This window comes from Helianthus annuus, chromosome 10 (assembly GCF_002127325.2).
Source record: "Helianthus annuus cultivar XRQ/B chromosome 10, HanXRQr2.0-SUNRISE, whole genome shotgun sequence".
Classification (NCBI taxonomy): Eukaryota; Viridiplantae; Streptophyta; class Magnoliopsida; order Asterales; family Asteraceae; genus Helianthus; species Helianthus annuus.
In genome coordinates this window covers 133,465,556-133,537,644 of record NC_035442.2, presented here as the reverse complement: position 1 = coordinate 133,537,644, position 72,089 = coordinate 133,465,556, and the positions used below count along the sequence as shown (strand labels likewise).

At 39.4% G+C, this 72,089-nt stretch overlaps 1 protein-coding gene and 2 long non-coding RNA genes across 4 annotated transcripts; all 3 read left to right on the top strand.

The window, feature by feature from the left end:
* The first annotated feature begins 36,218 nt into the window (after nt 1-36,218).
* Nucleotides 36,219-36,905, top strand: LOC110882442. Its single transcript, XM_022130460.1, has one exon. It carries the CDS (start codon nt 36,219-36,221, stop codon nt 36,903-36,905), a length of 687 nt encoding a protein of 228 aa, XP_021986152.1.
* Nucleotides 36,906-38,736: 1,831 nt separating this feature from the next.
* Nucleotides 38,737-46,152, top strand: LOC110885614. Its single transcript, XR_002562328.2, has 4 exons — nt 38,737-39,699; nt 39,853-43,313; nt 44,641-45,736; nt 45,890-46,152. It is a non-coding gene; the product is annotated as an uncharacterized LOC110885614 (long non-coding RNA).
* A 2,924-nt stretch (nt 46,153-49,076) lies between these two features.
* LOC110885613 lies at nt 49,077-52,258 on the top strand. 2 transcript variants are annotated; one of them, XR_004870140.1, is made up of 4 exons: nt 49,077-49,419; nt 50,740-50,831; nt 51,687-51,842; nt 51,996-52,258. It is a non-coding gene; the product is annotated as an uncharacterized LOC110885613 (long non-coding RNA). The 2 variants fall into 2 exon arrangements; XR_002562326.2 differs by having other exon boundaries at nt 49,090-49,419; nt 50,747-50,831.
* Nucleotides 52,259-72,089: the final 19,831 nt, after the last annotated feature.

Sequence of the window (72,089 nt, the reverse complement as noted above, 5' to 3'; positions counted from 1 at the left end):
TGGTGTTGTTGTTGCTATCCAAGTTGGTTCTCCCCGTCCTTTCCATAAACTCCTTTGCTCTTCGAATTGCACTAGCAAGAGCCCATTTGATATCCATCATTTCAAACTCTTCTCTATCCACTTGCTGATAATCTTCATTGGTTAGATTGATATTCCCAATCTGACCTGCGATCAATCCACAATAAGCACTAACCAAGGTGTTCAACATCTCCATATACTCCTTGGCTATTTCGACACTGACTTTGGAAAAGTTGGAAGTGTCTAATCTGACTGTGTTCGGATTGGAAGTGGCTTGAAAGTTTGAAGAGCTTCCATAAAACCCTTGCTGTTGCGGTTGTTGCTGCTGAGCTCTGCTTGGGTCTAAGAAAGGCGGTGGTGTGAATTGCTGAGCTGTTGGTTGCACATACTGTTGTTGAGAAGAAGAATCTGGTCTTGAATACATCATCGTGTATGCTGAAGGATCAAACTGATTTGTTGTGGAAAGTCCGGTGTTTGAGATGAAAGCTGTTTGAAGCTTCGCGTGTTGAGAGGCTGGTTTTTCTCCACTGATACCTCCTGCAATCCCATAGTACATCTCTGGATTTTGAGGAGTTAGTGTTCTTTTTGCCTTAAGCTTTTCTTCTACATCCTTGTTCTCCAATTTTTGAATTAACTCATAGACGGTGATTGTGTCTAGAACACCATTTTGTTTGAGAATTTCAAGAAAACTGCTCCACTTTGCTGGTAAGCTATCAGCGAATCTCTGCACCATTTCTTGTGGAGTGGCAGTGACTCTAAAAGCACACATCTCGCTCAACAAGTGATGAAACCTTGTAGATAACTCTGCCAAAGTCTCATTCTCCATACACGTGAATCCTTCAAACTCTTTCTTCAGTAATTCTTGCTTGATCTTTCTAGATTGAGCATTTCCTTCACATCGTAACGTGAGCATATCCCACAAGCTTTTAGTAGTCGTGCAGTAAACAAACTGGTGGTAAATGTCTCTGTGAAGAGCTTGTGTGAGAATCATGAATGCTCTCTTTTCTAACTCAAATTTCTTCTTATCATCATCCGACATAGTGCTGTAAGTTGTTGGATTAGATCCTGCAACTTCCAAATCATTGTCAAATGCGGTGAAGAAACACATCCATAGATCTTGACCTTGCCCCTGAACATAAGTTCTCAGCCTTTCTTTCCACCATCCCCAATCATTGATGTGATTTAGCTTTGGCGGTTTTGTGCTTGTACCAGTTTCACTGTCGTTCTGCATCATTGCTTGAATGCTGCTGCTTTGATTTGTGACCAATGCCCATTGATTTGCAGTTATCATTGCAGTTTGAGGTGGGGCAATAGCCCGCATCCATGCAGTTTTGTGGAAATCTGACGCAGATTGCGTAGCTGATGATTGTGGAGTCAAAGTTGTTTGAGTCCACGCGGTTGGATCCCACTGACCGTTTGTTCCCATTTTATAAAAATTAATATATTAAGTGAAAATTGATTTAAAATTTGAAAAACAAGTTTTCTCCTTTTAAAAATTTAATTTTCACAAACTATGTTAATATCTCGAATGAAAACAACCAGCCGAAAGATCCCTGATCGAAAGACCTGAAAAACACAAACTTGTTAAACTTAAACAGACTAGGATCGAATGATCAATACTTGTTCGAAGGATCAACAGTGTTCGAAAGATCACTGTTGAATTTCGAACAATGATTTCGAAAGATTCTCCAATCGAAAGATCCTTATCTTTCGAATAAGAACTGTAGATCGAAAGATATATCCTTCGAAAAGATTCCTTGGATCGAAGGATAAGTCACAGACTTCGAAGGATGTTCGAAGGATTATTATCTATCGAACTTCCTTTGATCGAAAGATGATCTTTCGACTTCGAAGGATATCCTTCGATCTGTACTGACACAGTTGACAAAAAGTGACAGGTTGGTGAAAAGGTGATTGGTTGGTAGAAAGCTTTCGGCAGAAGGTATGTTCAGACTATACTTTTTACCAAACCAGATTTGACTCAATAAAATATTACTTAAAAAGGAAGGTTCTTATCCGGAAAACCGGTCACCGGAGTAAGCCGGAATTTGGCCGGAAATTACCAAACTTCTTAAAAACAAGTTTTTAAGTTACCCAACCCGTCCTTTAACACACCCGGTTAGTTTAGAACACGTTTTTACGTCTAGAAATGCGAGAAAAACACTAAAAACGGGTGCTAAACCATGTGAGTTTTTGTTCAAACACTCCAAAGTCTTGTATAAACTCGGTTTTTAACAAGGAAAAGAGCCACGACTCTGATACCACTTGTAGGTCCCCCGAAGGTTGAGGTTAAACCTTATCCTTGTTATGTTTAACACACTAGCAAGTGCGGAATCCAAGCTAGAATGCAAACCGGTAGTTTATATGAGAACACAAGCTACAAAGAGAAAGGTAGACACACGAGATATCAAAGTTTTCTCTTGTATTTCAGTGGACACGGTTACAGCCCTTGACCAAACTGAAAATACGCTCTCTACAAGACTAAGTTCACTCACACTCTCTCACCTTTCTCACTCTTCAATGAAGTGAACACATTACATGAGTATATATACCCATCACAGCTCGTCTGGTCGAAGGATCAGATAGACTGATCGAAGGATCATCTATCGATCTGAAACCTATCGAAGGATCCACATATACCTCGTAGGATGATATCCTTCGAGGTCCATCAATCATCCATCGAAGGTTTATCTTTCGAGCTCATCGAAGGATCTAAACAATCCTTCGATTACTCATCCTTCGACACAAACATGTTACAACCATGTTCTAACTGTTTGGCCAAGTCAAACCAGGAGGATGGTTGACTTGGTCAAACTTAAATCAAACACACATATTAACAAACCTAAGACGTAACCCAGACTCACAAAAGACATCGTTTTGTATCATGACAAAATACAGACAAAGTACAGACATAAGTGCACCAACATGATCAACACGCACAACTCGCACTGCACCTCTATCTCAAAGCATTAACAAATCGCACACTATACCACTCACTATGCTACTCGCTACTCGCTATTCGCACTCGCAACTCTCGATCGCTTACGCAGCTATGAAGGATAGGTGAATACATGCAATATGTGTAGGTGAAAACGTGCAAAATATAGTTGAAGATGTGCTTCTGTGCTTACGTGGACTACGTGTTTATGTGCTTACGTGCTTCTGTGGAATGTGTGCCTACGTGATTAAGTGTCTATGTGATGGGATGTGTTCCCGAGCTTTATATAGGGCAGCATGAGAGGATACTATAGACTATGCTAGAATTTTTTATCGACTTGTCTCTGAGTCCTATGGCGATGTCTGTTGCAGACAACGTTATCGTTTGGATCGCATACTTCCCGAGCTGCACGACGAAACCATGAGGACAAACGCATCGCTGCTCTAGTCGCAAAGCAGATGGCTAAAGTCATTCCGCAAATTGTTAGCGAGCTGAATGAAAACTCTAGCAAGTCCTCAGAAGAATCTAGGACTGACTCTCCAAAGGGTACTTTTAGCTTCAAGCAGTTTAAAGCCCGCGGCCCCAAAGAATTCACCGGAGAAGACGGGCCTACTGCCATGTTTCAATGGTTCGATTCAATTGAAGTCACCCTGTGCCAAAGCGGCTATCCTGAAAACCTACGCACTGTTAATGCCACTGGCGTTTTCCAGTCCAGGGCTCTGGACTAGTGGACTGCCGAAAGAAACAAGCGTGGGAATGACACAGCCTATGGGCTTACGTGGGATGAGTTGAAGAACATCATGATGAAGGAGTTCTGCTCTCCCCACGAGCTTCAGAAGCTGGAGGACGAGTTCTGGCACATCAAGCAAGAGGGTGGCGACAACGCTGGTCTAACTGCCCGCTTTAAGCAGCTGAGTATCATTTGTCCTGGCCAAGTTACTACCCCTGATATCACCATCAAGAAATACATCCGTGCTTTACCGGATTGTGTTGCTGACTTCGTGCAAGCCGCGAAGACAACAACCATTGAGGAAACCTTCCTGCTCGCTGCCGAGATTAATGACAAGCGAGTTCGGGCTGGTTACTTCGATAAAGCCGCCAAGAGTCTTCACCAAGTTACCGCTGCTCCCACCGCTGAAATCGCCGCACCGCAAGCTTCCAAGTCTTCCCGCCACAAGCGCAAGCAGAACAACAGCAACAACAGTAGCAAGAACTGTGCAGTAACCGCCGCTCCACTCCAAGCTGTACCCGCTCAACCGCAACCCCAGAACCGCCAAGTAGCGGCTCCAGTGACCAATGCACCTCCAGCGAAGCGTGCATATACTGGTCCACACCCGCTCTGCCCTACCTGTACTTATCATCATCCCGTTGGGATCGCATGCCGGTTTTGTGTTCACTGCAACCTGTACGGCCACTTTACTGCCAAATGCCGTACTGGTCCCCGCCAAGCTCAAGTTCAAGGTCAAGCTCCTGCACCGCCAGCTCTCCTTCCTACTCCACAGGGCCAACAAGCAGCTCCTGCTCACGCAAGAGCCTGCTTTGCATGTGGTGATCCCAACCACTTTGCAAACATCTGCCCAAACAGAGTGGCGAAGCAAGAGCCACAACAATAGCCGCAACAACATCAACAGCAGCAGCCTCAGCAGCAACAGCCAGCAGCCCGCGGACGTGCCTTCAACATCAACGCCCGCCAGGCTCAAGCAGACAACAACGTGGTTAATGGTACGTTTCTTGTAAATGGCATATATGCTTCGTGTTTGTTTAATACTGGAGCAGATAACTGTTTTGTATCGTTTCAATTCAAGAAGCTTCTAAAGCGTAAACGCGCCCATCTCCCTACAACGTTCGACGTTGAAGTTGCCACTGGAAGAACCGTCACTGTTAATTCCATTCTACGTGATTGTACTCTTGAGCTCAACAATCACGTCTTCCCTATCGATCTTATTCCAATGTAGCTTGGTAGTTTTGACATCATAGTAGGCATGGATTTTCTTCGTGAAAATCGTGCTGAAGTTGTTTGCTTCGATAAAATGATTCGTTTTTGTCTCGCAAACAGTGATCAACTTTGTGTGTATGGCGAAACTCCTTCGAAAGGTCTCAAACTCGTGTCATGTATCCAAGCGAGCAAGTACCTCCGCAAGGAATACAAAGCTTTCTTGGCTAACATCGTAGTAACGGAGATGGAAAAGAAAGAGAAGGCGATAGATAAGGTGCCTTTGGTTCGTGATTTTCCTCGAGTCTTTCCTGATAATTTACCTGGTTTACTGCCCTCTCGTGATATCGATTTCCGTATTGATCTCATTCCTTGAGCAAATCTTGTTGCTAAAGCCCCTTATCGACTCGCTCCGTCAGAAATGCGTGAACTCTCGAGTCAACTCCAGGAATTGCTTGACAAAGGCTTCATTCGCCCTAGCACCTCTCCTTGGGGCGCACCTGTCCTTTTCGTCAAAAAGAAGGACGGATCGTTCCGAATGTGCATCGATTATAGGGAATTGAATAAGCTGACAATCAAGAATCGCTATCCCTTGCCTCGAATCGATGATTTGTTTGATCAGTTACAAGGTGCTACGTGTTTTTCAAAGATCGATCTACACTCAGGCTATCACCAGTTATGCATTCAAGAGGAGGATATACCCAAAACCGCTTTTCGCACCCAATACGGCCACTATGAATTCGTTGTTATGCCCTTTGGGTTGACCAACGCACCCGCGGTTTTCATGGATCTGATGAATCGCGTGTGTAAACCCTTTCTCGACCGCTTCGTCATCATGTTTATTGATGATATCCTGATCTATTCCTAGTCGAAAACCGAACATGCACAACATCTACGTTTGGTTCTCGAATTACTCTAAGGGAATCGACTCTATGCCAAGTTCTCCAAGTGTGAATTTTGGTTAGAGGAGGTTCAATTCCTCGGTCACATTGTTAATAGTCAAGGTATTCATGTCGATCCTGCGAAGATTGTAGCTCTTAAGAGTTGGATTACACCTTAGAACCCGTCTGAAGTCCGTTTTTTTCTCGGACTAGTGGGCTATTATCGCTGATTTATCGAAGGATTCTCTAAAATCGCTATACCGCGTACTTCTCCGATCGGATGACATTCCGTCACTTGTCTCAATCTCACCGATTAACGCACTATTCATCGCATATGCTATCGTTCTGTAATCAGGCTAACTTTCCAGCGCTCCCTTCAATCCAATCCAAGATTGTGTTATTCATTTAACACGCCCTGTGAGTATACTCGATCCCTTTTTGCTTTACGCACTTTTGGGTGTTACATACGTTACATATACTAAATCACATCGATCACACAACGCAAACACATTTTATACGCTAACCGCTATTGCATGTTATACGTGTTATTCGATGAATGCTTGTATGTTATGTTTACACAGTGATTGTTGCCTGACACCTTAGCAACGATGGTACTATAGTTTGGACTCAGCACCTGTAGTGGATGGGGGTTGCTAAGGGTATTTCTTCACGTGTCACAGTGGTGATATGTGTTGCGCCCTCTACATCTCGCAATCACGTCTGTGCATATTTCATTGTCGATAACCTACTTGCTTCACATTACTACGTGCTACATGCTGGTTATGCGTAAACTCGCTTTCGCTACTATTTATACTATTAAACTTGTATGCTCACCTTTACACTATGTGTATAAACACCAATACCACCCGCTCTGAGAGTGTCCCGCGGCTGCCCACTCCTGGGGCAGGGGTCGGGGGCTGCGACACCTATGCCATAACCATGCTTCCTGGTTTGTAGTTCCATGAGCAAGCATCACAGTACCTTGTTGAGCCACTTCATCCACATAGTACAAACCCTGACGCTCAGTGCCACGTCCAATAATCGTCCCCGTCTTGATGTCCTGTAAGATACAAAAAGTGGGATGCATTAGCACTATGCAATTCAGTTCTTTTGTCACGTGACTGATTGATAGTAATTTATGTGACATTGAGGGTACATAAAGGCAATTTGATAGTTTTAATGTTGGTGAGATTTCGATGGTTCCTCCTGTTTTTACATCCATTACACCTCCATTTGTCGTTTGGATGTGGGTTCTCCTCGGTTTAAAGACTGATTTAATATCAGATACTTCGTAAGTCATGGTGTCAGTAGCACCACTATAAAAAATCCAAGGTTTATCATGTAGCCCATGACACTTTGGACAATATTTTCCTCCCCTTTATGCTCATGAGTGTAATTTTCAGAACTTCTCACACATCCAAGAAAATTGTTTTTACCTTCTTTTTCATTTTTAATTCCTTCAGGGGCTAGTTCTGTAAATGTATCAAAATAAGGGATGGAACTAGGGTTTTTGAATTTAGGATTTGAGGAGCACCCCTTATCCCTGTTACTTGACCATGATCCATCATCCTCTCCCCTCTTTGTATCAGCCACTTTTTCCAATTTTATGTGTTCACGGTCTTCAGGTGCTGGAACTCGCTTTATGATCACGCTGGAACCACTAGGTATCTTGAATCCATCATCATTATACTCTTGACCGGTGACGTGATCAAAGAAAATGAGATCGAAGTCTTTGTGGCACACGCCATTGATCTTCTTTTGTTGTAGGATTTTAGATCTGAGGTCGAAAACTGAGATGTAGGGTTTACCACTGTCGATTTCGATTGAATCAAAGTTGACAGAGCTTCTGAATTTGAATCTGATAGACATTATCTACTGCGGTTATGATGATTGTTTGTTGAATTGGATGTTGTTGCGAGATTGTATACAGTTGTTGATTATGAGCTGCTGGGGTCGAAGAAAGGGAGAAAAGAGGAACGAGATAGACGACGAAAGGTTTTGAAAAAAAAGCTGAATCTCGGTTTTGAATCTGGGTTTATTGGTTTTGGATCTGAATCTGGGTTTATTGGTTTCGAAAAGAAAGGCTGGAAAAAAAATGGATCGAGAGGTAGATGCTGAGCAGGTTTGGTCCTAGAACCAAGAACACTGCTCTGATACCATCTTGACTTTATTGGAGAAATATTGTATTGTTGTGTTTTACAAAGAAAACAAGAGGCCTATTTATACGAGAAACAATGATCTACAAGGAAACACATTTACTGGTTGGTGCTGTGTAGGATCGTTCTCGGCCCTGAATGAGTCGATCAGAAGAATTCCTATCCAAAACAAGAGGCGGAAACTAATGTCTTGGTGCAATTTCAGCCGTATTCACTTTAAACTGTTGTTGTATTGATCTTAATAACGATTACAAGCTCTGACAACACTTTGGCAGCACTTCATGGCTTACCGGAAGACAACACCTAGAACTATGTTACTGATTTCGCCCCAAATACCACTATATATAGCATTCTGATTTCGCTCCAACATACATGTCATCATGAGCGAAATCAGGATCTAACATTACGGGCGAAATCAGTCTATCAGGTACTTCGGGCGAAATCCAACATCATAGGGTTTCGCACCAAATGATCACATGTCATTTGGGGCGAAATCACCTCCTAATACAAGTTTCTAGGATTTCGTGCCCTGAACTATCCTATACGATGCAAGACTCGATACAAGACGTAGTCGACAGACGGATGCACCAACAAACTCCCCCTCGGATGTTGACGGAGTCTTCAGTGTCGAGTCTTCGGTTGTCAACCTTCAGTCTTTATCAGTCTTCATTCTTCCTCTGAAGTATTTGTCATTGCTAGAATCCTCATTCTCTCTCTCTTTCTAATGCAGTTCCAAGATCAATACTTGCTCTTACTGCTTTAACGACATTGTCCTCAGACTCCCCCTCTCAATCTGATGGGATCGTAGTCTGGAATTCTCTTATTCATTTAAAGATCGTGATCAGGCTCTCATCTGGTTCAGGATTGTCACCTGGCTCAACTTTACCTGCACAATCTCTACCCAACACATAAGTTTCTCAAAAACTAAAACTTTTAAAATTTAGAAACTGTGTCAGAGAATATACACAATGATTTCTTTAACCATTTGTAAATACAACACCTACACACACTCTTTCTCAAACCTGTTCTTCATGTTTAGCACTTGGAATTTCGAAAATCAGCTTTTCAACACCAGCTGTCGAAAATCTTTTTGAAATTTTACAAAATTTATGCTAAAACACACTAAAATCTTTTTGGATTTTCTGAAAGAAAGTAAATGCAGCAATGAAAGATTTACAGACAATATTTTTGTGAGTTCGTGCAAGAGGATCATATCAGTTTATGAGACATATCACCAACACCGTTAAGCTTTGATTTCATTTTAAGTTTTAAACGATTCACCTAGATTGTCAGTATGTTTGTCCTCTTAAATTTTCACACAAATTTCAACTGTTTCGAGATACACAATTAGTGTCTTAATTACTTAGACTTATTCGTGTGTCCCACCACTTGAATATACTCCCGTATCCAGATCCCAATATTCAGTCTTACAGGTGAGTATACCACAGATGATATCTGTAAAGGGTTAAAATGTGAGGGCCGTGAGAGCTCAGGTCGATACTTCCGTATACGCAGAGAGATGACGGCTTCGACTTTTGGTGTGTCCCCTTTTGAGGATCTTTTCGTTACAACAGCAGTGACTATCAATTTTATTGTTTCATCAACTTGCTGAGGGCGAGCTTATACTTCAAAGCATTTGCAGAAAGTATTATCCGGGGACTAGGTCAGTATTTCCATACAGCAGAAGTCCCAGTGTAACAACCCGCACCTTCGTGCGTTGTTACTACTCGATACACTCGTTACGCCTAGCACCAGAGATTCGGATCATAATGTAACAATATCAGATATATCGCTAAGTCGAAGTATAATCGAATAATTACGCATATTCTATCGCTATTACAAACCTATTTTCATAAATTATAACACTCACGATGATGATGAGTGAGGGCTTAATCTACCCTCCTCGATAACCGTGAGGTGTCAAAACGTAAACAATCAACGCTAACAAGGACTATCGGGTGAGTACCATGCCTCCAGCCGTCATGACGATGATGGCAATACGAGCAAGTAGTACCCCGATAATCACTGTGGCACATCACATCGAAGAAAGCACTCGAAGGCACGCGTAACTCGATCACCGCACCGAATATTGGTTATATAGATACGTATATACGACCCCTTTTGTGAGTAATTATGATAAATAATTCAATAATAATATAAATATATGAAAATATGGCCCAAAAAGTCGACAACGCACCAAAAACGAGGACTAAAGGCTTCCGTACGGACGGGCCAGCCAAACGGCTGGGCCAGTCGATCGGACGGGCCAGCCGATTGGCTGGGCCGGCCGATCGAACGGGCCGACCGATTGAACGGGCCAGCCGATCGGCTGGGCCGGCCGATCGGACAAGACAACCAACCGGCTGGGCCACCCAATCGAACGGACCAGCCGATCGGCTGGGCCGCCCGATCGGACAGGCCAGCCGATCGGTTGGGCCGGCCGACCGAACGGGCCAGCCGATCCGGGCCACCTTTCCTCCTTTTCCCTCCCTCCTTGCCTATAAATACCCCTCTTCACCCTTAAACACTTGCTGTTGCTGCTGCTACTCGACCAAGACATTCCAGCCCCTTAATCTCTCGATTTCTCGCGATCCTTGTAAGTTTTTATCTCGAATCTTGTACTTCCTTGATCTATATGCATTTCTTCACCTTTCTACCTTTCAAATCTCAACTTTTAACCGTGAAATCAACGGATTTGGAATGTTCTAGGGTGATGTCACCATGGAGTTCCTCAAAGGTGATGTCATCCCATGAAGAACAACCCAGATCCGAATGGTTTCCATACGACTTTTGAGATGTTCTAGAGTGATGTCATCATGAAGTTCTTATGAACTTCAAGTGTTGGCCTCATTCCACCAAGAATACTCAGATCTAAGAAACTCCATAAGGATAATCAAGGTTTTCACATCAGATCTATGCATAAAAACGGTAGAACCAGAGCTTAGACCGACCTTCTACTCATTCCTAGTGACGCGTTGGTCAAAGATCTGATTCCTAGCAATGTAACCACCAAGTACGGGTTAAACAAAGGAAAACCGCCAAGAACGACAAGTCCTGATGGAACTGGGTGATTCCCGGCCGTTAGAACAGGTCGGGAATTGATGGGATTTCTGTTGTTCAACACGTCACAACAACGTCCCGACCAAACCACCGAAAACACGCGAAAATCGTTGAAAAACAGCTGGACAGGCTGGCCGATCGAGCGGCCCAGCCGACCGAGCGGTCCAGCCGATCGGCCAGGCTAGCCGATCGGACGGGCTGGCCGATCGAGCAGCCCACTCGATCGAGCTGACCATCCGATCGAACAGCCTATCCGATCGGACGGCCCATCCGAATAGGCCAACTTTCAACCTAACTATCGTCCAATTTCGTGTATTCCGATACCATTTAGCGAGTACTCCGATACTCATGTAATCAGTCTGAAATCAGGGCATTCTCAGGCATCATCCCGTCAATCCAACCAAATACGCACTGTGAGTATACTTGACCCCTTTATCGAATTTTGGGTGTAACATACGTTCCTTATAAATCGAACTTATTAAACGAATGATTCAATTGTCAATGTATCACTTGCGAATAACTGTTTACATAGATATACGTGATGCTAGTTGCATGTATGCTAGGACTTATACTCGTGACGTCCCACCACGACTAGTATAGTACTATTGCGCCCGACGGGGTCTAGTTATGCCATCGAAGAGTCGAGCATCGAGGACTTAGCTGGTAGTATCAGTTTTGTGAGTATATATGTCGGGTATTACGTTTATGCATATGGAAATTCGCAGCACTTTTTAATCTATTATTCTATTACATATCAAACCTGTATACTCGCCAATACCTTTGTATTGACATTATTTTAACGTATGTTGCAGGTTTAGTCGAAGTCTACATCAAATCAATCTAGGAAGTCTAGAAACTCATCTAAAATCTAGGTTGTCGGATTTGAATTGTTCGAGAGGACAAGAAATCTGTGATGACTTATGTGATTGTATTATTTGTTAGTATGGGATAACGAATGTAATAAATATTATCGGAATATAGTTGCTATGTATTCTCTTGAGCAATCTGATTCGCCTAGTGCCGCGCCCCGATGATTCCGCCATCGGTTGGGGTGTGACAGATTGGTATCAGAGCCATAACTATAGGGAATTAGGCAAGACTCGACCTAGTCCGGGTCGACGTCTTAGAGAATGACCTAGTCTATAGTCTAAGCACCCACAGGCTGCCTCGTACGAACCTAGTAGGGTTTGTATTGCGCCTACCTGATGCTTCTGATCGAAATTGCAGAAAAACTATGACTTTGTGTGAAGCCCGCATACTACAACTTCACACGAAGAAGCCTTTCCTAAGGCTGGAATACTACTTAGCCTTTCCTAAGGCGGACATAATACACATGTTTTCGAAAATACTCGCATCCCACAACCGAGCGATCCAGTCGAGACAAGGTGTGAAAACCAGTAACTCTCGATAGGATTGCTCACTCAACGCATTTTTTTTTCTAGCACGAGAATCTTTCGTTGAGTCAGGAGTGACATCCATACCTCGACGAAAGCCTCCCTATCGAAATTCTAGTGGAGCTCTCAGGTTCCTTCGATGAGCGTAACCACAAATTGGGAACGAAACTGTTAAGTCAGGGGTCAAACCCGTACCTTAATGAACCGTTCCACTCCCTAAAATGTTTTTCAAAAAGCTCTCACCAGGGACTCAACCATCACAATGACTCGAGCCACGCGATGACTTGGAGGATGAATGCCATGAGCTGCATCCCAGTGGAAGCATAAACCTCCAGAGTCAACGCGTGTGCACGAACTTGTTAAGTGTGATTGAGTTACCTTGGGTAGTCGACGCCTAAACACCCGAGGCATTCCGAGTATTTTACTAAGCCTACAACTCGCCAGATTTTACGATTTGATGAACGCAGTTACGTTTTATGTGTTTAATTGCGATTATCAATTTTCGCTCCCTGTTTTACAAAACGCACAACTCGCACAGCCATCGCAATCCAAAACGAAGACCGAATGATCACAACAAAACTAATATCTAAATTGTCCGATTTCTCTCGCAATCCCTCTCCCAACGCGTCCTCGCGCATTCTAAACCACAATATATGTGTGTAAGTATGAACTACAATTACCTACATCTAAGTACAATCAAGACATTGTGCGAAAATCTAGGAAGTTTCGTGTCTCCTATGTGGCTCCTATGTGAAGTCTATTTATATTGCACGTTACAAGTTTCGACCGCACTCAATCGCATCGTAAACTCGAAATCATTATGATCGAATCTCATTCCTAATCTCTCTCTCTGTCTAGATGCCTTCCAACAACTCTATCTCGAGACGAATAGCTAGGAGAAGAGCCAAACGAAGCGCCGATAAGAGGATTGCCTCGCTTGTGACCAAGGAAGTGGTCAAGCTCATTCCTCAAATTGTCGCTCAAGTGCACTCTCTCAGCAACGCTCGAGCCGCGAAGGACTCTACGACGGAAGCGCCACAATCTACTTTCCTCTACAAACACTTCAAAGCCTGTGACCTGATGGAATTCACAGGTGAAGGAGGTGTGACCCAACTGCTCCAGTGGTTCGATTCTATCGAAGTCACCCTTCGACAAAGTGGGTGTCCCGATAGTTTCCGTACTACTTGTGCTACCGGAGTATTTCAATCGCGAGCACTCGACTGGTGGACCGCCGAACGCAACAAACGTGGGATCTCTGCAGCTTACGAAGTCATGAAGGAAGAATATTGTCCTCCTCACGAAGTCCAGAAGCTAGAAAACGAATTTTGGGAAATCAAGCAAACCGAAGGTGACAACGCTGGCTATACAGCAAGGTTCAAGCAGCTTAGTGCAATCTGTCCAAGTCAAGTTGACACTCCAAGGAAAGCCATCGCGAAGTACCTCCGCAGCTTACCTGAGAGTGTGGGTGATTTTGTCGAAGCTGCAAGACCTGCTACCATCGAAGAAGCCTACCGTTTAGCCGCAGAGATCAACAGTAAACGAGTCTTGGACGGGTTCTTCTCCAAGAAGCCTGTCAAACAAGCTCATCAAGCAATCATCATCAACTCCTCCGACGATTCCTCGGGCGAATCGGTCGGTGGATCATCCTACAACTCCTCTGAAGGTTCTTCTAAGGATTGCTCCGACAATGCCTCCGTCAAATCATCAGGCGAATCCGACAACGACACTGCATCATCTCAGGAAGTTCAACCCTGCCGCAAACGAAAGAGCGTGAGCCCAGACTCTTCAACAACTGGACTGCCGCAACCTGAACCTCTCCGATCAGTCCCAGTTCAACCGAAACGTGCTTACAATGGGCCCCATCCCCTGTGTTTCACGTGCACGTATCATCACCCGCCAGAAACAAATTGCCACTATTGCGCAAATTGCAACTGGTATGGTCATCATACACAGCACTGCCGCGCAGGACAGTAACTCTGAAGGAAGTCAGCAACAGCCGCAGTCTCCGCAAGTGTCCTCCACAGCAACGTTATTTTGCTTCTAATGTTGTTGTAAAAAGAATACACGACTTATCGCCATCGTTTTCTTTTATGTGTGGAATTTATTTCATCGATCGTCGCATGTGGACTCTATTTCTCTTATACTCGAGCACCGTCTAAACGCTAGCACTATGTACTATATAACGTATTTTACCCTTACAACACTCTTAGGATGAAGTACGACAGACGTGCAAGGAACAACTAATCGCGGGTGCACACAGGATTACGTTGGTCAGTGCACGGAGATCGTAGTGAAGTTCTAATGGTGTCATAACGTTTAAAAACATGGTCAAGGGTTTTGGCCATGTCAACAAAGCGTGACACCAAAGCACGGGGTATAAGTAGTAGGGGTAACGCAAGGTGTGCTTTACCATACTACTAAAGATCTGTGAAGAAAGTGCCATGTGGAGTTGGACGTTATTAGACTTATTATATTATAATGGTTATTTTCGACACACTACAATCGATCGCAAGGCGTAACAAAACTAAATCGCATCACTGCGGGACTTCTCGTAAGTCTGCGTACGCAACACAATTGCCACATCGATGGACTTGGGAAAGTTCACCCCGAGGAGCAATTGGAGCAACGCAAGACTGGTCGTAAGTCCACATCATAACTCAATCGCAGTTTTGCTAGATCTATCTCGCAATCAAAATCACTCGATATGTGGCTCGAAATCGCAATCGCATCATGTGTTTATCTCGCAATCTCTAACATTGGTTATTGAACTATTGTGTGAACTTCTACCGCCCGGTGTGGATCGCTTATTGTGGATCGCTAGACGAGTATCGAAAATCGCTCACCGCTTTTCGCTTTAACGCATTCCGCGCCTATTTTATCAACTCGATACTCTCATCGCGTGTCGCTATCACCCATCGATACTCGTGTTATCTGTGTTATGTTAGCACGCACGACCTCGCTTCACGAGGCAAAACGAATAGGGTCAAAACATGATGGTGTTTTGACCATATTACTGTTTGTGGTATAATCAACTCAATCGAATCTCATATCGTTCACAACGCAACAATCGTCACTTATCAACTATCAGGGTCTATTGCCTATCGATATTCGATTATCGCTTGGAAGTCATCGCAGCTGTGTAGAATTAGGGCACATGACATCGCTTCACGGGGCAAAACTAATATGGGAAACGTGGTGTTTTCCCATGTTAGCAACTCTCGTGGAAACATGCCATGTGGGTTTTACGTGGGAACAAACCGAAATCGCATTATTCGTAGTCAAAATCGCGTCATTCGCCATCACTTATCAATCGTCGTCTAACCCAGTGTGCCATATCAATGTTTCGTATGATCGAACTACTCGCATTCGCTATCTATGCTTTGCTTACATCCGATTCGCTTCAATTCAAGACTCGGTCTGGCGTCCTATCGCCTGGACCGAGGGATCGAAATTCTATCTGTGTCTTATCGACGCACGTGACACCGCCTCACGAAACAGAGGTAATATGGGAAAAACATGGTGGATACGCCGCTGGTACTTCCTATAAATAAGTGTTTTAACCATATTGACAAACTTTCGTGGGAAAGTGCCACGTGGGGCTCGATGTAAATTATTTTTCCATACTATTAAAGAAAACCGATTTTTATAAAATTTTATTAAAACCGTTGGACAAGTGAAATTTCCTTACAACATGGAGAAAACATCGAATCAGTTTAGCTCCGTGCCCAATGGAAGTTTCATAAGTCCAGTTTTTCCTTAAAAACTTTTGCAATGACAAAAAGAAATTTTCCCGAAAACGATGGTTCGACAATCGAGTTTCAGCTCGAACTCACGTTGTAGGAAAATTTTCTTAAAACTTATTTTGCCACCAAAAAATTCTTTTAAAATATATATATATATATATATATATATATATATATATATATATATATATATATATATATATATATATATATATATATAACTCAAAATCTGTTATCAAAATAACAAGAACCCTCCCCATAGCGCTGGTGTGGACATCGATGCAGTTAGCGCCGCGCCATGAGGGGATTTTCCTAAATACCTTCGAAGATTTATCGATTATCGGTATGTTTAAAACGTTATGGAATCGCTTTTGTTTGTGTCATCGCTTTTGGTTATTCACATCGTATCTTCTCACCGCTCTCGCTCGTCAAATCTTAATCGATCGCTCGCTTATCTAGACGCTTTTAATCGTTACTCTCATTCGTATCAACTCTTACGACCCTACTAATGGATTAATTTCGGGACGAAATTTCCTAAAGCAGGGGAGACTGTAACAACCCGCACCTTCGTGCGTTGTTACTACTCGATACACTCGTTACGCCTAGCACCAGAGATTCGGATCATAATGTAACAATATCAGATATATCGCTAAGTCGAAGTATAATTGAATAATTACGCATATTCTATCGCTATTACAAACCTATTTTCATAAATTATAACACTCACAATGATGATGAGTGAGGGCTTAATCTACCCTCCTCGATAACCGTGAGGTATCAAAACGTAAACAATCAACGCTAACAAGGACTATCGGGTGAGTACCATGCCTCCAGCCGTCATGACGATGATGGAAATACGAGCAAGTAGTACCCCGATAATCACTGTGGCACATCACATCGAAGAACGCACTCGAAGGCACGCGTAACTCGATCACCGCACCGAATATTGGTTATATAGATACGTATATACGACCCCTTTTGTGAGTAATTATGATAAATAATTTAATAATAATATAAATATATGAAAATATGGCCCAAACAGTCGAAAACGCACCGAAAACGAGGACTAAAGGCTTCCGTACGGACGGGCTAGCCAAACGGCTAGGCCAGTCGATCGGACGGGCCAGCCGATCGGCTGGGCCGGCCGATCGAACGGGCCAGCCGATCGGCTGGGCCGGCCGATCAGACAGGACAACCAACCGGCTGGGCCACCCAATCGAACGGACCAGCCGATCGGCTGGGCCGCCCGATCGGACAGGCCAGCCGATCGGTTGGGCCGGCCGACCGAACGGGCCAGCCGATCCGGGCCACCTTTCCTCCTTTTCCCTCCCTCCTTGCCTATAAATACCCCTCTTCACCCTCAAACACTTGCTGTTGCTGCTGCTACTCGACCAAGACATTCTATCCCCTTAATCTCTCGATTTCTCGCGATCCTTGTAAGTTTTTAACTCGAATCTTGTACTTCCTTGATCTATATGCATTTCTTCACCTTTCTACCTTTCAAATCTCAACTTTTAACCGTGAAATCAACGGATTTGGAGTGTTCTAGGGTGATGTCACCATGGAGTTCCTCAAAGGTGATGTCATCCCATGAAGAACAACCCAGATCCGAATGGTTTCCATACGATTTTTACATAAATCTTGTCTAAATCAATGTTTTCTAACCAAGAAATTACGGATTTGAGATGTTCTAGAGTGATGTCATCATGAAGTTCTTATGAACTTCAAGTGTTGGCCTCATTCCACCAAGAATACTCAGATCTAAGAAACTCCATAAGGATAATCAAGGTTTTCACATCAGATCTATACATAAAAACAGTAGAACCAGAGCTTAGACTGACCTTCTACTCATTCCTAGTGACGCGTTGGTCAAAGATCTGATTCCTAGCAATGTAACCACCAAGTACGGGTTAAACAAAGGAAAACCGTCAAGAACGAAAAGTCCTGATGGAACTGGGTGATTCCCGGCCGTTAGAACAGGTCGGGAATTGATGGGATTTCTGTTGTTCAACATGTCACAACAACGTCCCGACCAAACCACCGAAAACACGCGAAAATCGTTGAAAAACAGCTGGACAGGCTGGCCGATCGAGCGGCCCAGCCGATCGAGCGGCCCAGCCGATCGAACGGCCCAGCCGACCGAGCGGTCCAGCCGATCGCCCAGGCTAGCCGATCGGACGGGCTGGCCGATCGAGCAGCCCACTTGATCGAGCTGACCATCCGATCGGACAGCCTATCCGATCGGACGGCCCATCCGAATGGGCCAACTTTCAACCTAACTATCGTCCAATTTCGTGTATTCCGATACCATTTAGCGCGTACTCCGATACTCATGTAATCAGTCTGAAATCAGGGCATTCTCTGGCATCATCCCGTCAATCCAACCAAATACGCACTGTGAGTATACTTGACCCCTTTATCGAATTTTGGGTGTAACATACGTTCCTTATAAATCGAACTTATCAAACGAATGATTCAATTGTCAATGTATCACTTGCGAATAACTGTTTACATAGATATACGTGATGCTAGTTGCATGTATGCTAGGACTTATACTCGTGACGTCCCACCACGACTAGTATAGTACTATTGCGCCCGACGGGGTCTAGTTATGCCATCGAAGAGTCGAGCATCGAGGACTTAGCTGGTAGTATCAGTTTTGTGAGTATATATGTCGGGTATTACGTTTATGCATATGGAAATTCGCAGCACTTTTTAATCTATTATTCTATTACATATCAAACCTGTATACTCGCCAATACCTTTGTATTGACATTATTTTAACGTATGTTGCAGGTTTAGTCGAAGTCTACATCAAATCAAGCTAGGAAGTCTAGAAACTCATCTAAAATCTAGGTTGTCGGATTTGAATTGTTCGAGAGGACAAGAAATCTTATGTGATTGTATTATTTATTAGTATGGGATAACGAATGTAATAAATATTATCGCAATATAGTTGTTATGGATTCTCTTGAGCAATCTGATTCGCCTAGTGCCGCGCCCCGATGATTCCACCATCAGTTGGGGTGTGACACCCAGGATAATACCCCAGATATCACTGAGCATAAAGACCTAGTATCTCAGAATACGGGACCTTTCAAACAAGATTTCAGGGGTTACCTATATATCCAAGAAGTTGTTACCCACAGAATAAGCAAGTTTGTATTTAGGTTTATATCTCGTTACAGTTTACTAAATGTGTAAAAACCTACTGACATATCCACAGTAAGATTGTTTATCACATTTTGACTTTTACAATTCTTTAGCGTGTTGTGATAGTCCACTAATGTACTATCATTTCCTCTTTTATGCAACAAAAACTCATTTTTCAGTTTTATCATGTTTTTGGCTTTTTTCAGATTTTCTAATGTTTTTGGATTTTCTAACAATATCTTACTCCCCCTAAAATTCAAAAACATTTAAAGAAAAATGAAAACAAACTATACAAAACATGACAACTGATATCGAATTGCCTCAATTCTCCATTCGCTTGGCATAAACATTCAGAACTCCCCCTCACAACAAACTATTTCCCCATTAAGATTTCAAAACACTTAAGTTTGTTTTAATCAGAATGGTTTTTCCGGAAAATAAGTTCGTTTATCAACCATTTGTAGGTTTTGGGGTCATTTCAGCACATTGTTTATCAATCTTATGAATGATAGTTAAATCAAGTTCAACTTAATGACCTTGATTAACCACTTGTAGAATCAATGATTGGACCACTTGAAGGATCACAAACCAAACATTTCAAACCTATTTTTCAACCAATTACTATCTGTTGGTTGAATTCTCAATATGCCGATTCCTATCCACGCTTACAAACCTGGGAGTTCCGGCAATTCCTGCTTTTCAAAACAAATTTTATAAGCATTTTTAAAGAAAGTTGCCGATTCATGCTCCGCGATTACCAACTTAGGAGCTCCGGCAAGTCAGGTTTTTACTCTTTGAAAAATATATCCACCCAAGCCTGACCTTCCTTGGGTGTAACAACATCTTCTTTTTCATCTTTTCTTTCAACAGACTTGTGAACACGTCGTTTAGAAGCATAAAAATCTTTGACACTTTTGGCCTTACCATTGACCATTTGTCCAAAAATGTGTTTCACATTTCTGTTGAAAGTCTTTTCAACATCAAATTTCTTCTTGTCAGAATAACTCCTTTTAGAGAAGTTATTCAATCTGCTGATTTTTCTATTGATTTGAAATTTCTACTTTTCCAACTTTCTTCATAAAATTTTCAGCACGCAAAGGTGGAAAATTTTCATCATTCATAGTTGGAACTGGTCTTTCAACCTTTCTGTCAACACGTGGCTCCTCTGATTTTGTGGAATCAGATTCATCACCAGAACTGTTACCTGAACCTTTCGCAACCCATTTTTAATTTTTTACATTTTCTTTTCTTTTTACAGCATTCTTTGAACATTCTCCCACCTCAAAGGTTGAATTTTCAAAGCCTGTAAATTTTCGGGTTGAAAGTTCAGTTTTCTCAACAACCTTCTCTTTTAGTTTACCTGAGATTTCCTGTTTTGGTTTGAATGTCTTCGGACAATTCCTAACAACATGACCAGCAGTCTTGTACTGAAAACAGGTTCTCTTTTCAATCTTCCTTTGAACAACATCCTTCTTCAACTCTTCTTGCTTCTTGGCAAGGAATTCTTGATTCGTCTGCTTTCTGAATGCATGTTCTTTCTCAGCCTCTGATGTTTTTTGTAACACCTCGAAAAATTTGCATCCTATAATGTATTGACACGTGTCATAAGTTTACACGTGGTTATAGATACTAAATAAGGAGTAAAGTTGACAAACATAGAAAGTATGTGAATCCGAGGGTTCAAAATGTCAACGAGGGATAAATATACTGTACAGTAACCCTAAATGATGCTCGTACCTTCAAACGAATGAATCATGGATCATACGGAACGAAATTTGGAAGAAAGTGAGGAATTACAAACTACAGGGGTCAAATGTGTCAACATGTTTAAGTTATACCTCTGAGTGACCTTTTAGCAAACCCGAGGCTTTGTAACGGTAAATTATGCTCACTAGAATACATGACAAAAAATTTCATAAGGTTTCGTTATCGTATGAGGAAGTTATGATCAAATTCGTATATGAGGGGTTGAAAGCGTCAACAATGAAGTTCGTGACTTTCGAGTGACAATACAGTTAACCGAGGACTTAACGAAGTGGGTATATATCTTGAAGCCCATATATGTCAACTTGGAAGATTCAAAATGCAAGAAATAAGATCAAAACAAAGTTGTGAAAGGGCAAGGAACAAAGCTTAAAAATCAAAAGTTAAAGATTTGATCAGAAGGGGCATCGCGTGACGCGACGGTCCCTGGGGGGGGGGGGGGGGGTTCGCGTGCCGCGAGGGCCTATCTGATCCGAAATCTTTGCTCCATGCCTGCCTTTTTCACTCAAACCGACTTAGATCCATAAATGATGCAGCATGGGCGCCCCCTACATGCTTTAGAGCCCTTAGGGACACTTGTTGATGATTAATGATCAGATGTAGCCTTGGTTGTCAACAATCTAGTGACTTATAAGCACTATATAAGGCCTTCATGTGCAACATTGTGTTCACAACTTCAATCTGCAATTGTGAAGACTTCTGGAGCTCCAAAGCAGAACCAAGCCATCCCTAGTCGTGCATAGGACTTTGGTAAGCACCCTTAACCTTTCTTAGTTAAGTTTTTGCTTAGTTATAGCTTAAAAGTCAAACCGTCGTAATTAACGGTTGACTTAAAGATTAATCACAAATGGTCCAGTGATTAGCCGAATCAAAGGTAGTTATATGTTGGTAATTATGTGGACATTAAACCCTTAAAAGGGCACCCTCTGATTCCCACTCTAACTAGTCCAAATGTCGGGTCAAAGTTGCTTAGAAAAAGTCAACAGAATGCTAATTTTCAATTTAATGCGTAATTAACAATGTGGATGGCATGTAACCTGTTTTATCACTCATATAACTTGATAATAAGTATTATAACTGGTCTAAACTTGTTTTGATCCGACCATTTGCTATTTTGACCCGGTTCGGAACCGAGAGTCGCAAAACTTTGACTTTTGCTTTGACTTCAGTTCTGACCCGTTTTGGTATGATTTAGATATGCCTTAGGACTCTCTTAGGACCAGGTTATATGATGGTATAACCCTCTGTGACCGGTTCGTTGTTTGTCCGAGTCGTTTGCACATTCCCGTTATATGCTTAAATGTTGACCATAACGCCCTTTTCACCTTAAAACGTGATTTTTGAAAATGTAAAAGAGTAGAAACCTTAGTCACTAATATATAAACTTGTATGCAAAGTTTGACATCAGTTTGAGGTGTAGTTTGAGAGTTATGCTCATTAGCGTAAATTGAAAGCTTTATGTTAATTAAACGGCGTAATTAGCGTATAGCCTAGTTAAGCCTACTTTTTGATATCAAACTTATTACCCACTGATTTAATATATTATTTTGGGATTTTTGAAGATTTTTAATTAATTTTAGGCTGAGCATAACTTGTAGTCGTAGGCTTAATCCGGTAATTGTCGGTTTTGCCCTTATGGGCCATAAAATGAGTTTTACATATCTAATCGACTCCAAACCTTTTGCTACTGATCTTAAATGATAAATAAATTATTTTAAGCCTTCTGGAATAATAAAAATATCAGCTTTATGTATCGAACCCAGAAATGGCTTCTAATCGCCTTTTTAAGCGTTTTTAACGCATAGTATGTACTAGAACTATTTTAAACATACAAGGGTTGATACCTACTGATATTTTAGGCAAATTATAATATTTTAACAGTAAGCAAAGGTTGTTAAACTCAGAATTCAGTTTTGAGCTTTTCGGCTTATGTGAAATTACCAAAATGCCCCTACGGTGCATAGTTTGGTTATAATTGATAAATTTCACATATATACTTTACTCTACTATTATGAATTATTAAATTGAGTATGTTTGTTGATAATACCAGACCTGTAACTCAGGTTAACACTTAAACACTTTTATAATCTTTAAAATGACCGAAATACCCCTACAAGGCGTATTTTGGGATTAAACTCGTTATGGGCATAATGGAAGGTATCCTACTGATACCCCAACCTCTTTAGAGCATATTAACTTAGGAAACCTGTGTAGGACTCTTACGGTTACCCGTTACGCCTTTTATGTGTCCGGTTCGGTTTATGTAACTAGTTTACATAAACTAGCCGAAACGGGTCAAACCTTATCGTTTTTACTTCAAAGTCCAGAATGTGCTTATATTACCCATATAAAACAAGTCTTCAAACTTTTTGGGTCCAAACCACATTCCATTCCCGGTTTTCGCCTTTCATGCGATTAAACCGTAGTTATCATTTGAAACTGACCGGTCTGAGCTAAGGCTAAATTAAAGACCCGTTAGGATTCTAATAGGTTATTATAAACCTTCGTTCCAGAATAGGAGACCAGTAAAAGATACTTGCATTTGTTTGTTGAGGTTATTACTTGCTCAGGTAAATACTTTTAACTTATTTCCCCTTATACGGGCTTGGGGCACGGTATATAAAATACCGCTTGGTCGGGCAATTGACCCCAACTCATTAGTAGTTGGGTATTATCAAAGTGACCCGTTTAAAAAATTGGTTTTGTTGGCTTTACGCCTTTGGGAGTTTAATGACCATGTCCCGGATATCCTTGGCATCATTTTACGAAATGGCCACGACCTTGACACGCGGGTGTAGGCGTACACCCGGCAATGTGTCCATATTTATAAAAGTATAACCGTTGGTTTTCCCGCCACGGTTTTATGCTATGTGGTGTGTCTATTAACCTTAAACCCGGCACAACCCGGGCGACTGAACGCATAGTGAACATGTAATTCTCTTACAATATTTGATTGATTAATTATCCCAAGTTATAAAGAGTTTGTGCCTTGTGCATTCAAATCAATTTTATTAAACATTTTACAAAAGTGTCGGTTGAATGTATTTACCAGTGTAAACTGACGTATTTTCCTCAAAAAGATTAAATGCAGGTTCTACACGAAATAGGCTGGCCACTCCTTAGCATCGTTAGAGTCTCGCAAGCCTGGATGCCACTATCTGTTGAACATTATTTCCTATTTTATTTTTGATCCCCTGTGGATTATTTCGACTACTTGTGATACTTGGATATTACATTTGATGGTTGAAATATATCTATCTTTATGCTTCCGTTGTGCATTTAAATATTGTGTGGTTTGACTATATTGTTGCCAACTACGTCACGGTAATCCCCCATCGGGCCCACCGGTGAAACGTGTGGAAATCGGGGTGTGACATTTTTCCTGAAACAAACACAGTTTTTGGTTTATAAACTTTTTCATTTTATAATTTTTCGTTTGATTAAAACCTAATCCTTTCTTTTTGAAATTACGATTATGGTTTGATTTCTTTTGGAAATTATAACCACAATTGTAACCCATTTTCTTGTTTAATCTTTGCTGTACTCTTGAGGTGTAAGGTCTTGGATTTTTCAGAAAGATTAATATCTTTTATTTCAGAAATATTGATTTCTGTAAGTTTGAAAACCTTTTTAATCATTTCAGTTTTAACACCTCTTATTGGAAAAGCTTCATCAGAATATAATTTGTCAGAATCTTTCAAAGTATATGCTACTTTGAAGGGTTCTTCATTCAAATTAGATTTTGAAAGCAAAAACTCTTTATCATAAACCCTGATTGTCGGCTTTGATGTATCAGACTCAGACATTGACTCTGGTTTGGACTCCGGTTTTGACTCCTCTATGTCATCTTTATCCAACACCTGATCGACCACACTTTTTATCAACTTTGACTCATGATCAGTGTCAGACGACGTGTATGTGACATCAATGTTTTCTGGCAAGTTATCTGATGGCCCAGACTCCCATTGTAAGTTAATTGCCTTTTTGACTCTTTCGGAATTTGGATTTCGAGGAGAATATCCATTTTCGACCGGAGGCGGACATCTATTGTAGACCACACTTGGTTTCTTACCAGAAATCTTCACTTCATCTTCATCTTCTGTCACAGATTTCTTTTCTTCTGAAGTCTTTACTTCTTCAAAAGTCTTCAAATCTTCCACAATCGGATAGATCCTGTCAACAACAAAAGTAGAACATGAGTAACTTTCTAATAACTTGTTGACTCTTTCCGTTTCAATTCTTTGTGTTTCCAGCTTTAGTTCCAGCTCAGCACACTTATTTATGTGAAAATTGACATTATCAAGCTGTCTGATATATGCTCCTTTGAGTGTATTCATAGCTACAGCTTGTTCACAGTTTGAATCAGTGTACTTGTTGATTTCTCTGTTCATTGTATCATATGATTCTTTCAATCTGTTTATGTTGTGCAACAACTCAGTGTTCTGCTTGATTAAAGAATCACAGTTCTGACACTTTTCAGGAACTTTGACAGGTTCTGCATCAACTTTGACTTCAAATTCAGGAACAACTTTGACTGTTCTGTTTGATTGGAAAAATTCATTTCTTCTCTTTTTCTCGGCTTTAGCTTCAGCTTTTAATCTCTCCTCTTCTTCTTCCTCTTCTTCAATCTTTCTTCGTTTTTCTTCTGCAGCTTCCATGACTTTTCTGCACTTTTCTGCCCATTTCAGATCATAGGCATTTGCAATGAAAGCTTTAACATTCGAAGTGTCTTTGGACATCTCTTTGGCCATGAATTCTTGATCTGGGCAAAAATTATCCCAACAAAAACCTTCAGCCAATTTTTCATCATCTTGTTCTGCCAAACACACTTTGCTGTTTGTTGGAAGATATTTATCCCAGCTAAATTTATCATATTTTCCCTGATTAACTAGACACGCTCTTTTTGAACCTTCAATCACATCTCTCCCGTATGCAGTTTGTGCCTGATGCGATGCGTGTGGTGTGATTTGATGATAAATCGCCTTTTTGTGATAATCATTGTTTCCGAAGGGATTTTGAGCTCCACTTGCTTCTCGATTTGTGCACTCCTTCTTGAAATGCCCCTTTTCCCTGCAACGGAAACAAGTAACTTTAGATTTATCAAAACCTAAAGGAGAAACATGAGCCTCACGAAAATCATCTCGGCCTGTAATTTGTTTAAACTTTTCTGCCCTTCTCAACACATTGGCCATGCACCATTTAATATCCATCAATTCCATTTCCTCGGCATCAATTTGATCGTAATCCTCTTTCGTGAGCATTGGATTACCGATCTTTCCGGCCACAAAACTACTATAGGATTCCAATACCATTCCCAACAAAGACATTTGATTTTTAGCAACTTCCTCAGAATAATCTTGATCACTCTCAAGATTTAATACAATATTGCGCTGAAGTTTTCTTCTGTTCTTTGTTGCAGAAATGTTTGGATCGAATGATGAAAATCTTGTGTTGCTTGATCCCTGGGATTTCTTTTCAGAAGAGTCTTTCGCATTGTAAGCAGTTTCAACTTTTGGAGAAAGATTTGTCGTTCCAGTAACACCACTCTTGTAATACAAGCTGATGTCCTGTTCTCCATCATAATTCGTCATCCTGGCGATCTTCCTCTGCTCCATCTCTTGAGCTTCTAGGTGTTTGATGAAATCTCCCAGTGTCAACTTTTTATAATCTTTTCTGTTGGATCTCAGCATCATCAGAAAAGTTCCCCAGACTTCATGTGGTAGCGCATCTGCAAGTTTTTCAATCAATTCATCAGTATCCTTTTTAATACCAAGTTTTGACATATTTCTCACCAAGTTACAATATCTCTCGATAATTTGCTTAGTGTTCTCAGATTTCAAACCACGAAATAGATCAAATTCTTTCTTCGTGAGAGACATTTTGTTTTTGAGCATATCATCACTTCCAACAAATTTTGCTTCTAATTCTGTCCAAATTGAATACGCAGTCCCATCATGTTGAAGTAATATCAAAATGTCCTCTTTTATCGCTTGCTGAAGCAGACTCACCATCAGTTTTTCATCTCTATATTTCTTTTTCTCTTCAGTACTCATTTCTATAATTGTTTGCTGCACACCATTTGTTGTGGGTGTAACATATGGTTCTTCTGTGTGTTCCCAAGCGTCCAAATGATATGCTTCAACCCAGTTTCCAAAACGTTCAGACCACGCATTATAATCATCAATATCCATGAGCTTAGGCGGTTTCTGAGACGTCCCGGTTTCATTTTCAAGTAAAGCATTCTACGTGATTGTAATCGGACTAGCAAAGGCATTATAGAATTCGTTGTCCATTGTTCAATTGTCCAAAGTTCACAAATTTCCAAGTTTAGGCAAACTTAGGGTTTGGAGTGAAATCAACCAAGTTAAGTTCGAGCGAAATCCCAAAATCCCACTGGAGCGAAATCAACTAATGTTCAGTTCGAGCGAAATCACACTTTTGGAGCGAAATCCCCTTTAAACCTAGGAGCGAAATCAGATATAATGTCAGCTTGGAGCGAAATTAGGCTGTCGTTTCGAGCGAAATACCAAGGTTCCACTTCTTGAGCGAAATCACACTTTTGAGCGAAATTAACCAAAAATCTTCGAGCGAAACCTCTGTTTTGAGCGAAATTAGCTGAAACTTTGGAGCGAAATACCAACTAACTCGTGATTTTGAGCGAAATCAGGTGTCAATTATGAGCGAAATAACGATGACGTCACTATTTGCACGAACAGGTCGGAGCGAAATCAAGAAAAACTTAGATTCTAGATTGATTTTAGCTTTGAAACTTTCAAAGGTTTACTAATACATGATTACGAGTGTTGTGTGTGAAATTGAGCTGGTTTTACTGGGAAAAATTTTCAAAATTTAGAAAGAAGATGTAGAAAATCAGAATAAGCAGCTGAAATGGCAAGAACTCTTCCTCCTGAGCTCTGATACCACTTGTAGGATCGTTCTCGGCCCTGAATGAGTCGATCAGAAGAATTCCTATCCAAAACAAGAGGCGGAAACTAATGTCTTGGTGCAATTTCAGCCGTATTCACTTTAAACTGTTGTTGTATTGATCTTGATAACGATTACAAGCTCTGACAACACTTCGGCAGCACTTCGTGGCTTACTGGAAGACAACACCTAGAACTATGTTACTGATTTCGCCCCAAATACCACTATATATAGCATTCTGATTTCGCTCCAACATACATGTCATCATGAGTGAAATCAGGATCTAACATTACGGGCGAAATCAGTCTATCGGGCACTTCGGGCGAAATCAAACATCATAGGGTTTCGCTCCAAATGATCACATGTCATTTGGGGCGAAATCACCTCCTAATACAAGTTTTTAGGATTTCGTGCCCTGAACTATCCTATACGACGCAAGACTCGATACAAGACGTAGTCGACAGACGGATGCACCAACATGCTGGAAAACAGGCTGGAGAATGGCTGGCAAATCTTTGATTGGTAAATGATGACCTTGCCTTTGACAATCCTTTCCATTTAACAAAGACAATCATACAACACACGCCATGCCACTATATAAACCTTCTTTTTGAAACCTAGTTATTCCATGAGAACAAGGACTCGGAGATCGAACCACTATCAATGAAATCGGTATTGAACCAACAAAATGGAAACAACACTCAATTTATACTTCCACTTGTTTTCAATTCCGGTTTTCTCGGTACCAAACTCACCCCTAAATGAGGTCATACCAAATTCCACTTGTAAACATTTAAGGTTTTTAATATACGTTGAGATATGATACATTAATAATTTTGTAATCTTTAATTATGCTGATTTGATAAATTACCCTATTTTAAGGTGTTGTGTTAAAAGTGTAATGTAAAATTACTGTCCGTATAGTGTTTGATGTTATAACAATTTTATTAAATCCATGTGAGGAGGACAATTCACAATCATATATTGTACTTCGGAAGAAGACGCCTTATCCAACAATGAACAAGTTCAACAACCAACGATATCCCCGGGACTGGCCACCCACAAATGTGATTTTAGTCCCTCTGGTTTGGGTCATTTTGCCGATTTAGTTTAAGGGTTTTATTTTTTGTCTATGGGTCAAAAAAGGTTTCACCGTTGCTGTTTAGTCAATTGGGTTAAATTCATCCATTTTTTTTCTGTTAACGAGAAGGGCAATTCGGGCTATGGCCGAATTGTCTTTCTAGTTAACAGAGTTACATATAAAATGACTAAATTGTCTTTCTCGTTAATAGAAAAAATAGATGAAGTTAACCCAGTGAACTAAAATGACAACGGTGAAATCTTTTTGGGTCCACAGACGAAAAATAAAACCTTTAGACTAAACTGGAAAAATGGTCCAAACCACAGGAACTAAAATAACATTTAACTCTTTTTTGGTAAATTACACTTTTCGTCCTTTATGTTTGTAACAGATTGCAATGGATAACCTTTAACTTCAATAATTACAGTTACAGTCCTTTAGTTAGAAAACTTATTACACTCTACGTCCTTTGCCCCTAACCAGGTTATTATTTTCAGTTAAATATAACATGTGCATTGCACATGAGGGTACTTTGGTAATTTTAAAAGTATCTTTTACAAAAAAAAATAAAATAAAAAATATATATAAAACCATTTTCTCTCCCACAACACCCATATCCCTTTCTTCCTTCTTCTCCACTTACCCACCACCACACCATCACCACCTGCCATCACACCACTACCCACCCTCACACCACCCCGTTGCAACCATTACACACCACCACCATTACCTTCCCACATTCTGAATCGCAATCTGACAATCGGAATCTTAACCGGTGCGCCGAGAACTTGACAATCGAAATCTTCACCGCGAGACTCAAAACTCGTACTACTTCGTTCTCCACAGGAAAGAACCTCAGCCACTGGGTTCAGAGCTATAGGTTTATCAGTCTCGACCCTGTGGTTTCCTTTTAGGGATAATGATTCGGTGCCGGAAAGAACACCGAGAAAGTCCATGGTTGATGAACCGGTTTTCCTGTTCACTTTTTGACTCTCGGAAGACGGTTTGTATTTGTCGATATTAGTTACGTTTTCGGGAACCGGTGAGACTGGCAAAGAGTTTATTTTGTTAATTATTTTCATTAGTTGGTCTTTGTGTTGGTAACGGTGATAAACTCCTAGTTGTGTCTTTCATGTTTCCTAATATTTAATAAACCATAAATATTAGACTTGAGTCATTCAACGATTTGAAAACATAAGATGGAAAAAAAGAAATGGAGAGGGGAATTTTGGTAATAATACCTTGAGCACGAGCTAAAACGGCAGGGTCTCCACCCTCTCTGGACATCCACAAAAACTTATTATTACTCAAATCCCAAACAGGGTTCAGATTAGGTTCAGATTTGGAGGGACGGTAATGGTGGTGGTGTTGTGTAGTGGTTGTGAAGGGGTGGTGTGAGGGTGGGTAGTGGTGTGGTTTCAGGTGGTGATGATGTGGTGCTAGTGGTGGGTAAGTGGAAAAGAAGGAAGTAGGGGAATGTGTGTCTTTGTGGGAGAGAGTCGTTTTTATAAATATTTTGAGAAACTGTCATTTTGGTCTCTGTGGTTTGGCCAGTTTTGCCACTTTAGTCTAAATCTCAAACTTATTATATCTGGGTCCCTGTGGTTTGCATTTTGTTGCCATTTTACTCCAAAATCCAAAAACCCTCATTTTTGACTGTTGAAAGCTGTCTATTTTGTCCTTTAGTGCAGGGGCATTTTGGTCATTTTTTAAATTGAAAACTGATTATTTTTTTTAGCTCTCTCTCTCTTATTAAAGATTATCAGCTCTCTCTCTCTCTCTCTCTCTTATTACCCAGATCAATGAAATATGTTCTCTCTCTCTCTTCTCTCTCTCTCTCTATAGCACCACCACCACCGCCACGGCGCCACCTCCCCCCTCTCTCTCTCTCTAGAAAGAAACTCAGCAGCACACTGATTTGCGGAAGAAAAACGGTGGTGGCATACAGTCGCTTACCGGAGACGGCGGCGCTGCTGCCGCCTTCGGAGAGAGAGAGGGTTAGGGAGAGAGGGAGTTAGTGAGAGAGAGATGAGGAATTCCGGCGATTGGATCTGCCGACAGCGGCGGATGGTGGAGACGATGGCGGTGGTGGATCTTAATGGTTGTGGCGGTGTTAAGCAGCAGGGGGCGACGAGGCTGATGTGGTGGTTACGGTGGTAGTGGTGGCCTGCCGGGTGGTGGAGGTGTTCGTTGGTGGTGGTGGGTTTCGGGTGTTGGTGGGTGTTGATCTGTGATTTTGTGATGGATGATGATATGTGAACCCAGTCCTTTTATTCACCACGAGGCTGTGATGATTTCACCTAATCCGAGTCAAAATTGGGTCAACATTTGAGATTTTCCACAGCTTGGCGTGGCAGAATCGGAGGAGGGCAAGTGCGCTTGCAACCTCTGTTTGCAGCCATGGCGGTTTTGATTTGTTGTTGGAGCCTCGTTTCTTTTTACAAATCAATTTTTGTTTTGATTTGTTGTTCTATGTATTATGATTTTTGTGATGGTTTTTGGTTTTGTTCTGGGTTCTTGATTTTCTTAAAGATGATGTTCTTGATTTTCTGGACTTTCTGGGTTTTGATGATGATGTTCTTGAAGATACAGATCTGAGCCTCGTTTCTTTTTACAAATCGGTTTTTGTTTTGATTTGTTGTTGGAGCCTCGTTTCTTTTTACAAATCGGTTTTTGTTTTGATTTGTTGTTGTCTGTATTTTGATTTTTGTGATGGTTTCTGGTTTTGTTTTAGGTTCTTGATTTTCTTGAAGATGTTCTTGATTTTCTGGATTTTCTGGGTTTTGATGATGAAGTTTGATAATGTTCTTGAAGATGATATTATTAATTATTGAAATGTTATAATAAATTAACATGGACCAAAATGCCCCTACACTAAAGGACAAAATAGACAGCTTTCAACAGTCAAAAAGGGGGGTTTTGGATTTTGGACTAAAATGACAACAAAATGCAAACCACAGGGACCCAGATGTAATAAGTTTAGGATTTGGACTAAAGTGGCAAAACTGGCCAAATCACAGGGACCAAAATGGCAGTTTACTCAAATATTTTTTATTTGTTTTTTTTAAAGATATTTCTAAAATGACTAAAGTACCCTCATGTGCAATGCATATGCCATATTTAACTGAAAATTATAATCTAGTTAGGACCAAAGGACGTAAAGTGTAATGAGTTTTCCAAATAAAGGACCGTGACTGTAATTATTGAAGTTAAAGGTTATCCATTGCAACTCGCTACAAACATAAAGGACGAAAAGTGTAATTTACCCCTTTTTTTATGCAAAGCTTACTTCACACTACTTTAGCCATTTATTTAAATAATATAGCCACCAACAAAATATTTTTAGGATATGTTTTTTTTAACGGAAAAACTTAGTCATACGCTACTTTACGCCATTTTTTTTAAATAACATCAGGTACCTGATTTGAACCTAAGACCTCTCCTTTAAAAGCTAAGTGAGTTACCGTTCAAAAAAAGTTAAGTGAGTTAGGCCCACATTGATTTTTAGAACACGTGACTTTAGTTTTCTACTAAATTAATAGAAAAGCAGCGTTACAAAACTTGCATGTTATCCACTTATTTAGTTGTGATACCGGTATGATACAATCATATGCTATGACAACCAAAAAAATCTAAAAAAATAAAGTTGTAATTAATATTAACCAAAATGTAACGATGAAAACTTTATGTCGCAATCTAAAAAAACGTGATATAAAACATTTATAAATAGTTTTTATTTTTTCTTTTCTGTAGAAGAAAAAGTGAAAAATATTAAAAATGTTTAAAAAAAAAACACACACACAAAGGGTTGGTAACAAATCTCTCTGCATAAGTGTATATATAAAAAAGAGAAAAATGCCCGGATAGTCCCTGTGGTTTCGCCTTTTTTCACCTATAGTCCCCAACTTTCTAAAATTACCTGAATAGTCCCCAAGTTTTCATTTTTTGTTCCCGGATAGTCCCTGTGTCTAACTTCAGTTTGTTTTCTCTGTTAAGAGGGGTGTGAAATGACAAAAATACCCTTTCCTTAAAAGGCCAAATCATAGAGACTATCCGGGCATCTTCTTCATTTTTATTTATAAAATCCCACCACCACACTTAATCTTCAACCTCCACCCACCATCACCCTCCTCCACCCTCCACCATCACCGCCACTGTCCCCTCCCCTCGTGAAATATCAATTACCATACCTCCCGCTTCAATACTTCTGGAACTTATAAAACTTCCAAACATCCAGTTTCACGCTTTCACCGATCGTCTCTGTTAATCCAACCCCAATCATCCCTTCCAACAATCCAATCTTCCAAAATTAAAACAACACTAAACCCCAGAACCCTATACATCTCAACGTCAAACCCCCTTCCAAGATTGTTCCAGCCTCAAACCATTCTTCCTCACCAAAAAACCCACAAATCCTTTTCATGTCATCACCCAATTCACCCCAAAAATCTCCAATTTTCAAACCCCCAAATCAATTTCAAGCATGTCGAAAACCGAAGACCGGCGGAGCCCAATTTCCGGTGGTGGAAACCGCCGACGAGATGAAATTATACCGGGCTCTGGAACCATCAATGGGTTCTTCATTCAGTTCAGAGCCATTGGCCCCAAGTTCAAGACCTTCTGGAATCATCCGGGCGGAGACTGGCGGCGGCACGGCTGCTATACCGACGGGTTCACGGTAACCGCCCCCTCCTATTTCTTTTATCTTCGTTTTTTTCTGAATCTCCAATTGCACATGGTCCGACGGGTTCACGGCTGCTGAGACGGTTTTTATTTTTGTCAGTTTCCAGGCATCAGACTCTTATGAATGTATATGATAAAGCCCTTGCGTTAGCTAAGGATGCATTTGTGGCCCCAAGTGCTTCTGTCATTGGTGATGTCAAAGTAGGGGAGGGATCGTCTATTTGGTATGGATGTGTTATGAGAGGCAACGGTTGAGCAATTTGACTTTTATTAATAAGAGTTCATTAGTCTTGTATAGTTCTTTAAGGTGATGAGGGGGGTGTGAAGTGACTTGGGTGTTTTAGGGTTTCTTCAAAAAAAAATTGCAGAGAAGAAGGTGATGGTGGAGGGTGGAGGAGGGTGATGGTGGGTGGAGGTTGAAGATGAAGTGTGGTGGTGGGGTTTTTCTCTAAAAATGAAGAAGATGCCCGGATAGTCCCTATGGTTTGGCCTTTTAAAGGAAATGGTATTTTTGTCATTTCACAACCACTTAACAGAGAAAACAAACTGAAGTTAGACCCAGGGACTATCCGGGAACAAAAAATGAAAAGTTGGGGACTATTCAGGTAATTTTAGAAAGTTGGGGACTATAGGTGAAAAAATACGAAACCACAGGGACTATCCGGGCATTTTTCTCTATAAAACAGAGTTAAATGTCATTTTAGTCCTTGTAGTTTGGGCCATTTTGGCAGTTCAGTACAAATGTTTTATTTTTTCTCCTTTGGATTCAAAAGGTTTCACCGTTGCCATTTTAGTCCACTGGGTTAACTTCATCCATTTTTTTTGTTAACCAGAAGAGCAATTCGGTCATTTTATATGTTATTTTGTTAACTAGAAAGGCAATTCGACCATATAAAATGACTGAATCGCCCTTCTCATTAACAGAAATAATGGATGAAGTTAATCCAGCGGACTAAAATGGCAACAGTGAAACCTTTTTGGACCCACAGGTGAAAAATGAAACCTTTGGATTAAATTAGCAAAATGACCCAAACCACAGGGACTAAAATAGCATTTAACTCATAAAAAATGATGATGGTAATGACACAAACTTCCATAAATCGTTATTTAGACAGATATATAATCTATAAAAGATTTACGGCGATAAGGCGAATATTTCTCAGTTTAATAACATGCACGTCTTTGTTTCTGTTTCGGATACTTATACATACTACACATATTTCAAGAAAAATTACATTGAGACTTAGATAAAAATACGCTGGTCAAAGAACTTTTTTTTTGTTAAGTTTAGGAATTGTAAAGTAAGTTTATTAAAGTCCAGGAGTAACAGCTTTTGTCCATCAATAGCAAATGGTCACTATTCCCTCAGGTTGGTTCGTCACGTTAGCAAGGGGGAAAAGGCTAAAAGATGAAATATTAAAAGGAATAAAAGTAGATGGATTTAAAATGTATACTACCAAAGTTAAAGTAAAGGGACTAAACACACAACTTTAACCAATAAAAAGAAAGTTTTTTTTTTTAAATAGAAGGGCTAAAGAAGTATATTAGCAAAATTGAATGTTTAAAATTAACATACAAAATATTAAAAAAAAAGCCATGGCCAATGAGCAAGTGTCACTATTCCTACAATTTTTTTGGAGCAGTAACCCGCTATACTAAATAACAAAATGAAATAATACCGCCAAAATGGAAAAAAAACGAAATAACTAAAAAGAACGGTCTCTAGCAGTCTGAAAAAATAGATCGGTGTATAACTTACAAAATAAACATAGTGATACATATATACACATATACATGTACACACGCACACGCACACGCACACGCACACATACACATACACATATACATACACACTTATGATAGATTGACATACATACACATACACATACACATACACATACACATACACATACACAAACACAAACACATACACGCATACATATACATATACACATACACATCATACATACACACGTACACACACATACCTACACATATAAATACACTCATACATACACAAACACCCATACACATGCACGTACACAAATACAAGTATACACATACACATACACACACACATATACACACATACACATACATGCATCCATACACATACAATACATAATACATATACAAACATACATACAATACATAGTACACATACAGATTATACACATACGCATACATACACGCGAACAAATGTTAGCCGATAATTATGCTTGGCATAATTACCGGATCATTATTGTGTATTCATTGTAATTTATTGTGTATAATTTCCTTTCCGTATTTATCATTTCCAGTTGTATTATATATTTGTACATTGTCTTTGTAATGGAAATCAAAGAATTATAGAAGTTTACATGGTATCATTCCTTTAGGTCTAGGTTTTTGAACCTAAGACCTGCCGCCATCCATATTTTGTTGATCTTGATCAGCTCCTTCCTGTCCCTTTTTTATTTATTTCCAATTCTTTCATGCAACCGTTCATTCATGGCCGACAAAGCCCAGCCTTCGGCTCCTACTGATACACCCACGAAACCTCTTCATCCCATTTACACCATTAGCAATATCCAACACAAGGTCCGTGTTCTAGATGGTACCAAAGTCTCGAACGCTAATTGGGTCAAATTCTTTACGCTTCATGCGAAAGGGTATAATGTCCTATCCCACATTGACGGTTCGCTGCCACCGGACAAAGACTCTCCCGAATTTTCGTCTTGGGAAAACATTAATTCCATTGTCCTACAATGGATCTATGAGATTTTATCGGATGACCTTGTCGTCCACGTGATAGCCGATGAATCTACCGCCTTTAAGGCTTGGCAACGGGTTAAGCGGCTCTTTGTGAACAACAAAGGTCCCCGTTCTCAAGCCCTCCAACATGAGTTAGCAAACCTTACCCTTGCTTCTATGCCCAGTGTTGAAGCTTATTGCCAGAAAGTCCGAGAGTTGATGGATCAACTTCATGCCTTAGACTTCACCATGAAAGACCAGCAACGTGTCCTTCACCTTGTCAAAGGTCTCCCTCGAGAGTACGACACTATCGCCTCGATCCTAAACAACTCTCTACCCCCATGGGAGGATGCCATAGAGCAACTTCTTTCCGAAGCCGGACGTCTAAAAATCCAGGATGCAGTCACCAATAACTGTAACGCCCCAAAAATGAAAACTCAATAAAACAAGTGAGGATAAATAACTGTAATGCCCCAAAATCTAATAGTTGATAAATAAGGCATTTACTAGAATTATGTGTGAAATAACTTAACTAGGATTAGTTAACCTAGTTTGTTTTTCTATGTTAGTTACAAGAAGGAAATAAATAAATTATCAAAACTACAAGGGTTGAACTTGTACTTTTTAATTAAAGTTTGGTTAAGTAGTGGAAGATCACAAACATCAGACATAAGTCTGATGTTGGTGTCGATGCAAGCCAAGGGCCAAGAAGGGTTTCTCATGATGATGAAATGTTGAAGAATTGAAGCAAAATCCAGCCTTAATTCTCTTGCATGTGTAGAGATTCTACATCAAAAAGCTATATGAAACATGTGGTAAGTTGTAATTTCAGATTTTATGATCTTGTATAAAGTGGGTTTATGTTTAATCCACGAAATTGTGTGAAATTACTCATGAATATGTGTTAGAAGCATCAAATAGGACTTGAATTATGAAGGATTTTAAGTAATTTTGATGATTAAAGTTGAAACCACCATTGATAGTGAAGGTAGTAACATGGGTGAATCACCCATGTTCAAATCATGTGTAAATTTGATTGATTATGTTGTATAAGATGAACTCTTGCAAGTTAGGCGGAATATGGTATGAAACTAGTTTAATGTTTTGGTTCTGTTGATGTTTGGAAGTAAGAACTTTGAAGATTAAGCATGAAATATTTGTACATTATGCTTTAAATGCGAAACCCGCCAAGTGTTTGATAAAATGCCTACAAAGTTTGTGTAAAATAGTTACTTTTGACAGCCTTAGATAGTCATCTTGTAAAGGCCGTATCTCATTCGTTATTAGGAGTTAGACAACGAGCCTTATATCGTTGAAAAGGTTGTTTCGCATATTACATTTCATATTTGGTCATAAGAGGCTGGTTATGAGATTTAGTGGGTCAAAACAGCATGAAAAGTTAGTAAATTCGTTTTGACAGCAAGCTGTTTGGAAGCATTTCAGCTTCTGTGCTGATTTTGTAAAAATCATATAAAATCATAGGAATGTCCGATTGTTACAATCTTTATATGCTTAGAAAGATCTCTGAGTGTAGATCATTTCATATTTGAACATGAAGAACTGAATCAGAAGATAAATGGGTTAAAATGTGTCGTGAACAGCTGCTGCGCAGAAAGTTGCTGCACATTTTTAGTATAAATATTAAGTAAAAATAGTTGTATTGTTATGCACACTTGTATGAATCATGAACTACTGATTTTAATAAATTATTAGTAAGTTATTTGATTGTTTTAAGTGTCTAAAACACTTACCAACTAGTCTATGCATATGATTGCACCAACGGGTCGAAACGGGTTGTTGATAGAAAATAGTAGAATGGATGTGTAAAAACCAAGGTGTTAAGAAATGGTATGAAATGTTTAATGTATGAAACAAGTTGCCTAACTTAGAAAATGTTATCATTCTAAGTATGGAATTTTGAAAGAATAATGAACATGATGTAAATACATAATTATGCATGCTAGAAGCTCATGTATGACTTTTGTGATGATGGAATGATAAATTGTTAGATTGATTAGCATTGTAGTATTGTGATACATGTTGAACTCGTTAAGCGATTGACACGTGAATAGAAGTGTGATTAGTGATGCATATGATTACGTATACTAACTATTGAATGGATGTAATGGAATGAGATAATAGGAACGTGTCAAGGAGAGCTCAAGCATAGGAGGATAACGGGTCAAGATAAGGCAAGGTGACAAATACACTTATTGGAGTACTCAAGGTAAGTGATTTCTATAATCACTTCTTTAGTTGTTTAAGTAATATAATGTTTTAATTATTAAGTTCATATGAAGTTGAGGTCAAATCAATAGGTTATTTTGAGAAATGCACGAATGGGTCGAATAATTCATAGATGAATAACAAGCCGAATACGTATAAATTAAGAAATTCCTTAACTCGGATGTTGGACTTCAAGATCACATGATAGAATATTAAATTACAATCATATAGGAAGAAACGTGACGCAAAACGGATGAAAAATGAGAGAGTTATGTCCGTTTCGGTAAGGATTAATGGCTAGGAAAAGTGCAGAGTTGACACGGCCGGGTGGTGAACTGACACGGCCGGGTGAAGGTTCTGTCAAAAATATTATTTATGTGATTTATGCGCCGTAGGCTTCGGTATATTATCCGTGAACTACGACGGGCCTCCTAAACATGATTTCGAGTGTTTCCTTGACGGTTATAAGTTGTAAACCCAAGTCTAAGCCTCATGTAATTTATATAAGAGTGTGATAGATGTATGTAATGAAGTTGGACATGTATTACATGTAAATGTATACAAAAATACGTACGGAATACGTAGATATGAATACATGATTGTAGGTATGATTAAATGTATATTAGGTATGTAGATGTGTATGATTGTAAGTTTGTATGTGTGCAAGTATGTGCGAATGCATGATTTGGATGCATTTGAGAATTAGCGTTACTAATAATGCCCTTGGGTTTGGAATATAAGTTAATTGGATGCATTTAAATGGTTGACGTCCTTTTTATGAAGATGTAGTAAATGAATATGTTGAGATTACGGGTTTGGCTAACCAAGTTATTATTGAGTATGTTTGAAAGTGCAGGTTATGAATGTCGGACTTTCGAAGTGTTGATATAATAATGAAACGGTTGAATGCTGAAAGGATAATCGGATTGAAGTAACTTATGCGGTTAGAATATGCTATGGACGTTTTAGTTTATACAACATTTTATGTTTGGTCGTCATCATCTACCAACGGGTTAGTTGTTTGAAAATATATGTCATACCCATTTAATTGGGTAATCGAATGCATGAGAGAAATGAAAGTACATACACGAATGGAACTAAAGTGACGATTTTATAAGTAAATAAGTAAATGACTAACTTTTTAAAGCTTTGTTGTTGAATGTAGGTAAATCCTCAATTCAGGCGACTTGGAGAATCGGAGCGAGCGCGTGTTCATGTTATGTCATACCAAACGCTTCCGCTAGCCTGTTCAAATGTTTTTAGTCCAGAATTTGTTGTTTTGGTTCTTAGTAGTATTTTGTCGAATGAATCGTAGAATTGTATCTAGTTTGTTTATGTTTAAAACAGGGGTATGCTCGTTTTATGGACGGGTCATGCCCGATTTTTGTTAAATTATAGTATGATAATATCACATTTAGGAAGATGAAATTTTGGGCGTAACAAGTTGGTATCAGAGCCTAGGTTTGAGGGATTCGAGCAAGAGTAATAGTGCTTGAACTCAAACCGAAGGCTCGTGCAAAAGTGTGTGCTCGCTCCGAGGTCGCCAATGAGGTAAAATTTTAAGTATTCGTTTAATATGAGTATGATGTAAATATTTAAGCTATATATATATATACGGGAAGTAAAGTTGGAGGTTAAACGAGAAGTTCAGGGACCGTATGGCTGGAACCGAACCGAAAAACGATTAATAAGCTCAAAACAAAGAATGCAGCGATTTTAGTAAACGTGAGGCCGTCGCCGACGGGATGTTATCCGTCGCCGACGCCCCTTTTTGGGCCGACGCCCTATTTAACTGCTTACGGGAACTCTGGCCGACGCCCTTTTTAAAAGCCCGTCGCCGACGGGCATCTTATCCGTCGCCGACGGCTTACGTAATTTCAGTCCGCTGAAATTTCAAGTTTTCATAATTTTAACTAACCGTCCATCCCGGAAGCCCGATTCACGGTTCCATTGAGTTCTTATGAGACTAAGTAAGCCGTGTAGGGATAGAACAAATTGATAGTGAATGGTTGTGCGTAATGGTATGAAACAAAAGACGAATGTATGAAGTGAAGCTCGAAATGTAAGAATGTAAATAAGTAATATGGACTAATGAACTATGATGTGTTGAAAGCTTATGATCCGTATTAAATGTAAACATGACATTGTGTAGATGGCTGATGCAAGCAACGTTAATGATGATGATGATACTAATGTGTTAAATGTTTTGTGAAGGGTAAGTGCAATTGTTGGAAGAGATGATCCGTGAATGCGGTCTAGGACCGGCATCGAGGCAAGTAATGAAACAAACTGACCCCAGGTACGTAAACCTAACGTATGGGCGTATGAAATGGTATGGTTAAGCAAGTGAAAGAAAAATTTTGAACAAATTATGATAACGACATGGTAAATAATTTTTGAAAATGTTACACGAGCCGAAACTGAATTCTTCGGACATAAGGTGGCAATTACGCGAAGACACGAAACTAGTACGTGGAATGTGTACCTGGCCAATACACAAGAAACGTATGAAGTTCGTGAGACCGTGATAATTATTACAGGTATGTCCGATAGAGTTTGGTAGCAGCTAGGCGTGTGGGTGAAATGGGTAGTAAGACTCTCGGGGGATTGAGAGTACCTTCAAGGAATGAAATATACGAATGCAATGCTTGAATCCGCGAGACGGATTCAAGGAATGAAGGATACGAATGCAATGGTTGAATCCGCGAGACGGATTCAAGGAATGAAGGATACGAATGCAATGCTTGAATCCGCGAGACGGATTCAAAGAATGAAGGATATGGATGCAATGCTTGAATCCGCGAGATGGATTCAAGGAATGAAGGGCATGAATGCAATGTTCAAATCCGCGAAGCGGACTTAAGGTATAAAAAGGCGAAAACTAGTCTACATAATAAGAGTCGCGTCAAACAAGTTATATAAGTAAATGTAATGCAAATGAACAAAGGAATGGTAAGAAGGAAGATATTCGAATGTGAAGTGATTACATACCAAACAAATAAATGTTCCTTTAGTGATATGATTCAGTTTATGTTTGAACTTCTATATATATATATGAATATATTATGCAAATGCGTTTCATACAAGAATAGTCGATAGGACAAATGGGGGCGTCAGATGGCGATTGCCATTTGAACTCGGTAGCTAATGTTTCGATTGTTAAGTTTTATACTCATAGGTAAGCTTGATGAATAGACGCGCAATGTCACTAATCGGAATGGAACGATTACCGTAAGGTATGGATAACGAATCAATGGAATTCACTTCCGTCAGGTACGTATAAAAAGGGTTGTAAGTGTAGTATGAGGTTATGACTCGACTAGAGAGGGATGCGTCAGAGTAGAATATGTATATACAAACCGTAATGAAAAATGTGAAGTGAACTTCTAAATGTTCGTAATGATCGTCGGGCGGTATTGAACCTGAATGCACATTACTGTGGAAATTCTGATAGAATATAAGAGACGGCAAGTATCGTTAAGAATTGCTAACTTTGATGCTCGGCTTGTTGGCCATGTTCATTTGAACAAAATATTGTAGAAAAGATACGTATGGCATGTATAACAACAGTAACCTTGGAAATAATACTTGGTCTTCGAATTAAGTACGGATAAGTAAGTTGAAGAAGGGTGACTTTGATTTAAATAATAAGTCTTTGAATGATTATAGTATGCATATGATAATGTATTGACCCCCCTATGAGTTTAAAGGTAATCAAAAGTAATGATAGAAATGGAATATTTGGATGGCTCGTGGTGAACGACATGAAAGATAGCATAGGATGTATGAGCAGTATGAAATTAAACCGATTTATTTTGGTTAGTAAATATATGAATGTAATATGCTTAAATAGGATGTTAGAAACAAGCCATAGACTTAGTTTGTATGATTAATAACTGTATACACTTGGAATAAGTTCGATGAATGAAGCGCTAGTAATGGTATGTGCTAGGAGCTAGCATTATAAAGTGAAGACGACACTAATAAGAGCTCTGGATCAGATTCTGACTTTAATGCGATTGTGAAAGTAATTTACTTGATTTGAGAACGGAGGGACAATGCGTACAAAGACGTTTATGAATGAATAAAACTCTTGCCAAGATCTCGAATGCATCCCTGTGGTAGTATGCATTGTGAATGAAAAGATGAAAAAGTAGGAATAGAACTGGTCCAGTTGGAATGAGAAAGGTTTTGGGGACGAAACCTCTTTTAAGAGGGGTAGACTTGTAACGCCCCAAAAATGAAAACTCAATAAAACAAGTGAGGATAAATAACTGTAATGCCCCAAAATCTAATAGTTGATAAATAAGGCATTTACTAGAATTATGTGTGAAATAACTTAACTAGGATTAGTTAACCTTGTTTGTTTTTCAATGTTAGTTACAAGAAGGAAATAAATAAACTATCAAAACTACAAGGGTTGAACTTGTACATTTTAATTAAAGTTTGGTTAAGTAGTGGAAGATCACAAACATCAGACATAAGTCTGATGTTGGTGTCGATGCAAGCCAAGGGCCAAGAAGGGTTTCTCATGATGATGAAATGTTGAAGAATTGAAGCAAAATCCAGCCTTAATTCTCTTGCATGTGTAGAGATTCTACATCAAAAAGCTATATGAAACATGTGGTAAGTTGTAATTTCAGATTTTATGATCTTGTATAAAGTGGGTTTATGTTTAATCCACGAAATTGTGTGAAATTACTCATGAATATGTGTTAGAAGCATCAAATAGGACTTGAATTATGAAGGATTTTAAGTAATTTTGATGATTAAAGTTGAAACCACCATTGATAGTGAAGGTAGTAACATGGGTGAATCACCCATGTTCAAATCATGTGTAAATTTGATTGATTATGTTGTACAAGATGAACTCTTGCAAGTTAGGCGGAATATGGTATGAAGCTAGTTTAATGTTTTGGTTGTGTTGATGTTTGGAAGTAAGAACTTTGAAGATTAAGCATGAAATATTTGTACATTATGCTTTAAATGCGAAACCCGCCAAGTGTTTGATAAAATGCCTACAAAGTTTGTGTAAAATAGTTACTTTTGACAGCCTTAGATAGTCATCTTGTAAAGGCCGTATCTCATTCGTTATTAGGAGTTAGACAACGAGCCTTATATCGTTGAAAAGGTTGTTTCGCATATTACATTTCATATTTGGTCATAAGAGGCTGGTTATGAGATTTAGTGGGTCAAAACAGCATGAAAAGTTAGTAAATTCGTTTTGACAGCAAGCTGTTTGGAAGCATTTCAGCTTCTGTGCTGATTTTGTAAAAATCATATAAAATCATAGGAATGTCCGATTGTTACGATCTTTATATGCTTAGAAAGATATCTGAGTGTATATCATTTTATATTTGAACATGAAGAACTGAATCAGAATATAAATGGATTGAAATGTGTCGTGAACAGCTGCTGCGCAGAAAGTTGCTGCACATTTTTAGTATAAATATTAAGTAAAAATAGTTGTATTGTTATGCACACTTGTATGAATCATGAACTACTGATTTTAATAAATTATTAGTAAGTTATTTGATTTTTTTAAGTGTCTAAAACACTTACCAACTAGTCTATGCATATGATTGCACCAACGGGTCGAAACGGGTTGTTGATAGAAAATAGTAGAATGGATGTGTAAAAACCAAGGTGTTAAGAAATGGTATGAAATGTTTAATGTATGAAACAAGTTGCCTAACTTAGAAAATGTTATCATTCTAAGTATGGAATTTTGAAAGAATAATGAACATGATGTAAATACATAATTATGCATGCTAGAAGCTCATGTATGACTTTTGTGATGATGGAATGATAAATTGTTAGATTGATTAGCATTGTAGTATTGTGATACATGTTGAACTCGTTAAGCGATTGACACGTGAATAGAAGTGTGATTAGTGATGCGTATGATTACGTATACTAACTATTGAATGGATGTAATGGAATGAGATAATAGGAACGTGTCAAGGAGAGCTCAAGCATAGGAGGATAACGGGTCAAGATAAGGCAAGGTGACAAATACACTTATTGGAGTAGTCAAGGTAAGTGATTTCTATAATCACTTCTTTAGTTGTTTAAGTAATATAATGTTTTAATTATTAAGTTCATATGAAGTTCAGGTCAAATCAATAGGTTATTTTGAGAAATGCACGAATGGGTCGAATAATTCATAGATGAATAACAAGCCGAATACGTATAAGTTAAGAAATTCCTTAACTCGGATGTTGGACTTCAAGATCACATGATAGAATATTAAATTACAATCATATAGGAAGAAACGTGACGCAAAACGGATGAAAAATGAGAGAGTTATGTCCGTTTCGGTAAGGATTAATGGCTAGGAAAAGTGCAGAGTTGACACGGCCGTGTGGTGAACTGACACGACCGGGTGAAGGTTCTGTCAAAAATATTATTTATGTGATTTATGCGCCGTAGGCTTCGGTATATTATCTGTGAACTACGACGGGCCTCCCAAACATGATTTCGAGTGTTTCCTTGACGATTATAAGTTGTAAACCCAAGTCTAAGCCTCATGTAATTTATATAAGAGTGTGATAGATGTATGTAATGAAGTTGGACATGTATTACATGTAAATGTATACAAAAATACGTACGGAACACGTAGATATGAATACATGATTGTAGGTATGATTAAATGTATATTAGGTATGTAGATGTGTATGATTGTAAGTTTGTATGTGTGCAAGTATGTGCGAATGCATGATTTGGATGCATTTGAGAATTAGCGTTACTAATAATGCCCTTGGGTTTGGAATATAAGTTAATTGGATGCATTTAAATGGTTGACGTCCTTTTTATGAAGATGTAGTAAATGAATATGTTGAGATTACGGGTTTGGCTAACCAAGTTATTATTGAGTATGTTTGAAAGTGCAGGTTATGAATGTCGGACTTTCGAAGTGTTGATATAATAATGAAACGGTTGAATGCTGAAAGGATAATCGGATTGAAGTAACTTATGCGGTTAAAATATGCTATGGACGTTTTAGTTTATACAACATTTTATGTTTGGTCGTCATCATCTACCAACGGGTTAGTTGTTTGAAAATATATGTCATACCCATTTAATTGGGTAATCGAATGCATGAGAGAAATGAAAGTACATACACGAATGGAACTAAAGTGACGATTTTATAAGTAAATAAGTAAATGACTAACTTTTTAAAGCTTTGTTGTTGAATGTAGGTAAATCCTCAATTCAGGCGACTTGGAGAATCGGAGCGAGCGCGTGTTCATGTTATGTCATACCAAACGCTTCCGCTAGCCTGTTCAAATGTTTTTAGTCCAAAATTTGTTGTTTTGGTTCTTAGTAGTATTTTGTCGAATGAATCGTAGAATTGTATCTAGTTTGTTTATGTTTAAAACAGGGGTATGCTCGTTTTATGGACGGGTCATGCCCGATTTTTGTTAAATTATAGTATGATAATATCACATTTAGGAAGATGAAATTTTGGGCGTAACAAGTTGGTATCAGAGCCTAGGTTTGAGGGATTCGAGCAAGAGTAATAGTGCTTGAACTCAAACCGAAGCCTCGTGCAAAAGTGTGTGCTCGCTCCGAGGTCGCCAATGAGGTAAAATTTTAAGTATTCGTTTAATACGAGTATGATGTAAATATTTAAGCTATATATATATATGGGAAGTAAAGTTGGAGGTTAAACGAGAAGTTCAGGGACCGTATGGCTGGAACCGAACCGAAAAACGATTAATAAGCTCAAAACAAAGAATGCAGCGATTTTAGTAAACGTGAGGCCGTCGCCGACGGGATGTTATCCGTCGCCGACGCCCCTTTTTGGGCCGACGCCCTATTTAACTGCTTACGGGAACTCTGGCCGACGCCCTTTTTAAAAGCCCGTCGCCGACGAGCATCTTATCCGTCGCCGACGGCTTACATAATTTCAGTCCGCTGAAATTTCAAGTTTTCATAATTTTAACTAACCGTCCATCCCGGAAGCCCGATTCACGGTTCCATTGAGTTCTTATGAGACTAAGTAAGCCGTGTAAGGATAGAACAAATTGATAGTGAATGGTTGTGCGTAATGGTATGAAACAAAAGACGAATGTATGAAGTGAAGCTCGAAATGTAAGAATGTAAATAAGTAATATGGACTAATGAACTATGATGTGTTGAAAGCTTATGATCCGTATTAAATGTAAACATGACATTGTGTAGATGGCTGATGCAAGCAACGTTAATGATGATGATGATACTAATGTGTTAAATGTTTTGTGAAGGGTAAGTGCAATTGTTGGAAGAGATGATCCGTGAATGCGGTCTAGGACCGGCATCGAGGCAAGTAATGAAACAAATTGACGCCAGGTACGTAAACCTAACGTATGGGCGTATGAAATGGTATGGTTAAGCAAGTGAAAGAAAAATTTTGAACAAATTATGATAACGACATGGTAAATAATTTTTGAAAATGTTACACGAGCCGAAACTGAATTCTTCGGACATAAGGTGGCAATTACGCGAAGACACGAAACTAGTACGTGGAATGTGTACCTGGCCAATACACAAGAAACGTATGAAGTTCGTGAGACCGTGATAATTATTACAGGTATGTCCGATAGAGTTTGGTAGCAGCTAGGCGTGTGGGTGAAATGGGTAGTAAGACTCTCGGGGGATTGAGAGTACCTTCAAGGAATGAAATATACGAATGCAATGCTTGAATCCGCGAGACGGATTCAAGGAATGAAAGATACGAATGCAATGCTTGAATCCGCGAGACGGATTCAAGGAATGAAAGATACGAATGCAATGCTTGAATTCGCGAGACGGATTCAAGGAATGAAGGATACGAATGCAATGCTTGAATCCGCGAGACGGATTCAAAGAATGAAAGATATGGATGCAATGCTTGAATCCGCGAGATGGATTCAAGGAATGAAGGGCATGAATGCAATGTTCAAATCCGCGAAGCGGACTTAAGGTATAAAAAGGCGAAAACTAGTCTACATAATAAGAGTCAATAGTTTGACCATGATTGCGTCAAACAAGTCATATAAGTAAATGTAATGCAAATGAACAAAGGAATGGTAAGAAGGAAGATATTCGAATGTGAAGTGATTACATACCAAACAAATAAATGTTCCTTTAGTGATATGATTCAGTTTATGTTTGAACTTCTATATATATATATATATGAATATATTATGCAAATGTGTTTCATACAAGAATAGTCGATAGGACAAATGGGGGGGTCAGATGGCGATTGCCATTTGAACTCGGTAGCTAATGTTTCGATTGTTAAGTTTTATACTCATAGGTAAGCTTGATGAATAGACGCGCAATGTCACTAATCGGAATGGAACGATTACCGTAAGGTATGGATAACGAATCAATGGAATTCACTTCCGTCAGGTACGTATAAAAAGGGTTGTAAGTGTAGTATGAGGTTATGACTCGACTAGAGAGGGATGCGTCAGAGTAGAATATGTATATACAAACCGTAATGAAAAATGTGAAGTGAACTTCTAAATGTTCGTAATGATCGTCGGGTGGTATTGAACCTGAATGCACATTACTGTGGAAATTCTGATAGAATATAAGAGACGGCAAGTATCGTTAAGTATTGCTAACTTTGATGCTCGGCTTGTTGGCCATGTTCATTTGAACAAAATATTGTAGAAAAGATACGTATGGCATGTATAACAACAGTAACCTTGGAAATAATACTTAGTCTTCGAATTAAGTACGGATAAGTAAGTTGAAGAAGGGTGACTTTGATTTAAATAATAAGTCTTTGAATGATTATAGTATGCATATGATAATGTATTGACCCCCCCTATGAGTTTAAAGGTAATCAAAAGTAATGATAGAAATGGAATGTTTGGATGGCTCGTGGTGAACGACATGAAAGATAGCATAGGATGTATGAGCAGTATGAAATTAAACCGATTTATTTTGGTTAGTAAATATATGAATGTAATATGCTTAAATAGGATGTTAGAAACAAGCCATAGACTTAGTTTGTATGATTAATAACTGTATACACTTGGAATAAGTTCGATGAATGAAGCGCTAGTAATGGTATGTGCTAGGAGCTAGCATTATAAAGTGAAGACGACACTAATAAGAGCTCTGGATCAGATTCTGACTTTAATGCGATTATGAAAGTAATTTACTTGATTTGAGAACGGAGGGACAATGCGTACAAAGACGTTTATGAATGAATAAAACTCTTGCCAAGATCTCGAATGCATCCCTGTGGTAGTATGCATTGTGAATGAAAAGATGAAAAAGTAGGAATAGAACTGGTCCAGTTGGAATGAGAAAGGTTTCGGGGACGAAACCTCTTTTAAGAGGGGTAGACTTGTAACGCCCCAAAAATGAAAACTCAATAAAACAAGTGAGGATAAATAACTGTAATGCCCCAAAATCTAATAGTTGATAAATAAGGCATTTACTAGAATTATGTGTGAAATAACTTAACTAGGATTAGTTAACCTAGTTTGTTTTTCTATGTTAGTTACAAGAAGGAAATAAATAAATTATCAAAACTACAAGGGTTGAACTTGTACATTTTAATTAAAGTTTGGTTAAGTAGTGGAAGATCACAAACATCAGACATAAGTCTGATGTTGGTGTCGATGCAAGCCAAGGGCCAAGAAGGGTTTCTCATGATGATGAAATGTTGAAGAATTGAAGCAAAATCCAGCCTTAATTCTCTTGCATGTGTAGAGATTCTACATCAAAAAGCTATATGAAACATGTGGTAAGTTGTAATTTCAGATTTTATGATCTTGTATAAAGTGGGTTTATGTTTAATCCACGAAATTGTGTGAAATTACTCATGAATATGTGTTAGAAGCATCAAATAGGACTTGAATTATGAAGGATTTTAAGTAATTTTGATGATTAAAGTTGAAACCACCATTGATAGTGAAGGTAGTAACATGGGTGAATCACCCATGTTCAAATCATGTGTAAATTTGATTGATTATGTTGTATAAGATGAACTCTTGCAAGTTAGGCGGAATATGGTATGAAGCTAGTTTAATGTTTTGGTTGTGTTGATGTTTGGAAGTAAGAACTTTGAAGATTAAGCATGAAATATTTGTACATTATGCTTTAAATGCGAAACCCGCCAAGTGTTTGATAAAATGCCTACAAAGTTTGTGTAAAATAGTTACTCTTGACAGCCTTAGATAGTCATCTTGTAAAGGCCGTATCTCATTCGTTATTAGGAGTTAGACAACGAGCCTTATATCGTTGAAAAGGTTGTTTCGCATATTACATTTCATATTTGGTCATAAGAGGCTGGTTATGAGATTTAGTGGGTCAAAACAGCATGAAAAGTTAGTAAATTCGTTTTGACAGCAAGCTGTTTGGAAGCATTTCAGCTTCTGTGCTGATTTTGTAAAAATCATATAAAATCATAGGAATGTCCGATTGTTACAATCTTTATATGCTTAGAAAGATCTCTGAGTGTAGATCATTTCATATTTGAACATGAAGAACTGAATCAGAAGATAAATGGGTTAAAATGTGTCGTGAACAGCTGCTGTGCAGAAAGTTGCTGCACATTTTTAGTATAAATATTAAGTAAAAATAGTTGTATTGTTATGCACACTTGTATGAATCATGAACTACTGATTTTAATAAATTATTAGTAAGTTATTTGATTGTTTTAAGTGTCTAAAACACTTACCAACTAGTCTATGCATATGATTGCACCAACGGGTCGAAACGGGTTGTTGATAGAAAATAGTAGAATGGATGTGTAAAAACCAAGGTGTTAAGAAATGGTATGAAATGTTTAATGTATGAAACAAGTTGCCTAACTTAGAAAATGTTGTCATTCTAAGTATGGAATTTTGAAAGAATAATGAACATGATGTAAATACATAATTATGCATGCTAGAAGCTCATGTATGACTTTTGTGATGATGGAATGATAAATTGTTAGATTGATTAGCATTGTAGTATTGTGATACATGTTGAACTCGTTAAGCGATTGACACGTGAATAGAAGTGTGATTAGTGATGCGTATGATTACGTATACTAACTATTGAATGGATGTAATGGAATGAGATAATAGGAACGTGTCAAGGAGAGCTCAAGCATAGGAGGATAACGGGTCAAGATAAGGCAAGGTGACAAATACACTTATTGGAGTACTCAAGGTAAGTGATTTCTATAATCACTTCTTTAGTTGTTTAAGTAATATAATGTTTTAATTATTAAGTTCATATGAAGTTGAGGTCAAATCAATAGGTTATTTTGAGAAATGCACGAATGGGTCGAATAATTCATAGATGAATAACAAGCCGAATACGTATAAATTAAGAAATTCCTTAACTCGGATGTTGGACTTCAAGATCACATGATAGAATATTAAATTACAATCATATAGGAAGAAACGTGACGCAAAACGGATGAAAAATGAGAGAGTTATGTCCGTTTCGGTAAGGATTAATGGCTAGGAAAAGTGCAGAGTTGACACGGCCGGGTGGTGAACTGACACGGCCGGGTGAAGGTTCTGTCAAAAATATTATTTATGTGATTTATGCGCCGTAGGCTTCGGTATATTATCCGTGAACTACGACGGGCCTCCCAAACATGATTTCGAGTGTTTCCTTGACGGTTATAAGTTGTAAACCCAAGTCTAAGCCTCATGTAATTTATATAAGAGTGTGATAGATGTATGTAATGAAGTTGGACATGTATTACATGTAAATGTATACAAAAATACGTACGGAACACGTAGATATGAATACATGATTGTAGGTATGATTAAATGTATATTAGGTATGTAGATGTGTATGATTGTAAGTTTGTATGTGTGCAAGTATGTGCGAATGCATGATTTGGATGCATTTGAGAATTAGCGTTACTAATAATGCCCTTGGGTTTGGAATATAAGTTAATTGGATGCATTTAAATGGTTGACGTCCTTTTTATGAAGATGTAGTAAATGAATATGTTGAGATTACGTGTTTGGCTAACCAAGTTATTATTGAGTATGTTTGAAAGTGCAGGTTATGAATGTCGGACTTTCGAAGTGTTGATATAATAATGAAACGGTTGAATGTTGAAAGGATAATCGGATTGAAGTAACTTATGCGGTTAGAATATGCTATGGACGTTTTAGTTTATACAACATTTTATGTTTGGTCGTCATCATCTACCAACGGGTTAGTTGTTTGAAAATATATGTCATACCCAGTTAATTGGGTAATCGAATGCATGAGAGAAATGAAAGTACATACACGAATGGAACTAAAGTGACGATTTTATAAGTAAATAAGTAAATGACTAACTTTTTAAAGCTTTGTTGTTGAATGTAGGTAAATCCTCAATTCAGGCGACTTGGAGAATCGGAGCGAGCGCGTGTTCATGTTATGTCATACCAAACGCTTCCGCTAGCCTGTTCAAATGTTTTTAGTCCAAAATTTGTTGTTTTGGTTCTTAGTAGTATTTTGTCGAATGAATCGTAGAATTGTATCTAGTTTGTTTATGTTTAAAACAGGGGTATGCTCGTTTTATGGACGGGTCATGCCCGATTTTTGTTAAATTATAGTATGATAATATCACATTTAGGAAGATGAAATTTTGGGCGTAACAATAACCATGCCCGTGCTGTTGCCATTCCTCCCTCAAACAACTCCAATCGCCAACCCTCCCCACCTACTGACCAAACCCAAACCAACCAAAACCCAACCCAACAGAATTCACACCTAGCCCAACAAAACTCCTATTCCACCCACGGCCCACCCCCTAGACGTAACAACAACAACAAGCCCAACTACAATACCAACTGGTTCAACAACCGTGGCCCAAACAACACCAACTCCAACCGTAACCAATCTGCCCCACCCTATAACCGTGCCTTTTAACCACCCCCACCCTACCCGAATCAACCTTCCCAACAACCGTATTACCCACCCTTTTGGGCCCCACCGTATTGTACCCCACCACCGTGTCCATATCCTACCCAAAGTTGGTCCCAACCATGGCAACCTCATCCCTCATCCAACCACCGTTCCACTCAAAGATCCGTACAGGCAAATCTGGTAGAGGCAGACCCTTTGGAGCCGACACAACTTGCTGACGTCATTCAGGCTATTTCTGTAGATTCAGGCAATGGTAGAAGTTTACAACAAATACATACACATGAAGATCTGTTTCCTCATTTGGGTAGAAAAACGTTAATTGTTATTTGGATATATGGCTCCCAATATGGAATCATGAAGATCTTTTTTTATAAAACAATAGATGAAGATCTTTGTCACACCCTGGCTTTGCGGAAGCATGGTTAATTTGGTGTGACTTCTTAATACCATAGCTTAATCATAACAAAGCTATATGAATTTAAAAATATGCAAGAATTATCCATTAAGTTTTAAAACCAAATACAGTACCATTGTTTTAACGGGAAACACGCCCTAACAACCATAACCTTGTTCAACAGACAATACAAACTCAAACATATCATAAACACAGTTTAAGGACTGTGACTTGTCCAGGAAAGAGTCACATTCCCTAAACCCCGGATGACCTTGGAAACTAGTGCAGCGGGAAAACGTGCCATACCGTGCCAGATCTTTTAATTCCCTGAAATACATGTAAGTTGAAAAATCAACAATAATGTTGAGCGAGTTCATGTGTAAGTGAGTAAATAAACCTTTGTATTTATCAAAATCCTGGTATGTAGCAAATAAGGAAAAAGAGATCACCAATGGTTTGCAAGGCCATTGATATGTGTGAAGTGCAAGTAGGAAGGCTCAAACCTAGCAGATTTATGCGTCGGGTACAAAGTCATCCCAAGGTCCGTTATGCTGGGCCTGGGACTGGGCTCGCTACACCCAAATAGATCTATCGCTCCTGCCCCTCGGTCCTACCCTGAGGATTAATGACCTCAAGTTTCCGCCTACCCATTCACATGATCTAAAAAGTAACCCTCCTTACGCTAACCATACCATGTATAAAGTAATCATAAACATTGTAACATGTATTTCACCCCCGCAGTTTAGAAAACTGAAAACAGTTAAGAGAAAAGGGGGACATGAACTCACAGTCAGTGCGTCTTTACCAAGTACTCCGAATGTCAGCTGTGCGACGACCTACATGTACTAATTCTATTAGACGGATGGCCGTGCCTTAGCTTTATAGTTTAGGTTTTTGGGAAATAGTTAGACAACTATTCCGTGCTTATATTTTGCATGTACTTGGTAGTTAATCTCCTTCCCAAGGATGGGGGATTTAATACATGTGCATTCAATTTATAATATTAAGTCTCACTTAATATATTTTCATTTCTAATTCCAAATATAAATATTTTTCTCAAAAATATTATATTTCCATTTCACATAATTTTTCCCCAAAAATAATACGTTGATAAAATATACGTTCATAATCATTTCCGTATAATGCGTAAGTTACGTTTTAGTAATCGTGTGGTAATAATAATTACCGTTGTAACTTATATGTTTATCGTGAAAGCGTTTGTATTATTTTGGATTTGTCAACGTTTGCAAATATTATTTTTACTCTAAAAATAATATTTGTGTATTTTCACAAAATAATCATAAACAGTGTTGTGAAAAATTATATTTACCAAATATATATTTATCACGTTTAGTTTTGTGAAAATCCCACCTCCGAATATTTGTAAATAAAGTCGTGGCGAAATATATTTTGAAAACATGTCGAAAATAATTCTAACACTTGTAAATAATTCTAAGTGTTAGGTTTTAGAAAAATTTCGCCAGAGTTTCCTCTGTAACTGGAGGTGGCCACGCTTTCAAGCGTATCATTTTCTTTTACCAAATCATTTCAACAACTTCTTGATTCAACCAAACAGTTTCTGACACATCATCTAGTCGACAAGCATGTAAATCGCATAATCACATGAACTTGTGTTTTTTCCGAAAACTATAGTGTAGATCCCGTTATATTTTGTGGATCTTTATATAAAGTAACTCAATCTTGTAAAAACCTCGTTTTTAGAATAAATCCATCTTTACAACTTCCCGTCATCTTTCACAAAGATTGTTATTTTGTCGGATCTTTCATTTCACAAGTGTTTATACACTTGTGGTTTGTAATAATTATACTTGTTAGTATGTTATCCGACTTTTAGAAAACATTATTTTCTCGACACTTGGTCCTTTGAAAATACCACTTGCAGATACGTAGATCTGCTAGTTTTAAACACTATTTCACAAGTAAAAATACTTTTACACAAGTTCATGTTTCTCGTGTGGTAGAGTTTCACCTTTTAACCCTTGTACCGTCCGAAACAAGCTTATGTCAAGATCCATGATCTTAACCGAACCGGGTTAAATGGTGATCCGAGCTACCATAACGTAGATCGGGCCTAAATAATCACATCTTTCAAGTACTACATCTTTTACACAATTATTAAGCTTTTAACCAACAAGATTCATGTATTTAGTAGACTTTAAAGATTCAAAATGCAAGTTTCCGAGTTTTAACCATTACAAATCTTATTAACCACCTTAGATTAGTTCGAGAGGGTGTTTTAAGTGTTATACCTCTAGCTCGGGGCTAGGGAAGAATCTATGCGAAAAAGTGGTGGATAAAAGCAAGATAACGAGGTCCTTTGCCTTCCGCTTGCTCCAAGACTCCTCGTATGCGACCCTTATCACTTGTATATGCTTGGAATGTGCAAGGTGGAAGCCGAAAATGGATGGATGGGGAGAGGGGGGTTCGGCCGTGGGGTGAGCAAGAGGGAAAGAGAGAAAGTTTGAGTGAAATGTGAAGTGATTAATCTCTTGTGCCATCCTCCATACTTATAGACAATGTTTAAGTTATAAACCAAAGGATCTTGTGTCTACTTGATACTAAACATATGGGATTAAACAAATCAAGTTAGTACAAGGTGTGTCCCCCTTGTTTGGGGCCGGTTAGGATGGGGGGGGGGTCTTGGTCCGATTCTAACTAGTTAGTTAGGCATTAGTTAGGTTAAACTAGGTTAGTTTAGAGATTAACTCGGTTAGTGGCGTGATGCGTTCTATAGCGGGTGTTAGGGTATTCAGGGACCCTAACTGGCTCAGAAAAAGACCAATATTGTTAATGTCAATATTTTCATGTTCCGGGTAAAGTCCGGTTGTTCGGTTGGATAGTAATCCGTTAAAGTGCTTAAATAAACTTTTAAGTGTCGTAAATAACATTTTTAGTGACACATCTTATTTCCCAAAGTGTCAGGAATATTTTCCTCATGTTTCGGCACTTTATTAGTTAGCCAGAAGCTAGTATGTTAATAAAAGTGCTGTGTTTCGTGCTTAGGGTACGTTTTAGGCACATCCAGTCATTATATCTTATTCCTAGAGACGCAGTTCTACAACCCTTGTATCCCTACACTCACTATGGGTGTAGTAAAATATTTCTGGCTCATATAGGCCCATAGAGGCAGTGTCTGCCTGATGCTGGCTTTATCAGTATGTTCAATAGGTTATCCGATCTAATGCCACTGTGCTTTTGTGCATCATGTTTGTCACTAAGGTTCAGCATGTAAAATAATGTAGTGACGGTATGTAAAGTATGACGCAGATATGTTCAAGTAATAAAGTCAAGTAGCAGTTCATCAGCAATTTCAGTTAAGCACAGTAATTAAGCAGTAATTAATTATTAATTTAATCGTACGGATACCTGGTTTAGTGAGGGTTGTCACAATCTTAGTTTATGTCCTCAACAAGATATGATGCTGATCTGTTTTTACATGCATGAATAAAATTAAATATGAAAACAAAGTATTAATTTTTAAATAGAGTTACATTAAAAATTGAAAAAACCTAATAGTATTCACATAAAACGTAAACTCATACTCCATATTAAATTATTCTTTAGTAAATCTATACTATATAATAAAAGAAACTATTTTTGGGACACTTGTCATCATATTAGGCCATGTCTTATAGATAATTATTATTTAGTTTAATCTCTTATAGATAATTATTATTTAGTTTAATCTATTCTAATTAATTATAGATAACTCTCCTATTAAATATTATTTAGTTTAATCAACAAAACCAAACTTTGTGATAATATATTATTTATTTTTGGGTAAATTACTTTTTGAGTCCCTGTGTTTTAGTGGTTTTAACTAGTTGAGTCCAAAAGCAAAAAGTTTAACGACCTGAGTCCCTGTAAGCATTTTCTTTAACCATTTGAGTCATTTTGAGTCCAAATTTTAACCTTTTGAGTCCAATTTTTTGGACTCAAATCATTATAAAATGAACAAAATTGGACTCAAAACGTTATAAAGTAAATGGTTAGGGACTCAGAGCGTTAAACTTTTTGATTTTAGACTCAAATGGTTAAAACCACTAAAACACAGGGACTCAAAAAGTAATTTACTCTTTATTTTTTTTTCATTATTAAAAAATATTATATTGATTTTAGTACATAATTTTTAAACAAATTGTATATAACTTTTAATATTACTTTATATATAAAATTAGATTTATTACGGGTTTTTTAAAATATAATGTATTTTATATTTTATCACTCAAATTCAAATAACTGCTTATTTGCTTCTCGAATAACATGTTTGACCACTGTATATTCTTTTCAATAATCATCTCCGTAATCACCATATCTATGGTGTACCGAGTATATCCATTAATTTTCTTTCAATATAACTGATTTATTACGGGTTTTTTAAAATATAATCTATTTTACATTTTATTACTCAAATAGCTGCTTATTTGCTTCTTGAATAACATGGTTGACCATTGTATATTATTTTCAATAATCATTTCCGTAATCACCATATCTATGGCGTACCGAGTATATCCATTAGTTTTTTTTTTAAATATAATTTTCTTATTATTTGGTATATAAAATAATATTTATTCAACCCGTGTAATACACAAGGGTTTTTTAAGATATAACTTTTTGATTATTTGGTAAACAATATTACATTTATTCAACCCGTGTAATACACATGGTTTTAAAGATATATATTTTTTATTTGGTATATAAAATTACATTTATTTAACCTGTACAATACATATGGTTCTTATAGATATAACTTTTTATTATTTAATATATATAAAACTAAATTTATTCAAACCATGCAATAAATGAGGTTTTTAAAGATATATTGTTTTATTATTTAGTATATAAAATTTTTTTATTCAACCCGTGTAATACACGGGGTTATAACCTAGTTTACCTATATATTAAAAACAGACTTCAATGAATAGTAATAGTACCTATATATTAAAAATAGACTTCAATATATAGTAATATAAATAGAATTGAATGAATAGTAACATCACTAAGGAATGAGCAAATGGTATCTGTTTTGGTCAAAAATCAGACAAGGATAATGCAACCAAACTCTCTGTTACGGGGTATGATGCTTGGTTAATTGTATGAACAACAAGTATATGAAATCAACGATGAACACCGAGATTTATACGAGGAAAAAGCCCTTGATCTTTAGAAGATCTCCGGCATAAAAAACCTCGGGTGATGGAAACTACCGATCACCAAATATATTGCTGAAACAATAGTGATCCTTGTACAACTTCAGAAGAAAACAAGCTCGATACAATGAATTGCTAGCATAAGTATGTGTTTTTGCTAAGTGTTTGCAGAGAATTCGTGTATTGTGTGTATTTTCTGTGGTGTGCACGACTTATGTCTCTAATGAGCTTATTTCCCCTTAAAAAAGATAAGAAAAAACAACTAACTTCCCGAAAAAGGTGGAAGTCACCCATGACCACCACTAACGGTTATTTCTTCAATATGCACGTGCCTAAAAGCATATTCCACAAGATTCCAGCAAAGAAGTGGTCCACTACGTCCATTACCTGCATTTACACATTAAAAACGTGCAAAACATAAGTTCAGTTAAGGATCCTGATCCTCAGACTCGTGATCCTCAGACGCGTGATCCTCAGACTCTGGATCCTCAGACTCTGGATCCTCAGACTGTCTGCATCATCCATTAAGGATCCGTGATCCATGCCCAGACTCAGGATAGATGATCCTTAGCATAAAATTCATGCCCTAACAATTGCCCCCAATATGGCAGTTGTGATAAGGATTCACAGCTGTCATATTTCCGTCAGAAGCGGATTAGCCGTTGCTGCTGGTAACTAGTTGTTACACTGCCTGTCTTCACTGATAAGACCTGCTATAATCATCATTGCAGAATATGGAGTTAGAGATAACTCCTCAAGTGCCTTTACAGACAAGAAGACCCCTCTGTTTCTGGAGAATGAATCCTTCTTCAACGTTCGTTACAAACCTTCCTGCATTTTAATTTCTGCATAGACACTTTAACTGTTAGATAGCCTTGTCCGGCCTGGATGGATGGTCCACGGTTTTGCTGGTGAAATCCAGGCCAGATGATTTTGATACATAATGTGTTAGGGCAGGATTTTAATGACCTATGATCCTTACATGATATCCTAACGAGTGATCCTTGTTTCTTTGGCAGATGGTGATCCTCAGAAGAGCTTCAGGATCAGGATCATGGATCATCCTAAGGATCCTCATACTAACGATTGTTCTCTTTGAATTTAATGTTGTTTTGCAGGAATTACGAGTTGGACCTGGTCTTAGCAACGTTATCAAGGAATCTTTCACGCTAATTTCGCACATGCATAACCAAAAATGGACGTTATGGAGAATATGGAAACTTAGCACAAATTACGGGCAATTAGTTAGGCTAAATTTACTTCTATTTCTAAAGGGGTAACGAGCTAGTAGTTAGGTGACTTGCCTAAAATTCAACCACACACGCTTATATAAATGGCACTCTACAGCAGTCGGAAGACACAACACATTTCTCACACGCTTTAGCATACGATACTATAGTGATCCTTGTTCCTAGCTCGTTACCATCCGAAGTTGTAAACATTATTTGTTATATTGAAGTTTGGTGATCGGTAGTTTCCATCACCCGAGGTTTTTTATGCCGGAGATCATTCATTGATCAAGGGCTTTTTCCTCGTATAAATCCTTGTGTCACTTGTGCAATTTTCATTTAAGTGAGCCTTATCTTTGTTCATCATACCAAGCATCATTCCCCGTTTACAAAGAGTTTGGTTGCATTATCCTTGTGTGATTTTTGACCAAAACAGTTTGGCGCCCACCGTGGGGCAATTGGTGCTTCATTCATAAGAAAGTTTTTCTGTTGGTGATCATTCCGGAGTATTGCATGGCTTCATCGTTGAAGAATACCTCCACAGCGATGTCTGCAGTCAATTTATCTAATGGCATTCCACCTTTGCCTCCACCACCAGCTGGATCTCAGAAAAATGTTGAGAAGAGACCAACTCCTATCTTCTCTAAACCTTCATCTTCTGCTCTAACTTCTTCTGCTCCCAGTACTAGTGATATATTTACTTTGATTTTGCAGATGAGGGATCGTATGCAGCAGCAAGATGAAACTAATGACAGGATCCTCAAAGAAATCGGAGATCTCAAAAGGCAAAAGAAAACGGCAGAGGATCATTCCCCACTAATGCCCAAATCTTTGAATTTTGATACTCCGATGATTACTTCTTAGCCATCAGAGGTCCCAAACATTCAACATATGGGTGGATCAAGAGGAGTGCATTTCGGCCCAGCAATAGTGACTCAGGCATCAGGATCATATTTCCAACCGGCAGGATCCTATACTCAGCATATGGGATCCTTCATGAACTCAGGATCCTCCTTCGTTCCAGGATCATCCCAGGTTGAAGGATCCTCCTTTGTTCCAGGATCATCCCATGTTCAGGGATCCCTTCAGATACCAGGATCCTTGAAGAATTTGCAAACAGGAAGTCCAGATGTCCATCAAGGAGATTTTATTCCAATGCAGACCATTGCTTCCACTGGTCCCTCCATCATCCCAGAATCCCAGCCATATGGATTCACATCCAATGTTCCTAACTTGAACCCGATGGGAGGTAACACTTTTAATAATTCTCTTACCACTAACCATGGATTAATGCAGGATACAGGTATCAACCATGCTATGGCCAGAGAACTGTAGAAACTGAAGGATATGATATCAAGTGTTCCAGGGGTAGTCAAACCTATCCCGGAGATTGCAGATGGAAGCCATAAGGTATCTCGTTTTGCACCACCAATTTGTGATGCAGAGATACCCAAAAGATTCCATATCCCTACTATGAAGCTGTATGATGGTACAACGGATCCTGAGGAACACATAGCACAATACAGGGAGAGGATGGAGATCAATCCAATTCCAGAAAGGTTAAAGGAAGCATGCCTGTGCAAGGGATTTGGATTCACCCTTACTGGGTTAGCTCTTAAATGGCTGCTAAGTCTTCCCCCTTACTCTATTACTTCGTTTGCTAATTTAGTTAACTTATTCAATAATCAATTTTCTTGTAGCAGAAAATTTGAACGATTGACTAGTGATTTATATAGGATAACTCAGGGTCATAATGAATCATTAAGGGATTATATAACCAAATTTAGTAAAGAATCCTTGGACATTCCCAACTTGGATGTGTCCACGGTTGTTGAGGCCTTCAAGATGGGATTGCTTAAGGATTCATTGTTCTATGATGATCTTGTTATGACACCATGCAGGAACCTGGACGAAGTAAGGACTCGGGCACTCAGGTTCATCCGGCTAGAGGATGACAAGAGGATCCAGGAGAGACAAGTAGGATCCTCAAAACAAGAGAGACAAGGATCCTCTTTCAAAAGCAACAAATTCAAATCCTATAACAGAGCAGACAACCAGAATGTGCATGCTGTTGACCAAGAAGAGGATGATGAGGATTATCCTCCGATTTCTAAATACTGTTTTTCCGTTGATAACCATGAACTAGTCCTTGCAATGCAGAATCTATGAGAAAAAGCCAGATGGCCCAGAAAAAATGACAAACCAGCCGCAGCTAAAGATAAATCAAAATGGTGTGCATACCACGAGGATTTTGGGCATTTAACAGAAGAATGCATCGCATTAAGAAAGGAAATTGGATATCTGTTGAGCAAGGGGCATTTAAAAGAGTTGTTGGGAAGAAAAAAGCAAAGGACTCAGGATCCCGAAAGGATCCCTGAAAAAGCTCCAGCCCCTCCGGCAGATGCACAAGTGATAAACTTTATTTCCAGAGGATCAGACATTTGTGGTACATCCTTTTCAGCAGCTAAGAGGCATGCAAAGGAAGCTAAAATGGATAATGGAGAAAGACCTATTCGAATATCAAGTGTCTCGGAAGGAAAAATCATAACCTTTGATGAGGATGATAGAATTAACATCCAAGATCCTCATCATGATAGTTTAGTTATTACTCTCTTTATTTCTAACCATTTTGTCCGCAGCATCCTTATTGACGGAGGAAGTTCGGTAAACATTATCCAACTTGATGTTCTGAAGAAAATGGGTATTCCTGAATCAGACATCACACCAAGATCCTCCGTGCTTGTGGGATTTAGTGGCGAAACTAAGAAAACCCTGGGGGACATCAAACTCCCAATTTACGTGGAAGGATTACATAATTATCAAAAATTTTGTGTTATTGACTGTTTGTCTTGTTGTAATGTTATCCTTGGCAGGCCCTGGATACACGATATGAAGGCAGTCCCATCCACCTACCATCAATGTGTGAAGCTCCCTAGCCCTTGGGGAATAATCAAGATCGATAGTGATCAGCAGGAGGCCAAGGATTGTTACACCTCATCAATGAAACCAGCCTCGAAATCGAGGGAGCAATAGCAATTAAAGTATCCTCCAAGGGATGTCTTGGAGGCAAGAGAGCAGGATGTGGACGAAATCCTCCTGGATCCTAATGATCCTGAATCCAAAATCTATATCAGATCAGGGATCCTTGGACAAATGAAGGAAGATATTGTATCCTTCCTCAAAAGAAGAAAATCTACCTTTGCATGGAAACATGAGGATATGACAGGTATATCTAAGGATATTATCACTCATAAACTTGGCATTGACAGGTCAGTTAAACCAATCCATCAAAAAGGAGGAAGTTTGCACCAGAAAGAAACGCCATTATCCAGGAAGAGGTAGAAATATTGCTACGAGCAGGTATGATTAGAGAAGTAAAGTATCCGAAATGGCTGGCCAATGTGGTTGTTGTTCAAAAGAAAAATGGAAAGTGGAGGATATGTGTCGATTTCACTGATTTGAATAAGGCATGTCCCAAGGATCCTTTCCCATTACCCCACATTGACTCCATGGTGGATGCAACGGCGGGTCATGAACTGCTAACCTTTTTGGATGCATCATCTGGATTCCAACAAATTCAGATGGAACCATCTGACCAAGAGGATACAGCTTTTATGACCCCAACCGGTTTATATTGTTATATTGCCATGCCATTTGGATTAAGAAATGCAGGTGCAACATATCAAAGGCTGGTGAATATGATGTTCAAAGATCAAATTGGGCAAACTATGGAAGTGTACATAGACGATATGGTGGTGAAATCCAAAAAAGCTGAGGATCACCTAAGGGACTTGGAGGAAGCATTTGATATCCTTGATAATTATAACATGAAGCTTAATCCTTCAAAATGTCACTTTGGTGTTAAAGCAGGTAAATTCTTAGGATATATGGTAATCCAGAGGGGCATTGAAGCAAGCCCGGAACAAATCAAAGCATTAGTGAATATCAAATCCCCTGCCAACGCTAAGTATGTGCAAAGGCTAACAGGCAGGATAGCAGCTCTAAACAGATTTATATCCAAATCTTCAGAAAAGTGTAAAGAATTCTATGATATCCTAAGAAAGAACAAGAAATTCGAATGGACTGAAAAGCATGAGAATGCTTTACAAGCCCTAAAAGAATACATGTCCTCAGCTCCAGCATTGATGAAACCAGAAAAAGGAGATGTGTTATCCTTATACCTTGCGGTATCCTCAAAAGAAGTAAGTGCAGTCCTTGTTAAGGATCATGAAGGTACACAATATCCTGTCTATTATGTAAGTAAGAGTTTACTTGATGCTGAATCCAGGTATTCACACCTTGAAAAACTTATTCTTGCACTAATTATGGCATCTACTAAACTAAGACATTATTTTGAAACCCATGTTATTGTTGTTAGAACTAATTTTCCAATTAAGAATGTCCTCAGGAAACCAGAGATGTCCGGAAGGATGGCTAAGTGGGCAGTAAAGCTTAGTGCCCATGATATAAGATATGAGCCTAGAACAGCCATCAAATCCCAAGCATTAGCAGACTTTGTGGCTGATTTCAGTAGTGATTTACAAAAGGAAGCCGAATTGGAAGTCCAGCGGCTGGATGAAACCAAGGATCCTTGGATACTACATACTGACGGATCCTCAAATGTTAAAGGCACGGGGCTTGGTATACTACTAAAATCGCCACAGGGGGACATAATACCCCACTCCATAGCTTGCGAGTTCCAAGCCACTAATAATGAGGCTGAATATGAAGCCTTAATCGCTGGTTTGCAAATTGCTAAGCATATGGGGATCAGGTATCTTGAGGTATACGTGGATTCATTGCTAATCACTAATCACTTTAATGGATCCTGTTAGGGCTGGATTTTTATGACCTATGATCCTTACATGTGATCCTAACAAGTGATCCTTACTTCTTTGGCAGATAGTGATCCTCAGAGGAGCTCCAGGATCAGGATCACGGATCATCCTAAGGATCCTCATACTAACGATTGTTCTCTTTGGATTAAATGTTGTTTTGCAGGAATTACTAGTTGGACTTGGTCTTAGCAACGTAAACAAGGAATCTATCACGCTAATTTTGCACATGCATAATCAAAGATGGACGTTATGAAGAATATGGAAACTCAGCACAATTCAAGGGCGATTATTTAGGCTAAATTTACTTCTATTTCTAAAGGGGTAACGAGCTAGTAGTTAGGTGATTTGCCTAAAATAGAACCACACACACTTGTATAAAAGGCACTCTTGAACATTCGGAAGACACGACACATTTCTCACACGCTTTAGCATACGATACTATAGTGATCCTTGTACCTAGCTCGTTACCATCCAAAGTTGTAACCATTATTTGTTATATTGAAGTTTGGTGATCGGTAGTTTCCATCACCCGAGGTTTTTTATGCCGGAGATCATTGATCAAGGGCTTTTTCCTCGTATAAATCCTTGTGTCACTTTTACATTTTACATTTGAGTGATCCTTCACTTTGTTCATCATACCAAGCATCATTCCCCGTTTACATAAAGTTTGGTTGCATTATCTTTAAGTGATTTTTGACCAAAACAGTTTGGCGCCCACCGTGGGGCAATTGGTGCTTCATTCATAAGAAAATTTTTCTGTTGGTGATCATTCCGGAAGTGTTGCATGGCTTCATCGTTGAAGAATACTTCCACAGCAATGTCTGCAGTCAATTCATCTAATGGCATTCCACCTTTGCCTCCACCACCAGCTGGATCTCAGAAAAATGCTGAGAAGAGACCGACTACTATCTCCTGTAAACCATCATCTTCTGCTCTAACTTCTTCTGTTCCCAGTGCTAGTGATATATTTACTTTGATTTTGCAGATGAGGGATCGTATGCAGCAGCAGGATGAAACTAATGACAGGATCCTCAAGGAAATCGGAGATCTCAAAAGGCAAAAGAAAACGGCAGAGGATCATTCCCCACTAATGCCCAAATCTTTGAATTTTGATACTCCGATGATTACTTCTCAGCCATCAGAGGCCCTAGACATTCAACATATGGGTGGATTAAGAGGAGTGCATTTCGGCCCAGCAGCAATGACTCAGGCATCAGGATCATATTTCCAACCGGCAGGATCCTACACTCAGCATATGGGATCCTTCATGAGCTTAGGATCCTCCTTTGTTCCAGGATCATCCCAGGTTCAAGGATCCTCCTTTGTTCCAGGATCATCCCAGGTTCAAGGATCCTCCTTTGTTCCAGGATCATCCCAGGTTCAAGGATCCCCTCAGATACCAGGATCCTTGAAGAATTTGCAAACAGGAAGTCCAGATGTCCATCAAGGAGATTTTATTCCAATGCAAACCATTGCTTCCACTGGTCCCTCCATCATCCCAGAATCCCTGCAACATGGATTCACATCCAATGTTCCTAATTTGAACCCGATGGGAGGTAACACTTTTAATAATTCTTATACCACTAACCATGGATTCATGCAGGATACAGGTATCAATCATGCTATGGCCAGAGAACTACAAAAAGTGAAGGATATGATATCAAGTGTTCCAGGGGTAGTCAAACCTATCCCGGAGATTGCAGATGGAAGCCATAAGGTATCTCGTTTTGCACCACCAATCTGTGATGCTGAGATACCCAAAAGATTCCATATCCCTACTATGAAGCTGTATGATGGTACAACGGACCCTGAGGAACATATAGCACAATACAGGGAGAGGATGGAGATCAATCCTATTCCAGAAAGGTTAAAGGAAGCATGCCTGTGCAAGGGATTTGGATCCACTCTTACTGGATCAGCTCTTAAATGGCTGCTAAGTCTTCCCCCATACTCTATTACTTCATTCGCTAATTTAGTTAACTTATTCAATAATCAATTTTCTTGTAGTAGAAAATTTGAACGACTGACTAGCGATTTATATAGGATAACTCAGGGTCATAATGAATCATTAAGGGATTATATAACCAAGTTTAGTAAAGAATCCTTGTTAGGCCCTAAAGTGTGAGACTGACGCATCAAATTAATCCAACGGGCTATGGTTACGAACTGGGCTTTACTGGGTTAGTTTATATTAGGTTGTGGACCTTTATAGGTCACTTGGGCCAAGCTTTAGGCCATGTGGGCTAAGCAGGCCCAAGAGGAGCCCATGTAGGGAAGTGGGCTTGCCTAGGTATATAAACAAGTTTTCTACTTGTTTTAGGGTTGAACCTTCATAGTTACAAAATTCCTCTAGAGTTAGAGAGAGAGGCGATTGGTGGCAAGCTTGTACCAGACGATTTTGCTTGTTAAAGTAATAGAATCGTGTGCAAGTTTAAAGGTGATTCGGTATTGTGTTCTTCATATTTTCAGTTTTTCGTTTTGATTCTTGAATTACCAATTGATTGGATTCCGCACAATCAATTGGTTGTTTGATATCATTGAAAGATCCGGTTTACGGGACTTACAAGTGGTATCAGAGCCTTTAGAACCTATTTCTAGGCTCGGTGTGATATCAAAGATTCAAGATTTTCGTTAATTTTTGTTCGGTGTTCTTCGTGTTCTTCGCGTTCTTCGTTTGTTCATCTGCTTTTTATCGAAAATCGGTATATTTTGGTGTTTTGATCATTTTGGAAGTTGTTAAAGGATTGGGGATATTTTTTATTTTTTAAAAGGATTTGAAATTAAAAGATTCATTTAAAAAAATTCCAAAATTTTCGAAAATCTAGTTGTTGAGTTTGTTTGAAAATTATTTGTTTCCTTGATTAATAAATCAAATATTCAAATCAATATTCAAACATCAACCACTGTTCCACTATTCCACATTTAAAGGACGTGTCGCAACATTCGGACGAGTCGCAACCACCAGTTTTGTTTTTGATTCCAGCAACCACCGTTTCGACTTGTCCCACTCGCAACCACCTACACGGTTTCGAGTTATCCTGTTTTGAGTCGCAACCTCCATCGTGCTTTACAACGATTCCGAGTCGCAATCACCTCCGACAAGCATCATCTTCTCCGTCTGTTCAACTCCTTGCAACCTGCAACAACATCATCATCTCCGTTCAACGCAAATCTCCGTTCAACCTGCAGATTATCTCCGCCACATCTGACCGCCTAATCACTGACCGCCGCTTCTCCGATCACCAGTGCTGTTCATCGTCATCTTCTTCGTCATATCATCATCATCAACTCCGGCGAACACCTTCATCTTCTCCGTTGTAGTCTAGTTGGTCAGGATATTCGGCTCTTTAAGATATCAGTCGCAACCAGACCGTCGTCGTTCATCATCTCGCATATCGGTCCGACTCGCAACCTCCACAGTCGCAACCAGGTTTCGAGTTGAAATGCTTTGAGTCGTGAAGACTCAAAAACCAGTTGATACGAACTGGCCAGAGTAGAACTTCAGATGATCCGACAAGAGACTTGCAAGATCACAAGAGACAAACACGCCGTTAGCCTCGTCACAGGGAGGGGGGCCTCTCTGTGACCAAGCTCGGGCGTGAGAATAAGTATTTGTGAGGAGGAAATAAGTCAGGGAGAGAGAGAGTAGCGATTACCCCTTGCTGGAGGCTTTGGCGGGGTATTTATAGCTTTTGGGTGTGCTGACGTGGCGAGTTAGTTAGGGTCGGACCAGTCGCTATCATGACGGTTATGGAGGTGGGGCCTAGTTAGTTACACCGGACCATCGTAGGGTCCGGTTCGTTTTGTGGTGCAAGGCCCGGTCCGATCTGTTTGTAGCAATGATTCGGTCCGGTTAAGGACGTATCCTCATCAAGTCCCCCTAGTTCGTAATGTTTGTTTAGCAAAAATGTCGAACTATTTGTCAAAGTGTTCTGGAATTCACGGTCTTTTTGCTTGGCGGTTTTAAAATTTTGAAATTGGGCGGTGATCTAAGATGGGTGACTGTCAGTCGTTTTAAATTTTCCGCCCGATGTGACGGTTGGTGTGCGTCAGTTATCATGACGTGTCGTCGTTTGATTGGAGCTTTTGAGGCGGTTTCATATCCCTATAAAAAGGGGAGAGGTGACTTCTCAATTTTACTTTTTACTTTATACCTTTATCCTTCATCTTCCTCTCTTCCTTTCTTCATCTTTCTTGGCGAGAAAAAACATCGATCTGCTTATTCAGGTTAGTAAGTTCTTTTTCTTCTGTTATGGCGAATAAAAGCAATCTTTCTGGTTGCTTTAACGTCTTGACTCAAAAGGGTTTAGACTGGTATATGGAGAGTTATGCGATTCCTAAATCGCTAAACCCTATTCTTCCGGAAAAAGATACGCCTATCTACCCTTTCGTCCCGGGGAAGATTGGGATTTACACCCGTTTTTTCGACTACTGTAACTGTCGTCTGCCTCTGACGAAGTTCTTGGTTGAGGTTCTTCTTTTTCATGAGGTACACTTGACTCAAGTGAATCCTTTTGGCCTTGCCAAAATCAGTCACTTTGAGTTGGCTTGTCGTAGCTTAGGGTCCGAGCCGGATTTGGATGTGTTCCGGGCTTTCTACAAGTTGAACCGGTCCGGAAATTGGTATACTTTTGAAGTTAGGGACAAGAGTTCTTGCTGCTATACATGGATCACCACGAGCATAAAGGACTGGAAAGATCACTTTTTTCTAGTTGATGATCGGTGCGTTCCGGAATTCATGGTGTGGAGGATAAAAAAGTCGAAACTCCCGCCTCCTCTTCCTGAAGATTTTTCGTATAACGAGAAGCTATACGCCGATTTGATAAAGGAGGCCGGACGTATACAGAAATATCCGGAACACATCCTCGTCATGGGTCGGATCAGTACGATGTGGGCCGAGCCGGAGTGGTATCCTACCCTTCGGTGGAACAAAGAGGGTTAGTTGTATAGAGTCTCTTATACATTTATGTGTTACTTATTTATATTCGAGCCCCCTTCTTTTTCTTTTTTAGGTTGGTAGATATTACTTATCATTTGCCTTCTTGTGCAGTTATGGGTTTGAAGGAGGCGCTGCGGTTGAAGTCCTTCGACTCGAAGGAGCTGGATGTCCGTGCTACTAAGACTCCGAAGGGTGATACTCCGTATTTGCAGCTCGTGCAACAATATCTTTATCCGATTCGTGAGCCGGAGGCTCCTGGTGGTCAAGGTGCTTCGGGTTCGGCCCCTATTGTGTCGCCAGCTGCTCAAGCTCAGGCGATGGTTACGGCGGATGATGCTGGGGGTCGGAAAGCTGGTTCATCGATGACGAAGGGTTCCGGTTCTAAAATTATTATCGAGGATGAGGGGGTCCATCTTTCTGTCGGAGATTCTGAGACGCATGCTAGCGGGGAGAAAGGAAATAATGATCGGAACGAAGATGAGGACGTCGGGGGAGATGGTGAAGACGAAGGTGAGCAGCCTCAGATTGCTTTGAAGAGGAAACGTGCTGCTCCCACTAAAACTGACCCAAAAGCCAAGCAGCCGAAAAGGACGAAGGCAGATTTTAAAACAATTACACTTGATGATGACGACCAAGTTACCGAATTTTCTACTGCTGGAGGTGTACTAGCAAACTTGGATGCTCATCTCCATGAGGGCCGCACCCCGCGGGATCATCCGCTGCAAACTCCTGTGAGCCCGTTGTCTTTTGGTAAGGGGGGTGTTAAGGTTGTTACGGACTTGCGTACGTCCGACCCCAAGAAAATTGTGCTTTCTCCTTCGGGTAAGTTTACTACGGGAGTTGCATCTAATGTGTCTAGGCCAAGCTCTTCGCCGCTTGATGGTGGGGACAGTGCTTCTTCCTCCCCTCTATGGTATGACACTGAGGCTGTGTTCTTGTCTCGGGAATTAGGTTCGGGCGATTTTGAAGGTGCGGATGCGGCTCATGCTTTGGAGAAGTATGTGCCAGAATGGTCGCTGGTGAATAAAGATAGGATCGTGGATGCCCTTTCGGCCAAGATGTCTTTGTTTCACTTAGGAACTCCTGCAGAACATTCCCATTACCGCAAGATGAGCGGACCGGAGCTTGGAAATACCTTGATGCTGAATCAAGCTCAGTCGAACTCTCTGGTGGTGGAGACGTACAAACGCTGGGTCGAGTCGGAGTCGTTGTGCCACAAGCTTAAACGTGAGGTTGCTCATTTGAAGGGCGAGGGTGATGTTCGATCTAAAACGAAACAGGAGCTAGTTTCCCTGCGATCTCAAGTTGACCGACTGAAAGGGTAGGTATCAGAAGCCAAAGAAGTTACCAAGTCTTCTCAAGCTTCGGCCGCTGCGGCCCATGAGGCTCGTGACAAAGCTCTTCAAGATTTGGAGACTTCTAAGTCAAAACTTGCTGATTTGGAGAAAAAATTAACCGGAGCAGAGATGAAGCATGCCGCCGAACTGAAAGAGATGCAGACGTCCCACGATCAGCTTCTGGCTGATTACCATCGCTTGGTTGATGGTACGTTTACAATCTTCTCATCGTCTTCCTTTTTTTTATATATTATTGTTATTGATCCTTTGGAGCATTGTCTCTTTGCAGCTAAAGACGAAATAGAGAGATCTCGTGACAGGGAGATCGAGTCGCACAAGACGACGATTGATGAAGCAAGAGGGATGTTGATTCGGTGCGAGCGTGATATGATTGAGGCATATGCGCAATTATCGGAGCTCAAACTCACCAAGCAGTGGTTTTTGACCGAGGGGGTTGCATGGGTTGTGAAGTTGGTGCATCAAAGCCCTGAATTGGAGAAGGTGGTTGCTGACCTGGTCAACAGTGTCAACGCGGTTGGGGCGAATGAAGGGATAAAACAGGGTTTTAAGGCCGCGCAGGATCTGGTTGGCTCTGCGGAGGAGGTTCCAGGTTACGATGCCGGAGCTCAGAGTGCCCTGGATGCTGCGGTGAAAGCTTTTGATGAGCTTAATATCTCCGTTCTTGACAAGGTAGCTGATTTGATAGACGAGCCCCTACCTGTTATCCAACAAAGAAGCAAACTTCCCATTGTTGGGGACGATGATAATATAGTTCAAGTTTAATGTTTTTGTTTCTTTGTAATCGTACAATGTGTTTCGTTGGTATGCTTCGCTTGAAACAGTTTTAATTGCACAGCGAATGACTGTTTTTGTGTTAAGTCATTTTTATTTTACCTTAGTTACTTAGCCTCGGTTTGCGTCCAAACCTTAGCCGTATACTTTTAACTTGGCGATCGCACCGGATGAAGTGCTTCGTCTGCTCAATAGATTTTAATTTCTTTTTGAACTATTTAAGCCTTCTCGATCAGCGCGAGGCATGGGTCGTGGCCCGTTCGTGCACGTTTAGAAATTTTGTTCGAACTTATATATATGCTATCTTTATGTTTATAAAGATGTAGATCGCTTTATTTACTAGTTCGGGGAAAAAACATCCCGATTACAAAGGAAATAAAAAGTTATCGGGGTAATACCCTCCCGATTTACATATTGAAATCTGGAAATACTAAAAATGTAAATTAGCGATCTTCCTCAGCCGCAGCTGGTTGTTTACATGAAGCACTTTTTTAAGTGTACCCCATTCCATGTTCGAGGCACTGGGGTTCCGTCAAGCTTCTCTAGCACATACGAGCCTTTCTCACTGGCTTCCTTGACTCTGTATGGCCCTTCCCACTTTGGGGTTAGTTTGCCGGGGGTTTCGGTGCGACTTGCGTCGTTGTTTCGGAGCACATAATCTCCAACTTTGAACTTGTAAATTTTAGCCCGAGCATTGTAATACTTTTCGATTTTTTTCTTATACCGAGCCTCTTTGATTGCCGCTATGTTTCGGCGTTCCTCCAGTAGGTCAAGGTTGGACCGGAGTTCACATTCGTTTTCTTCCCAATTCTTGCATCTTTGATTTGGGAGCCCGATTTCGGACGGAA

Excerpts from the sequence above, each read along its gene's own strand:
- LOC110882442 (XM_022130460.1), top strand. The coding sequence starts at position 36,219 with ATGGCCGACAAAGCCCAGCCTTCGGCTCCTACTGATACACCCACGAAA.